The following is a 72,089-nucleotide window of genomic DNA, read 5'->3' as shown; positions in this document are numbered from 1 at the left end:
AGTCAATTAAGTGACATGGCATTTTTTAAACAAGAACAAAACTGAAGAGCAGGTACTATGAATGAGGCTGGAAGCTTCACTGGTGGAATTGTGTTTGTGCAGTGGCCAGCTCCAGTTCTCATGCAGACCTTACTGTGCATGATGCATTACAACATGGGAATAATTTGCTTCTGGTGCAGGATGCCAAAAAGTCACACTGCTTTTTAGGATCCACTTACGTTTTCAGAAAATCAAAGGAATTACCATGGTATTTAGGAGTAGAGTACGAATGACTACAAATTAAGAACTGAATTTGGCATTTCCTGCATCCAGTTTATTTTTCTTTTTTATATTCTTCTCAGCAGCAGAAAGGGATGTGATGGAGACTAGATGTGAGCTGGGCAAAGGCAGCACTGGGACAGTTCATCTAAGTGTGGTTGATATGTGTGAGATGAGCAAGAATTTGAGATTTCCCAGTAAAGACGTGCAGAGAGCAGGGACACCAAAGCCATTGTAGGAGACATGTACTGGTGATGCTGTAGAGCTGATCAGATGTTCCACATTCTCCTTTTGAGCTCCCAGCAGCTGTGGCATCTGGAATTGCTACTGAATATCCCTTTCATTCATTTTCTTTCATTTGTCCAACTGAAAATTAAGAGAGCTTTTGGTTTTCCCTGGTTAACCTAAGGTGGAGGTTTTTCTACCTATTCCAGTAAAACAGGACACTGTAACTTTTCCAGCCTCAATGAGATGTACTTTTATAGATGGCCACTGTCCTTTCTAGAAAAACAGTTGTGTTTCACAATGCGAAGACATTTCAGCACAAAAAAATCAATTATAATGATCCTTTTTCCAAAATAGAAAATGAAATATTTTGACTTTTCAAAATTACCTTTTCATTTTCTATTCTTCCCTTGTGGGGGATGATTGGCCAAATTCAGCAAGAGCTAGCACACAGCCTGAGGCAGCTAAAAATACCATTCATTCTGCAGATAAATTTCGTTTGGTGAAGTAAAAAGAGAAAGTGCAAGTCCTGATGTTGCCTTCCAAAGAAGTTTGGTTGGTATGGCTGTATCTGAGGTATCTTTAAAACAGAGTGTGCATCCTTCTGACAATATTTGCATAGTATTCAAAACAACAGGGAGCATTTGGAGCCATTTAATACTGAGGGAATTGGTTGCAAGCATAGGAGGGATGGTGTTTGTATGGGCCCTGGCAGAGGTTTATTTACACTGTGGCTCAGTTGTAGCCCAGTCTGCCTCTGTCAATGTAGCTCTCTTTTAATGAAGAGTTTACCACTTGTACATGCAAAGAGACATTTAGGTGTTAGTTTTGTTTGCCAATAAAGACTGTCCGTTAGCTATCTTAATCCCCTGTCTGTCCTAACAGGCTGAATCACAAAAACAAAACCTAGAAGAAAAAGAATGTTCATCTAAAATACTGTTGTAAATGAAAGAAACCCCCTTTCCCTTTTTATTTTTGTTTTCAAATTGAAATATCTTGTTTCACTCAGGCTTCTCCTTCTGAAATTTGATGTATTTTTCACTGAAAAAATGCAAACTGGTGGCAGAGAATTTGTGAAGGGAATAAAACCACTGCTTTCAATATTTTGCACAGAAATTAAAACAATTTCAGGAGCCATTCTGGGAAGAGCTTTCATCAGGTACAGAGATAAGTGGGACTAGTTTTTGCTTATCCTACTCATGAACTTCCCAACATTGTTTTGGATGAAATGCAAAATCAAGTCCTGCAAGATGTGATCATTTAGAGTACTGTGGCATATTTTGAAACAGTAGGACTGCTAGCCCCAGCATTTTGGCCAAATTCCAGCCTGGATAATTGCATTCTGCCGGCCTATATTCAAGCCTGCAGTTTGAATGGAAAAAAAAATTAATCAAAACCAAAAAAGAACACCCCCTCACAAAAAAAAAAAAAAAAAAAAAAGGAGTTATCATTTCTCCTCAAAGAAGTCCTGCTGTGTGATGACCGATGCTTTTCCACCCTAGAAGTAGCTGCATTTTGGGAAACATTGCCTTTATCATCCTACTCCTTTTGCCAATTGGATAAAAAGTGCTGTGGAGATGACCAGCCCCTTAGTGGGAATAAAGCAGCAGAGCTGACCAGGATGGAGCTGTGGTGCTTTATGCCAGCCCTGTCATACCTGCACAACCTTCACTCTATAAAGCCCAGAGTCCTACATAAGGTCTAGATCTGCTGGGGTCTTTGTCTTTCCAGCAGCCATGGGCTGGGGGTACTGGGAGGAAGCACGGTGAGAGGAGAGGGCAGGCTGGCATCAGACGGGAAGAGGGAGGACTCACTGGCGGGCTTGACCCGTGTCTGTAATTTGTAAAGAGCATTTTTACACCAGATCAATGCTTTCCTCAGCATTTTAATGCACCCCATTGGTGTCCTTAAACTCTAATGATGCAGTCTGTGAGAAGCTGCCATTTATTACCCACAGATGGGGTGATAATTATTGACAAGATTGTAACTAATAATTAAACCCATTTGCTCCTTTAAACAAGTTGGTGTGAATTATTTGCAGGGAGTTCTTTAGCAGGGCTGTGGTCACTCCCGCCGCGCGTGGGGTGATGTTGCCCAGGAGCAATCCCACCGCCAGGGAGGAGGGAAGGCTGCTCCCAAAGCTGGGCTGTTCAAACCTGTGGTGGGAGTCCTTCCTCTCACCTTCTGCCGTGCCTGTGCTCCTGGCTGTGTTAGTGAGAGCTGTGTGAGCACCACCATGCTCCTCCCAGTCTCCAGGGCTGTGCCTCCTGAGCTCCAGCTCCTTCCAGGGCTAGAGCTGGGGACTAGCACTGGATCTGCTAAGGGACTTGGGCCAAACATGGAGCCGTAGTGGAAAAATGTATCTATGAGAACTTTTCTGATGGCTTGTCTTTCTCTTCCTGAATATCTTTGGCCTGCCTCTTCTGCAAGCTGAAGATCAATAGTTATGCATTCCTTTTTGTTAGGTTTCTTATTCCTCACGTCAAAATCCCCCTCCCATCCCAAGGCAAAGATGCTGGAAGGGAAGGGGAAGGATAATTTCTCCATGCTTCTGTTCCTTGGGTGAGCTGAGATTATAAAAGGACCGTTTAACCCTCTGCAGGATGGTGTGGTGTTCCCATGGGGCTGAGGGCTGCAGCACCAGCTGCTGCCCAGCATCCTGTTGGGGTGCTGAGTACATGCAAAGGAGTGAACTGGAGGCTCTGATGGGATCGTGCAGGGGGACAAATGCTGCCCTGCTCATCACTGCCTTGAGGCACTGGCCAGAGGAAAATGTGAGCAGTCCTTGTCTGCAAAGCCAGGCATGGCAGATGTGGGGAGCAGGACAGCCTGTGCTGGCCGGTGTGGAGGCCAGTGGGGACAAGGCAGGGTGAGCAGAGAGCAGCTTTTGCAGCACCAGACTGTTGGGAAGGCAGCCTGGGGGAGCTGCCTTCCCCTGGTGTACATTTAGAGGGAGGGTGTAAATCTAATCTCAGTGCTAGGGTCCATTAGCATTAGAGGGGAGTACTGTCTATGCATTCATTCCCTGCTCTCACCTCTGGATGACAGAGTACCCCCCTCCGTTGTCTGCTTCAGCACAGGGAAAAGGCTGCCCATTAATTCTCCAGTGGCGGTGGATAATGCCATCATAAGTCTTAGGTGCCTATGAATTTTGTGAGCATTTTACAGTAATAAATACCCCACACTTGTGCATATAATTAGTTGTGTATCCCTTGGTTGTTCCATCTGCACTATGATCTATCTGTCCTTTTACGGAGGTGGGCCTGGTTCCTCCCCTTGCACTCCTGGTTTAGTACTGGTGTGGCATGTCCCAGCGGCAGGAACTCAGGACCTGGCAAAGCAATTTGTGTTAAGGGAAGGAGAGATGTGATCCTGGACTCAGGGATTTATTGTGCTTGAAGTGGAAACCTGAACTGAGAAGCTGAATGCAAAGCAACCAATTTGTCCCTCCAAAGTCTCAGTATATCTATATTGTCAGTGCCATCTCACACACCCTTCCCATGTATACCAGTTTGTGCAAGCAATGAAAAGACTGTAAAAATGTACATCTACAAAAGTTTGTCTGCTTATTTGTCTTCAGTGTCTTGTGCCTTCCCCTTCTTTAGTGAAAAAGATTGTGGAAAGACTAATAGCCTCACATCTACACATTATAGGATTTTGTCTCCCTTTTTTGAAAACTCCACCAAAGCCTTACACTAGCAGAACTTACTGTGCAAAGGTAAGCAATCACCCTGCTGTCTTAAACCTACTGAAGCCTGGATTCAACAGGCGAGAAAGTCAGGCTTTAGGGCTCCGAGTACTGGGTCAGAAAGACTGTGGCCACATGACACAAATGCTGATCTGATGTGAAGCTGATCTGCTAATGCAGATCCTTTCAGGGAGTGCTGACAGGTTAACTTCTCCTGACAGACTCAATGTGCATTCGGTGTTATTTGTCTGTGACTCTGGCTTTATACCTTAAAATATCGCCTGTCATCCCCCTGTAGCTTGCAGAAAGCTGGAATAAAATTGAAGCTGGCACAAAAGCTGTGCAGTGTGTGCTGTGGCTAACTTGGTAAAATGTGATGCTGCAAGGATGCCTGACCTAGGCCAGGTCTGTGCAGCTGGCTGATCCTGAACTGTGCACATGTGGCAGCAGCACCCACAAGAGTGGGGCTGAGGCAGCCTGAGCCCCATCAGAGGATGCTCACACTGTTAACTGTAACCATCAGAGGGGCTATTTACATGCCCAAAGTTAATCACAAGCATAAATCTCTGTAGGATCAAGGCTGCAGAGGAAACTAAGAGAAGACACTGAAGAGGCATATGTCAAATGGGGCTGTGGTCGAGAGCTCACTGAGACTTAAACACAACATTTGAGAAAATGAGTCCATTTGTTTCAGAGGCATCCTGAACATTGGCATATAGTAATTCTGTAATAGATCCATTTAACCAGTCCTATAGATGAAATATCCTCAACAAATATTTCCTATAACAGCACTTAAAGAAGGAGTGCAAGGAGAGAAATTTTAAAACATTATTGCTGAGTTCCAGTTTTTGAGGGCTTTCAAAGTACCAAGGTAATTTTTCTCCAAATTTGGCTCAATATTTAACAAATTGAGTGAGATCAGGAAGTAACCTGAGGTCAACATTTTTAACCTGACTTGTTTGTTAAATTGTCACAGCTCTGCAACAGCAACAAGAACATGTTGCATTCAAAGGTAATTCAAACAATCCCTGGAAACTGTATAATAAAATCACTAACTGGGGAGCAAGACTGAAACAATGGAAACAAGGAAGAAACCTTTCTGTGGGAGATGGGAAAAGCTTGCAGACCTGAGATCTGAAATCAGAAGAAAAGTGAGATTTCAACCTTAGCTGTAGTGATTAACTACCTTAACTCTAGCAATTGTTAATAAGTGTTCAGCATGAGCCAAGCCAAATTGGCATTTGTAGAGAAACAAGATGGCCAGGTTGCATCCAAACAAAAGCATTCCAGAAAAGGTGGATGTAAACCACTTAGTGTGGAAGCAGCGGTCTCCCAGGCATTTCTCATCCTTGTGGCAACCTGCATAGTGGCTGCTGGATCACTGGTGTTAAAGAGAGGTCTTCAGGTATAGTTGGGTGCCAGCTTTGATGGAAAGCAGCTCTTTGCAGTCCCCCTCTTGTCAGAGCCACCTGCACCACTGGCCCTCCAGGGCCTTAGAGTGACCACTGTCTCTCAGGTCACTCCAGCAATTGCTCATCATGGTTTAGCAGGTAGATGTTAATTGGGCTGTCCACATCAACAGCCCTTTGCAGATCACCAGCAAGGGCTCTCTAGGCCACCGGTGGCACACGGCCCCGTTTCAGAAGCAACGTGCTATAATAATGTATCCCTAACCATGCTTTATACCAATAAGTAGGCTATAACCCTGTCAAGGTGTGCTGGTGACTCTATAAACCATGAGACCTGAATGGTCAATGGTCGAGTGGTTTAAAGCTGTCACCAGAATACTGAGATAGCCTTATAAGCCTTGTGCTGCATGGCTGGGGATACATTATTCACTATAATATATGGAAAGAAATACCTGCACAGGGTCTGAAATGAACTGCTTTAGCCACTAGCCAGCATGGCTAGTGATCAGAGAAATCCGTCAGCATTTTCATGTGCAATGGGAGGCAAAAAGAAACAAATGCTGGGGGAGGGGAACTCATTTTCTCTGTGTATAGAAATTAGGTTTGAAGCAGGGGACAGAGGTGAGCAGAACCAAGCATGGCAAAGCCTCTCACCTCTGCTTTCTGCCATAGGGGAGCACCCAGTGCTGGTGGCCTTCAGAACTGTGTAGCTCCAGATGCCTTCACAGCCATTTTTCTCTTTTGTGGAGAACCCAGGAGCACCTGGGCTGTCAGTTCAGTGCTGCTCAGGGAAAGCACGTGGGAACCTGGTGTGAGGCCCAGCCTGAAGGCAAGAGCATGTGGGCAGGGATGTTGTGAGAAGGACCATTTGCCAGGAGCCTCTGCTTTCTGTCCTGCCTCAGTGCAGTGCCAGAAGCATTGCAGGGAAAGGTCTAACTGGGGGCAGCTACACTGATGGGGAGAGGTGGGTTGCCCCATCCATGCCAAGTGCATCTCAAGTAGCTTCAAAAGGCAGGGGATGGAGGTAGCTGCACGTATATGTCCATGCAGGCGGATGGTCCCACGGCCAGGACCTGCGGCTCTGAGAGGATATGCAGCAATTTTACACCTTCATCCCTCCAGCCATGAACAGGCTTGGTGCACATGTGTGTGGCTGCAGGGGTGAGGTAGGAGAAGGCAGGGGCAGGTCAGGGTGGAATGGGGTGAAGGGATGCCCCGAATCAAATGGCTAGCAAAGGAAGAGAGCAATGAGGGCTTTGAAGGGACTCTGGAGGGCTAAGCCTCTGTCACCAACAACCTTAGCAAGTAAAAGATTTCCCCATCCTGACAGCCTGTCCTGCTCCAACTACATGAGACAAAATCCCTGAGAGCATGCCTGCGTGAGTACCCTTTGGCAGCAGGGGGTGAGGCGGGAGAAACAAGGAAGGCTTGGGGGATTTCATTAGGAGATGGGAGGGGAGGGAGGAAACCCCTGCTCCTGAACAATACATGGAGCAAAAATTGCCTGAAGGGCTTGGCTGGCTTGCTTTATTTATTGCATATGCATATATACATACATACGTATGTGTATATATGGATTTTTCCCCCCCAGACTTTCTTGGTCTTTCTCAGGAAAGCACCCAGGGCATCCTTTCCCGCTGCAGCAGCAAGCAAACAATAGTGCCGCCCGGGAAGCAGGGAAGAGCCCAGCGCTTCCTGGGATCAGTAGCTGGGAGACAGGGTCTGGGCGGAGGAATCCGGGGGCGCCGAGCACAGGGCTGGCCGCCCCTCGGCTCACTTGTCATGTTAACAGCCCGGCGGCGGAGAAGGGGCTGTGAGGCGAGGGAGGAGAGAGGGACAGGCTCTGAATGCGGCCGCCCTGGCATCCTTCTGTTCTCCATATGGGTACATTGTCTGTCCCCCTCCCTCCGCACTGCCTCTCCTCTCCCTACTGTGCTCACGTCAAATGTTGGTTTCCCTTTTTATTAAAGCCCCCGGAGCGGACAGCAGGGTGACAGGCACCGGGAATTTGTGCAGCATGGATGAGGAGGAGAAACAAGTTTGTGTTTGTTGAGCGGAAGCTGTGTGCGTTTGTCACCTTCCCCATGGTCCCTCATGGCTCCCCATCTGGGCTGGGCTGTGCTTGGGGACGAGCAGGGTTGCAAGCTCGGGCAAACAAGGCAGCAGGAGACACAGATCTGGGGAGGGCATTCTCCCAGGGAAGTCTGCCCCATCCCACTCAGCCAATCCCAAAATCACAGCCCTCTGTCACACCCTTGTCCCTGGTGGGGTGAGGTACTGCTTCCTGTGGTCCCACACCTCTGACCAAAACCCTCACCAAATAAAGGTTTCCCCTGTGACAGCCATTGTGCCCCATTGTGCCCCACTGTGCCCCACTGTGCCCCATTGTGCCCCACTGTGCCCCATTGTACCCTGTTGTGCCCCATTGTGCCAGTACAGGCAGGTCAGAGAGCTTTCCAGACCAGGCAGGGACTCTATGTGTCCCTCTGTCCAGCACTGGGCAGGCCCCACAGTTTCTAGGTTCTCAAAATATTTTGAATCCCAGTTTCTTCTAAAACTTGCACTGAAGAAGATCTCACTTCAAGCTCATGCTTTCCTGTCCTACCTGATTTCTTTTTTAGCAAATACTGTTTTAAAGAGCTACTGTGCTCCAGGAAATAGTTATCACCCACCCAAAAGTAGTACAAAACACATTAGACAGTCTCTTCTCTAATGATTTTTTATATTTGATGTCAGTTAAGATAAAACTAATGGTGTCAAGCAATATAAGGAAGGGGAAGATTAAACAAAATCTATCCTCTGCAAAAACAAAGCAATCAATATAACATTATCCTGCTGTAGTGTCTTTCAACTTGCTTTGATTTGTGGATCCCTAGAAAATCTCTCATGAAGTCTCAGCAACCCCCTAGAAAATTCACAAGCCCTAACCTCTGAAGAGCATTGGTGAAATTGCTTTTTTCACCCTCTTTGTGAGGAGTCCAGGTTCTGCCTGGATTATGCAGACTACAGGTTGAAAAATACCATTCTACAGGATACCAGTTCAAATGTAACTAAGACTGACTAAATAAGGGCTAACTAAATATAATACTATTGTTGTTGTAATGCTCTCAGATCCATCTTACCTGGAGAATCTGTTTTGCCACCTCTGGGAAGTTCACACAGGAGCTTCATCACTCTGACCCCATCTTGTAGGCTTATCTGCTGCAGACAATATCAAGTTCCTCTGTTCACCACATAAGAAAAATGCAATAGATTATAGGCAGCTGGAAAATTTTTCAATGGTTTGCTCTTGCAGAAAAAAAGGATTTTGATTTTAAAGCTACTTTCCCCTCTCCCTCAACAAGCATAAAAAAAATTAATGATCAAACCCATTATTCACTTTTATTTCCTATTTTTTGTGTTGTCTGTTTCATTTTGCATCTCTGGCTGAAGTTAAACATTTCTGGACAGGGGAACATCACCTGTTTTTAACTGACCTCATACAAGAAAAATAGGAAAATGAGAATAAAATGGCTTGATATTTAGATTACAAAATATTTTTCTGTAGGCCATATGCTGATACTGTCAACATAATACATAGCAATGAGGCCTTGAAAAATTCAAGGTGAGAAGTTTAAACAACTAAACAACTACAAACTTCGTCAGAATTTCCTCTTCATGAAGAAAAATGGAAATACAGCAGTAGCTATGCTTGAAACTAGGGCAGACAGCATTCAGAAATACAGCAAAAAATGTCAAAACAGAAAAGCTGGGTTTTTTCCAAGTTGTTCTACAGATCTTTAGAGATGCTGCTCCATGAAATAACGAGTGGTTCATTCACCAACCCATCAGCTTGGGAAATATATGCAACACAAATTCATTTGTTTCCAGCTAATTGCACTTTCATTTCCTCCTCCCATCGTTGCGAGGCTGTGCAGGCTGAGGTTCGAAGTGGTGCTTCCCAGGCTGTGTTTCATGCACCACCCCCTGTACCCAAACTCCACCACAGTGGTACCCAGCCCAGCTAGGAGGCACGGCTGCCTTTTTTGCTTGTGATGTTCTGGGGAAAAAAAATATTTGGAACCCAGAGGTTTGGAGCCGGAAGGGACTGACAATCATTCCTCTTATGTTTTATTTCTGGCTTCTGTCATTGGCATGCTGTACAGCTGTAGTCAAACAAATGAACTTCTCTACATCTTAGTTACCCTTTCTGTAAAATGAAGGTAATAATATTTATCCAGCTGGGATGCTGCAAGGAGTAATTAATGTGTACAAATCACTGTGAGTTCCTCTAACAAAGTGCAAATTGCATTAGTCCCTACAGAAACTGGTAATAGGTTTGTGTCTTCCTTCACTGAAAGTCTGACCTCAATCCCCTGGGGTAATCTTGAGGAAAAACTCTTCCTACTATTTGTATTACAGCAGCTCATAGGACTCCTCCAATGCCAGAACCCCCATCATGCTCAGGGCTGCGAGTTCATACAGTGACATACACCCCACACTCTGAGACCTGATATGTAAACTGAGGAAGAGAAGAGAAAGGAAGCATTAACCCCATTTCAAAGGTAAACAAACAAGGAACAGAGAGGAAGCATTTTCCTGGTAATAAGTACCAATATAAGTCTTTTCAGAAGATTTACCTCACACTGCCTTCCTGACTCAAGCTGGGTTTTCACTTCATTTTCCTGGACATCAATCTTTCTCATTCTGGTGAGTGACAGACCAGTCACATGGCAATGGACGGAGCTCACTTCTTGTGCGATTCTCAGAGATAGCAGTGTTAGGGCAAGTCAAGGCTCACTGTGGCCACTGGTCCTGTTCTTCATCTCATGCTCTTTTGGAGACCTGGAAAGATTTGATGTTCTAATTTCTTAATACTTTCAGGCATCCTTCTGCTATGGGAAAAGAAAGAGCAAGAGAATCCGAGAATGGTTAAGCTGGTTTTGTAAATCTTTGTGTGTAAATACATGGGGAAATGTGGATGTATCTCCAACAGCTCTTCTAGCATTTGTCATGTTCTTTTTTTTGGCTCATGTAATTGTTAATTTCTGGTTGCTGCATCCATAACTTGAAGAGAACAGTAAATTGTTTCATTACGGGTGTATTGGAACTTTTCATTTTTGGACTGAGGAAATCACAGAATCACAGAGTGGGTGAGGTTGGAAGGGACACAGTGGCCATCTGATCCAACCTCCCTACTCCAGCATGTTCATCCTAGAGTGCATGGCACATGGTTGTTTCCAGACAGTTTTTGAATATCTCTAGTGAGGGAGACTCCACACCCCCTTTGGGCACCCTGTTCCAGTGTGTGGTCACCAGCACAGTAAAGAAGTTCTTCCTCATATTCAAGTGGAACTTCCTGTGCATCAGTTTCTGCCTGTTGCCTCTTGTCCTATTGCTTGGCACCACTGGGAGGAGCCTGGATCCATCCCCTTGACATGCTCCCTTCAGATAGTTATATATGGTAGTCAATATCCACTGCTCTTCCCTCATCCAGCCAGGTACTTGTTTCATCGTAGAAGGCAATCAGGCTGGTCAAGCATGATTTAGTGAATCCCTGCTGACTGCTCCTATCACCTTCTTGTCATCCATGTGGATAGAGATGGCCTCCAAAATGAAGTACTCCACCATCTTCCCAGGGACTGAGCTGAGGCTGATCGGCTGGTAGTGCCCTAAGTCTTCCTTCTCATACTTTTTGAAGACTGAGATGACATTTGCTTTCTTCCTCTCCTGATCACAGGACCTTTCTAACATGATCATGAGCAGCCTCACTATGGTGCACCCATGGATGCATCCCATCAGGGCCCAGGGACTCATGGATGGTCCAAAACTTGATTCCATTTTTCCTTGACATTAGGAATCAGTTTAAATTGTGCCAGGGACAATAATGGGCTGATGATCCCATTCAAATTCTGTGTTTAGCCATAAAATAGTGTTCTGGGAAAAGCTGCATGTTTCACAGGCACTGCTGATGTTTCATGGAGGAGACCAGAGCCCATGATCAGCTTCCTGGCCTGCTGGCCCTCAAGTGCATTGTTACTAAAACCCCTTCTAATGCCAGTACCCAGAGGGGTCAACAGACATTTTTTGTGGAGATACCACCACTATTACTTCCCCTGCCCTCTGAAAGGTCCACAGGCACTCATAGTATGAAAGTCCAAACAGCAAGGGGAGCCCCTAATCCCCAGAGGCAACTCCCACTAGTTTTAGCCTCATGAGCAAGATAAGGAGGTGTGGCCCATGTCATCTCACCACCAATGGGATGAGATGAAGGATAAAACTTGGCACGGTCAAACAGCTGGGGAGATAAAGACAGGGTTAAAGACTCTGGTGGTGCAATTAATTCCCACTCCACGGAATTTAGAGGGCCATGTTGCTGTGCACCAGTAGAAGACCTCAGCCTCTAGTGACATTAAGCCGTGGGCTCCTTTAGTGGCCAAGCAAACATATGTTGGAAGAAGTCACCAAGAGAGAGGGAAGCTTTCCTTGGGAGATCCTTCCAGAGCAGCCAGCAGAAGCTGAGAAGGACTTCCCTTCCTCCCCTTTCTTCACCTACCTGCTAAGTGCCCACACTGCACACTTTTCCAAGCTGGGGTTCCTTCTCCACTGGTCAGCCTCTGGTCAGAGAACTGGGAGCCGTTTATAGGCAGTATCCAAACACTCCTTTTTGAACATTGCATGTGCGAGGATGGGAGGAGGAGGGGAGGGGAGTGGGGGAAGAGGAGAGGTACAGACACAGCACTCCTTGGCAGTGATTTATAGACTGGGTCAGGCACAAATTGACTCGTATGCAAGAAATGTAAATGGAATCGAGACTTTTGATGGAGAAGCTCATTTTCAGACTTAAACGCTTTAGATTAAACACACTCACACACAAATGCTGGCGGGGAGGGTGTTTTATATAATTTACATTACAAATCAATTCATTATCCACAGAGGCAGGTTGCACTGATTTTCAAGGATCGGAGATTTGATGAAGAGGATTCATTTCAAGAAATAAACCTTTTAAATTAACCGCAAGATGAGGGAAATTTCTTTATTTAAAAAATGCGCCAGCCCCTTCTTTGTTTCTTTTATTATTATTAATATTATTTTCCATCCGGCTCTGGGTCATTAAGGAGGGTCCAGAAGTCACAGATTGCCTTTCTGAGGGAGGAGAGCTGAGAACTTCGAATGTCACACATTTTGTCTGGCTCCAAACCTTTCATTTATTGCAACACAATTTCTTACCTGTGGTTGGCTCTGCACACCATTGTGTGCTGTGTGCCAGGACTGATTTAGCAGGGAATGTCCTCTCCACCTTGAACTTGAAAGGAGAAAAATCCCTTGACAGGGGTGTGCGAGAATCATGAAAGACAAACTTCCAGCTGCCTCAGAAGGGAAATGGCCCTTAACCTCTGGGTGAAGTCCCCTACAGCTTTAGCAGGGTGTGGGATTCTGGAAACCCCAGCTATAAAAAAGGCAGACGGCTTTGTAAGGGAACGTTTAAGATATAGGGGTAAAGAAATGGAGCAAAAGGGAACTCCAGAACCAAGTCGTGACATCCCATCCTTCCCTAGCAGTGTGCAGATCACAGTGGGGAAAAGCCACGCTGGAGGCAAAGCAGGAGTGAGGATGATTGAAGGATGAGTAATATGTTACCCTGTTCTTCCTTGGCAAGGCTGCGAAGTACTACCTTGGAGGAAGACTTTCTCACTTCCTTAACCACTTAATTTGTTCCCCTCTAGTCATTCCTGCTACAGCTCTCTCCTAACTCCCAACAACTGCTCCTATAACCTGGCTGCAAATGTAGCCTCCCAGTTCCCCAGCATTCTGCCTGGATGGAGCACAGAGAGGCAAAGCATGAGTGCTGACAGAACATGCACGGCCTGTCTTTCCTAAGAATTTTTTTTTAAAGATACAGTCATATCAAAACCCAAATGGTTGGGCATCTTTCCTATTTGAACAAGAGTCAATCCTCTAGAAAGACAAGTGCTGAGTGTAGACAATCACCTCAGCTGTGTTTGATGAACCTGGGCCAGAGGTTTGTAACAGGTGATGGCTGGGAATGGGCAGCTTTTGGGTCCTGGGGGTATCTGCATCCCTCAGGGTTCCAGTGAGTCTTCCTGATCCAAGCCCCAGTGTGGGGCCTTCCTGAAGCCCTTCTCATTGTGGGAGGATCCTGGCCACTGTGAGACTGCGTGGCTGGTGCACCTTCCCAGGAGGGGAAGAGAGAGTCCCACCTGAGTCTGCCCCACCTGAGAGTCCCAGCACAGGTCTGGGGGAAGGCAGCAGTACCTGGGCTGGAGGGGAGCCAAAACACCAGGGTTAACAACCCTGATCTTGGGGGAAAAAAAGCCACAGCATCTTTAATGATCACAAATGTTTAAGACTTTTGCTTTGTATGTCTTCCAAAAAGCAATTATGCACATTTTAGCTGGGGAGATTTTATTCTCATACAGATGGGGTAGACAGTGTCCTCTCCCAAGCACATCCAGACCTGGTCAGTCCAAGTGCACAGAACAACATGAGACATGTTTGACCTTCACAACTTTCCTTTACAGACCAGCAAACTAAAGCCCTGAAGGAATTTTTCCTGAGTGAGTTTGTCCAAAGCAACATTCACCACCTCATTCAATATTTGCCTGCAAAAAAAATGCCAATTATTAAGAGACAGTCCTGGCTGGGCATCAATAGGCAGCCAGGTGTGAGAAGTTGAAGAGAAATACATCTCATTAATGTGGAATTGTTTTTAGGTTAATAATCTTGCGTTAATTTTCCTTTAAAATATTGTCTTTGACCGTTAAACGCTCGCACTGTTATAAAAAGAACGTAATAAATGATCTTGAAGCAAATTCTCCTGCCAAATGTCATAATTTATTTGCATAATTAGCTCTTAATTTTAATTCAATATGCAAATCCACGCTTCCTTTAAATTGCAGCAGCCTGTTTCCCGGCCCTGGCTGCCATGAATTTATTGTGAGGCGGCTGTTTGAAAAGGCAGCTTCACTGCCTTCTGGGGATGGCTGCCTGGGGGAGGGGGTGCCCACCGCCAATTCCAGTCAGTTTTTGTTTGGGTTTTGTTTTGGTTCGCTTCTTATTAAGTTGGACCCCAGCCTGCTTCAATCCCTGAGCGTCCCCATTTTCCTCACAACAAGTCCTGTTTCCCTTTGTCTTCCTTCTGCATTCTCTCTTCTTTTTCTTTTCTTCTTTGGAGAAGACAATGTTGATCCTCCATGTTCCCATCCCCTTGCACCTCCATGAAAAGCTCTGGCTCAAGGCAGCCTGGCAACTGCTCTGCTCTCCTCCTCTCTTCTGGCTCTTTTCCCCCAGCCCTTCCATGCTGCACAACAGCCCCTTGCTCAACACATTTTTCCAGTGCCCCCCTCCCCATGGAGGAAGGTGAGGGGGAAAGGCTTGACTTCCCCATGTGGTTTTATCCTCAAGTCCCCATCCGTGGCCAGAGCAGCTGCAGATCAGCAGAATCCAGTCTCACCTCCATGGCACACTGGACTGTGCTCTACACGGAGCCGTTCTGATCCGCTGGGCTCATGGCAGGGGAGCTGCAGTGGGGCAGTCGTGCCTGTTCCCCTACAGAGCCATGTGCTGGCTGTGGAGTCAGAGCCAGAGCAGGGATGCTTCCCTGCCCTACTCCCTCCCTATCCCAGCAGCCCTCTGTGGTTACTCAGAGCCTCTGCATCTGAGAGGAGAGCGGGAGCACAGGCAGCTTGGGCATCAGGCCACACCCAGGCACAGGGCACAGCTCTTTCCCACTGCCCTGGGATATGCAGCCATCTGGCACCAGGCAGCACTCCTCTGCTACCAGGAAAATATCCAAATAAAACAGCTTACAGCTTTCTGCTCCTTCCCTCTCTTCCCAATCCAAAACCGAAACAGGATTTCAGCAACTACCAAGCCACTCCAGGTAAAGAGGGAGGCGTGTGGACAAGTGGCTTTCAGAGGAGGGCAGAGAGGTGTTGGAGTGATGGATCCTGCTCCCCTCTGCCCTCCTCCCCAGCTGCCTCGGGTTGTGTAACCACACTTGGGGTGGTGAGGAGTACAGGCGCTGCTCCTGGCAGCTCTCTCAGGTGTGGGGCCATGGGAGCCAAACCTCTAGACGTTTTTAGGCACCTTGACTCCTTGAAAAAGGCTGACCTGTGAGAGCTGAGGGTGCTGTATGCTTCAAGTGCCTCTGGCTGCACATCCATGGATTTGACCCTGGGCATAGGGAGCAAGAAGGACACCCAGAGACTCCTGCCCTTGCATTTCACAGCACTGGGAAAAGACTGAGAAAGATGGGTGATAGAGTAACGTGACCAGAGGTTTGCACACGGGTTCAGGAATTAAGTAAAAGGGACAAATTAGCCTGGACAATAGAAGATCTTTTTCACTGTGGAAGGACTTGGGGGAGAGGGAGATAATGAAATGTTGCTTCATCAAAGCGGAGGCAGTTTGCAAGCTGCTCTCCCTTGTAACTCTATCGTGCTCACCTCCCAGGACGACTGCAAGGGCCAGCAGCCCTGCACTGGTGTCGGGTGCCCTCCCTCCCCTGGGAGCACGGGAGGAGATGCTGGGGTCTTTGCAGAGGGAGGGGCTGGTGGGGCGGAGGGTTTGTTTTGGAGGCTGTAGGAAGGAGAGGGTGTTGGTATCTCATTACAGGCCTTAGATCTGTGGAGGGGAAAAGAAAACGGAAAAAAAAAACCCCTCCAACTCAAACCACAGGCCTTTGTTAGAAATGCTGCCCGGGAAGGAAGGAAGGAGACAGGAGCAGCTCAAATTCAGTCCTTCGATAATTAAAGCTTGCCAAAGAATAAAAGGGGAGGGCAAAAAAATAAATAAAAAGGTCTTTTCCTCCTCCCACCTGCTCCCAAAATAGGGCTGCTGTGACTTCCCCGGGGAACAAAGAGATGTGGTGAGAATGGGCTTTTGCTTGAACCCGCAGTGTCTGGGAGGGAGCAGCGGGACAAACGTGTGGCCCTGCAGATGGGAGCCCCTCATCAAAGCTGGGGAAAAACAGGGGGGAAATGTGTCTTTCTGTTTCACTGATCATCAGAGCAGGACTTGGAATTCCTGATCAGAGGAAAATTTGGAAACTGAAGACAAAAATATTTCCATTATGAAAACTGAGTAGAAAGAAGTCAAACCTCTGTGTTTTCTGCTAAGCAAAATAAGAGAGAGGAAAATCCATCCACTGGGCAATCCACAGACCCCTACTGCCTTGGTTTGGCTGATCAGAGCCTCTTAAGAAATGCATGTAAACCCAGCACAATCTGGGATTTGTTTCTGTGACAGAGAGGGGGACTGGGGTGTGTGTGGGGTGGCTCCCAGAAGCTCTGTGGGGGCAGGCAAAAGGGATTGGTGCATGACATGCAAAAGACTTTGGCCATTGCCTTTGGCCAAGAACACCCCTTTCTCCTGCACCCACCTGCTGCATGTGTTGGGACCTCATCCATGCCCCTGGGTTTAGTGACACTTTTGTGTCCAAGCATTTGGGGTTTTTTCACTCCATCTACTGCCTCTATAATTTCTTATAGCTTCAGAACCTCAAATAATGGTTTTTCCCAAGTCAAGTCTGCTATTTTCCAGATAAGGATGATGATGCTGCTGAAGCCTGGGCTGCAAACAAGCATGTGGAAGTTTAAGGCAGAAGGGTGTTACTTCCAGTTTCCCCTGTGGCATTGAGCAATGCATATCAGTCACTCTCCCATGCCTCAGTTTCTTCACCTAATAACTGGGGATAATATGCTCGTTGGGTCTGGGCAGTTTTATGGAGGAAACAGCTCCTTGCCGACAAGCACTAATAATGTGCAGAGTACTCTTGCCAGTTGTGTGCTTTACCAGATGCCAGGGCAGCACGGATGCTGCTATGTCACATGGCACCACAGCTCTGTGGCTTCCTGATTCCCTCTCCATTCCCAGGCACAGCTCTGCAATCCTAGCTTTTGCACCTCAAAACCCAAGAGACCAGAACTTTCACACTGTGTGTTGCACATCACAGAGATGGGACACGTGGCCAAATACAGGTGGCAGGGAGCCACCATGATCCAAATGTGAGGCTGCAGTCAGTGCATTCTGCACTCCTGTCTGCTGGAATGAAGCTTTTTTAAGATAAAGATAAATAAAAACCCCTTAAGAGCCCAAGAAATAGAAAATAAAAGTGATACAATGAGACCATTTTAAAAGAGCTGATGTCATGACTCCTGGAGGCTGGTTTTGCAAGGCCAGCATCACCAGTTTTGCAGTGCTGCTGTGGGGGGACACCAGCTGACTGCTGCACTGGACTAGGGACAGATCAGAGCCTGCTTTCTGCCCCTGGCACAGCCCTGCTGGGTGATTCGGGTCTTGTGTCTCCAAGAGCTTCCTTTCACCTGCTTGGCTTACCTAAATCAGAGCTGTTGGGTGGAGATGATCTCTCACTTGCCTGGGATGGGCTGCAGTGGATCTGTTTGTCATCTGGCACCTTGAGGCTCTTTGGGAGTGCAGTGATGGGCAGGATTCCCAAAGCTGATGGAGCTGTGTGCTTTGATTGCACTTCCTAAACAAGCAGCCTTATTGTGCTCTCAAACTGTGCACCCACTGCGAGGGACCAGGAATATTTGCATCCCTTAAGGCTAAAGGAGGAAAAAATACCCCAAATCTTTCTCCCCATCCTGCCTGATCCCCACAGGCCAGCCTGGTGCATCTGAGTGGTTCCCTGATGCTCAGTGCCCTGCAAGTCTTCACACAAAGAAGGCTCAGGACAGGAGGCCATTCGAGCAGTTGGATTGCCTTAGCACGCCTTAGTGCTCTATAATACCTGCCATTCTCCATGGTTGAGTCTGTTTGTGATGCCAGCCATATTCAGGGGTTATACTGCTGCACTTTTCATAGTCCGTGCTGCCCTTCTGCTAAATGCTGCCTTCTGTCTTGCTTAGTTAATGGTTAAAGTGGCTGCCACATCCAGCCAAGGCTGGCCCTTTGGCTACCTCCCTGGCTGGCCTAGCAGAAGGGGGCTGGCAGGACTCCCCCCAGCCACCCCAGCTCCCCAAGAGCGTTCCACATAACGCCTGTGGAAGTGTACAAAGTGTCAACCTCAGCGTAGTTTTTAACCTGGAGTGATAGCTTTACTGATTTGCCACTTTACTACTCTTGTTAATGAATTTTTAATCTTCTTAATGACATTAAACACGGAAAGTAATTAAGGAAAACAAGTTTGAAACTGCTGACTTAAACCCTTTATTCAGAACTATTTAATGTAGAATTAATTTGATTTTGCCCATTATTCAAATGAACACATTACCTTCCTGTGCATTGGCCTCTTTTCCTTTTTTTTCCCTCTGTGTGTGTGTGTGTTTTGTTTTATTAAATATATCTTATAATGCTTTGTCCTTTTTGCTTAGGGGTAACCAGAAAGTTCCTCCCTCCCAATGACAGCAAGGGTCAGCCTTTGGTATCTCTCATGGGTCTTGTAAAGTCTCCTTGCATCAGGAGTTCAGCTGTGGTTGGGAATGGAGGTAGCACGCCTGAAATACCAGGTTGCTACCACCTGCTCGATTAGGAGAGAAATGAGCTTTGCCTGTCCATGAGATCTGCTGGATTGCACCCTCAGCACAGGATGGCACTGCTGCCACAGGGAGTGAGGCCATGCTGGTTACACCAGACTGCCTGGGCCCTGCAAAGGAGAGAGCCTGATGTGAACCTGGGGAAATGTGGATGCTCGACTTTGTCTTAAAGTGAAAAAGAGGGATCCTTGAAACTCATAAATACGCCTTCATTGGCAACACAAGCTGGGCCCTTTCTTTCCACCTTTCTTAGACATTTTTGGCTCTGACTCACAAGTACCAAGACAGAAGACACTCACTTGGCATTGCCCACCAAGCTAATTTTTCCTTTCTCCAGCCTAGCTATGAACCCTGCTACCACTTGGAGCCTGGGCATCTGGCCTGGTGGACCTGTTTCCATTGGGATGAGGATTCAGTGCTATAAATCAGTTACATTCCTGCTGTGATTTTGCTGACTTTACTGCCCACTGTCTCCCAAATCCTGCTGCTCAAAAATGCTGGGAAACTTTGAACAGTCAGTAAGTTTTTGGCTCCCACAGGACTCTGCCTCACCAGCAGCTTCTGTGCTTGAGAAGCTCTACTTGCACTCTGTGATGTCATTACAACCCTTAGTTTTCATCTGACTTTCTGCCTCGTCCCCTGTATTTGAAAGCAGTGGCAGTGGCAGTCCCCTACAAGTACCCTGGATTGAAACCCCAGTCAGTTTAAAATCCAGCTCTGCCCCAGGCAGACATGGTGTTGATTTGATGGCAGGAGCAGACTGGATTCCACTCCCAGCTGGGCTGAAAGGGCAACTGGTCCTTGTATCCAGAGGTTTCTCATCATCTTTGCTATAAGAATCCACTTCTGTCATTCCAATGCACTGTATAAATAAGCTGTTTTCTCTGCAGCCACCTGCCTGGCAGAGTAGGTAATGTCAGTGGAGCCACACAGGCTAGTCTGCTTCTGAAACAATGAGAGTTGTCCAAATAATTGTGTGCACAGGAAGGATTGCTGGATGACAGAGCCAGTTTGGGGCCATAAATCCAGCAGATGCAGTGAGAGTCTCAGCTACAAAGAAGTGCACACATCTGAAATGTCTCTCAAAAAGCACACATCTGAATGTCTCTCCAGACCTGAATTGGGGAATGCCAAGGTTTTGTATGAAAAACTTCCTGTACCTTTCCCTAAGCAGAAAAGACACTTACTGAGCATTACAGAGAGAAAAAATACCCAATAAATCTGCATATAGCAGCCAGGTGCTCCCTTCTTCATGGATTTGTATAACACAGTGATTACAGGAGAGCAAGCCCCGAATCTAAAGCTCAATATTCTGTTGGAGCAATGGCTTTGTTTTGTGGGTCAGTGGTGATCAGCCAGGTCCTTTGTGACGTTTGCTTCTCTTTGCAAAGACACTGATTCAGTGTGCACTGGAAGTAATGACATCCTTTCCCTTGGCTCCAGTACAAAACTGGATCATTCCTCAAGCTGGAATATTAAACATGCCGGCAGATTGTCATTAAAACCCTCTTTACTTTATTATGTGTTTTTGCTTCAACAGCCAAAACTGGAGGAAAGAAAGAGAGCAAACAATTTCCCTGCATGCTGGCTGGAAGACAGTCCATGAACACTGAGCTGACTTTAGCAGGACCTTTTCCCATCAGAGGAAAACAACACTGTAGAGCACCACGTGGGATGGGAGCATTGTTTCAGACTGTAAAAGCTCCCACCATGGTACCTGACCTCCTCATAGTCAAGACCGTGCTTTAATCTGACAACAGATGCCATAATCCCTTTGGGCTTTTTGCAGGCAGCAAACTGAGGCATTGGATAAATGAAATGACATGGAAAAAAATCAGCTGGAGAGCAGAAGAGAGCTCAGGTCCCCAGAGTAGCTGGTGACTGATCTCTCACCTTCAGTCTCTAGTGCTCTTTTACTGACATACCTGGATGTCACAGAACAGACTCAGCATGCCAGAGCTGGATCCTGGAGCATCACAGTGGTCTCCATGCCCTGCTCAGCACTGATTCGGGGAATTTGCTGAGGAGCACCCAGTTCTCCCCACCTATTGCCTTTATGACTTAAAGCTTTGCATTAATGAGCAAATTATTTTCATGTAATATCTGGCACCCAGCTGCTGGTAGCTGCTGTAATATCTGGCACTTGCCATGGTATATTATGTGCCAGGTCCTTGGGCAATGGGTCTATCCCCTCTATGCCTTCAATGTCATGTCTGCTGTTTGCTCTGATTCTTCCATGTCTTCCCCACTTCCTCTCCTCCTAATAGCAGGATGACAAAAATGTGAGGACTAGCCTGCAGCACATTTCCTCTGTAATGCAAATTGCTCCTCTACATTTCACAGAAAAACAGTAGAAAGAGAGGGCCAGATACCTTCTCCCACGCTCACTGGGCCACACAGACCGACTGCCTTTGAGCAAACTGGTGTATTCCCACCACCAAAAAGGATTTTCAGTATTAGCTGATGGCAGGAGCTGTTGGGGAAGTCAGCACTGGGGGACAAGCCCAGCCATGGGAAGGGGAAGGTTTGAGACATGAAGAGGGGCAGTGAAGAAGGGGTGAAAAGGAGGAAGGATGGAGAAGAGAAAGGTGAGGGCAAAGAGAGGATTTCAAGTGCCTGCATACCCTTCCTGGCACCAGGGGCAGCAGCCGGCTTGCAGGGCTCTGGCCCATGCTCCATTTCTAATTTGGCTTGTTTGAGAGCATAAACCTCCCTCCAGTCTGGGCGCCAATAAAAGAGGCAGCTCTGCAGAGTCTGCACTCCGCTGTGGCAAGCTGCCGACTTTCATTTCTTTTTACTACTGACTTTGTGTGTCTCTCGCCCCTTTCTCCCATTCTGGGGACTTTATGGACTGAGACGCAGCATCCACCTTCCCCAGAGCAGGGGCTGGCTCCAGCCCTGGAATTCCAGGAAATTTCCAAGGTTGTCTCTGGACAGCAGCAGCAAGCATCACTGCAAGCACCACCCAGCCCTGTGGAAATAAAGGGCCGTGCCCCACCAATGCAGTCATCCTGTGAAGTTCAAATCCCTATCACAGACTAGCATGGGGCTTCTCTATCAGAGCTCCTCCTTCTCCTTCCAAAAGGATATCTACACATCCACATTGCCTATCCCAGCTGCAAGGAGGCACCAAGATGTCAGGGTGTCTTGTTCAGCCCTGTTCAGATGAAGCCTCACTCCTGTCCCAGGGTGTGCAGCTCCACACGGCCAAGGTGTGCCCCACTGCTTGACATCCCACCACCATCACACAGATCAGCTCCACATCCATAACTTGTCTGATGTCTGGATGGGCACCACTGCCTTTTTCTGACTGCTGTGCAGTCTGGTCCTTGCCCCCATGCCTTAGCAGAGGTGCCCACTGCTCAGCTCAGTCACTCACAGGTACACGCTTGGGGAGGAGGGTCTCCGTACGTGTGAGAGACTGCTCCCTCACACACTGCTGACTCTGCAAATTGATTAGGCAATTAAAATGTTTCAAAGAGGAGAAGAACAAATGACAAAGAACAAATGAAAGTGAAGCACAGCCAGGAACAAACCTGGCTGGAAAATAGTACCTTACACAGGACTCATCACGGTGGTTCTGCATGCCAAACTGGCAGGCAAAAAGCCAACCATCCCTCTGAATAGAAGTTTTGGCTGAGAAATGTGGGTTTTCCAAAGAAGGGTGTCCTTTTTTCGAGCACTTTCCACCATTCTTTTCTTTTCATTGAAGGTCCAGTCCCTCCCTTTCTCTGAACAAGCACTCATTTTCTCAGAAATGTCCCTGGAAGAACCATTTCCCAGACACAGGCTTGTACCTTCATGCTCCAGTCTTGTACCTTTCCTGCCCCAAAGTCCCTCGTGTTTTGCTCTGTCCAACCCAGCACATGCAAGCAGGTTCCAGAAAAAAGACTGAGGCTATTGAGACACGTGATTTGGGTTTACCTTGTACCAAACAACTGGCCTACTGACAACCCTCCATATCCACCCCTGTTGGTGCTTTTGCTGTCTCAAATGCATCTGGGCTGTCACACAGCACCAGAGCAGAACAGGAGGCAACAAGATGGGGTTTTTTCTCATACAAGTTGCAAATTCTGAAGTTAACATTAGGTAGCTTTGCAAATCTTGGCCTCCAGCACCCCTGCTGGCTGCTCCCTCCTCTACTCAGCTGCACACATGTGGACATACAAGTTCTGACACACATGTCCTGTGTATCATGATTATTGCACATTTCATTAGGCCCCTATGCACCTTTTGTAAGACACAACCCAACATGCACCTGTCCAAATTCCCAAGCTGTTGGGGTTGTTTCAGTCTGGTTTTGCCATGCTTGTGGCTGCAGTTCAGGATACACATGTGAAGATGCTCCATGGTGGTTCTGTGTATGAACATACATGAGTTGGCTTTTGTTCATGATATCATGCATTCAGGCCCCAACCCACATATATCTTACAGCAAAATCACAGACAAATTTTGATATTTATTTTGCCCCATCTGTGCCTCTATTGTATATGTATGTGAAAGTATTTTATTAAATCATAAGCCATACCCTGTGGTATCCAGTTCACATATAGCTGGCTTGAGAGTAGGGTGGTTCTTTTTATTTTTTTCATGGGTACCACTAAGTACATAAACAGCAGAAGAGGAAGAAAGATCACACTGGGAAACCAAATATCTTGGTATTTGTGTTTCTTCTTCATGAGTCTTTCTTTGCCTCAAGGAGCCACTTATGGGGCTGAAATACTGCAAGATCTGGTCTTCTTGTAGTATTCCTACCATCCAGGGAGTGAAACACCCTGAGCAGAACAGATCTTACATTATTTCAGCTTCACAGAGTGCTCCCTGAGGCACCGGCAAGAAACATAAGCACAGCTACAAAGGCACAGAAAATGCTGGCAACACAGATGCAAGTGCTGAACTCCAAGAGTTCCTTCCTCAGAGGAACAAGTGACCAGACGCTGTGACCACCCTGGCTGGGGCATGCTGCAGTGTTTGGGGTGGGTGTCCTGCAAGAGGTCTGCTTTGAATTCAGGTGACAGAGTGTTGAGCCCAATCCAAAGTGCAGGAACAGGACTGACATGAGTGTTTGCAAGTTCATGGTCCATGACTGGAAGCAATCACTCTTCCAGGGTGTGCAGGACAGCTGGGGACAAGCTCACTGTCATTTACACGCTGCTCTTTCAGCATCACCTGGATCCAGGAGGGAACCGCGGTTTGGACTGGAGCTGTGACACACACAGCAAAACCAGCTCACAGGGTGTGTCTGTGTTACCAGAAAGTTTCAAGGTGGCTGGTGCACCCCTTAGTCAGAGGGTGCCCATCTCTGACACCACACAGCAGAGTCCTGCACTGTTAACCTGAGCCCAGACCTCAGGGAAGCTAATGGGAGCTCTAGACTTGCTGCGATGGTCTTTAGTGCAGGCCTGCCCATGGCTGGCTGATGGAGCTCCTGCTTCTTCCAAGCCAAGGATGAATTCATCTTTTCTCTGTTACATGTCCAAAACACTTCCCTCTACCTCCACAAAAACCTTTCAAATACATTACATGTGGATATTAGCATAAAACCCCTGGCAGCAAATCAACAATACAGACACAACTCCCAGAAATCGATGTGTTTCAGTCAGCAATGCCTGTGTTGGTGGGGCAAGAGGGCTGCACCTCTCCCCTCCTTCCATCAGCATCACCGATTGCAGTTTGCCAAATGACATGACTGAGGCTATACAATTGCATGGCAGTTCCCTTCACTGCATGGGTGGCTCTGGACATCAGTGGACAAACCTGCTGTGTTCAACCCTCTTTTTTTTAAGATGTTTCAGAACTTTGCCTATTCTACAATAACTAGACACTTTTAGATAGAGATAAATATTTTCCAAGTAACATCTTCTGCCTTGTCATAATATTAGGGAAAATGTTCCATTGCCTCCTAGGATTGCTGATCTCTAGAAATGGATAGAAAAGTAGAAATTCCAGCTTACAGGAAATCCTGTTATTTCTACATTTATTTTCATCATGAAGTGAAATGAAAAGTGAAGTGGGTAGAATGGGGCAGAACAGAATGTTAATTCTGAAGGAAATTCAATGCAGAGGCATGAAAATAATGTTAAAGTTTCTTTTTTGATAGCATTGAAAAAACAAAATAGCTTATAAATATAATGAGAAAAGCAAAACCAAATAATCCATTGCATTTTGGGTCAGTTCAAACTTCTGCCCAGAATTCCAGTCAACATTTAACATTTCCAGAAAATGGTTCAATTTGGAGGATTCTGCATTTTCCAGTGGAATACTGGTTCATCAAAATTCTTTTTTGATCAGCTCTCTTGATTATACTGTGCTACTAAAGAGGGATGTTTTCTGCTGCAACCATTTTTTTCTAGCTGCAGGCATGTAATTTACACTTATATTTCAACTGACTAATACCACATTAAGCATCCTCTTCAAACTGGACTTTCATTATCAGAGATTACATAACAACAAAAGAAAGCAGCTTTAATGGACAGAAGCCTGGAGTGTGTGGTGGGGGAGCCTGTGATGCTGTGCCCTGCGGGAGGCCTGTGCTGAGCAGCCTGGGGGTCCCTGCCTGTGCCCCCACAACACTGCAGCACCACTGTGTCACACACCCCATGGCAGAGCAGCCTGTGCCCCATGAGCTGCACACTGGGCTGAGTGTGGAGAACAAACCACTCTTCCTTGCGTTTGAATCAGCTAGAGTCAAATGGAAAAGCCATTAAGCTCTGGGCACTCTAGTCCTTCTCTTTTCCCCAAATTATCTTCTCTTTCCTCTGTCTTGGTTTTTGCTTTTCTTTCTCTCTTCCTCCTTCAAACTCTCTCCTTTTTCTTTCTTCCCCATGATTATTTCTCTTTTCCCTTCGAGTACCATGGCAGGCATTGCCCTGTCTTCAAGGCTGCATGTTTGCAGTTCTTTGGGCTGGTTGGTTTTGCAACTTCCCCAGTCAGCCAGTCATCCCTGCCCCACAGCTGGGCTTGTTCCTTCCAGGGCCTGGCTTTGGAAATTCCAAATTTCCCCTTCCCGTGGCTCTGGGCTTCAGCACTTCAGTAGGGACGTCATCCTAAACCCGCCCTTCGAGTGACACAGCGGGCAGCACCAGCCAGAAGCTCTCCCCTCCCAGACACTCTATTCACATAGCATTTCATCAGAAATAAAAAAGACAAGTTAATCTGTTTGGGCTGAAAACGAAGGAAACAATGGGGGTAAAAAAACAGTTGAAGAAATTATGTTTCTCTCCTCCGGCAAAGGGGCATGTTGGGGGTGGGAAGGAGTGGGGGGGTGTGTAGAGGGAAGGAAGGTTGCTTTATTTTATTGATTTAAAAAAAAAAACACACACATATCCCACAGGCGCCAAAAAGCACAGGGCAATGATTAATGTCCCCTCAGAAAAAGAAATTATATAGAATAAATTAAACTACTGTGGCAGCAAATTGAAAAATAAGGATGTAAATGAGGTTTGAATACTTAATATCTGAGAAGGGGAAGCGAGTCCTGGGCACAGAGAGAATGGTGAGAAATTGTCAGCGACCCAAGGGGAAATGCTCCCTTCCCCCGGCCCAGGAGCCCCTCTGCTCTGGGCAGGAGGCCAGCAGCAAGGAGCTGGCAATGGGAGCAGAGCAAGGTGGGCTGACCTGGAGATGGAGTCAGCCACCCTCAAGCCTGGGGTTGCTCCACCAGCAGAGCCTTGCACAAGCATTTTCACTCCATGCAAAGACCAAAACTGGGCCCAGCTAGCCTCATAAGCAGCATTTCATGGCACAGGTCATTCGAGGGGAAGCTGGGGAGCTGCAGGCATTTGCCTGCATTTGCTGCATGACATGCAGCCTTTTCCCTGAGGAAGTGTGAATTGACATCTCCTTGGCATCTGTCACCTCCAGGTCAGCGGGGCTGTACACCTCCCTGTGCATTGTGGACAGCGATTTTTGCTACCCAAATGTACGTGTTTGGTCTGTACTGGATGCTCACATGAGCAGCAGCCTAGTTAAAAGTTGGAGCACACAGACCTCCTGCTGTGATAAGCCAGCCCAGCATCAGGAAAGGTCAGCGTGTGCCAGGGCTAAAGGAAGGGAAACCACATGAGGCAAGTGACAGGAAAGGCGTGCCAAAGACATACTATCCTCACACTGGCCTTGTTTGCATGGAAAATCCCTAGCCACAGTCCTTATTCCCAGGGCTCCTGCAGCTCAGGTCAGCTCAGCTCAGCAAGGGTGACCAGATTCAGATTTGGATGCAGGCTGCCATTTGCAATCCAGAGCTGCAACAGCTCTATGAAAGCCGCTAGCTGTCTGCTTGTATTTCACCTGGTGTGTGGTGTGGTCCCCCTGGATGATACATTAGCAGGTCTACAGAAATCAAACTTTGGCTCCCACCTTTAGCAATGATTCCTTGTTTTGCCACCGTGAAGTCACTGTTTCTTTCACTGCCCCATCCCTAGTGGTGAGATCTGGCACTGGAAAGCATGGAGGAGGTTTAAGTTGATGTATCAGGGCCGTGGAGCTGGTGCTAAGTGCTGGGAGTGATGAGGATCTCACAGGAAACCTGTCCTGCTGCTGTGTGCTGCCATATGCAGCTAGCCCTTGGGCTTGTTTTCCATACTACAGGTGCAGGTGAAAGAGCCTGACTGGGGATTAAACGTTGTGTTAACATCAAAACAAAACACAAAGCACAAAAAGCTTGCCTTGAAGCTCATTTCTAGGAGTTCATTAGGCAGCAAGTGTCCAAACAAAAGGTCACGGATACAAAAGACAGAGAAGATGTGTAATGGGGGTCTGGGGAGACTTTACCTACACTAGCCTTGAAATCTGGGGATACCAGACCCCCACTGGGACCCTGCTTCAGACTACAGGCTGTATTTCTGTCCTCCTGCCAAAGATGAGAGAAGCTATAGGACTACAGAGAGAAAACACAGTTACTCTCAAAAATGGGAGGAAAGAAAGCTGCCACTCTTGTCCCTCAGGAACTGACCACAGGAGGATGGCTCAGCCCAGGAGCCACCAGTGCAGGAGCCCTGAAGATCCAGGAGCAGATTCTGCTCCTGGGAGCTTGCTCCTGGTTTGGGGTCAGGGGCAGATCTGACTGCAGGAAGACAGAAAAGGCAGAGAGGCAGAAGGAGAAGGGGGCAGAGTACAGGGGTAGCAGCTCAGTAGGGGTGCCTGAGTTTGGGCTGAGGGCTGTAACAGAGCAGAGTGCCTTCACCTGCTGTTTCAGCTTAACCTCAGGCACAGCCATTAGTCTGACCCGATGGGAAATTAATATTCCCCAAATTGCCAGAAAGCTGCTCGCTCTGGCTTATTTTCTTTCCATCTGGCTGTGGTGGAGGAGAGCCCGTCCTCAGCTTGCTGCTCAGCTGGCTCTTTCTTTTTTATCTCTTGTCTCTCCATCTCTCATTCAGCCCCCTCTATCTCTGCATCTCCTCTCTGCTTCCCTCTGCCAGTGTGGGTAAGTGTGCGTGCGCGTGTGTGTGTGCGTGTGTCCCTCTCGCTTCCCTTCTGTCTTTTTTGTTCATATATATTTAGTATTTATTTACAAGCTTGATTTTTTTCCCTCTGAGTGAAGCCAGGCATGCACAGAAATCCTTAAGATGCTATAAAGCCGCTGAGGTATAAAATGGAAAGTGCTTAGCCTGCCTGTACAGAAATATCTCACTGCGCCGCACTGGAAGCCACCGAAGCTGGGCACTGTAAATCTCATAGAGTTTAGCTTGTTTGTTTACACCATGACGACGATCTAAAGAGAAAAAGAGAGAGAGTGAGAGGGAGAAGCTCTTGGTTCCTCTGTCAGGCCACAGCACATATCCCCAAACCATTTATTGGACCTCATGAGCAGGATGCCAGGCCAGCAGTGCCTTCCCTGCCCATCTGCAGAGACAGTTCAACAGTGGGAGGGGGTGAGGTAGCCTCTCTAATGTTGTCCTTCTGAGGACATGGGTAAGGCAGTGTCATTTCCCAAAGCCACCCTGAGAGAGACATTAGGAGGATGTCCTACTCCTGCGACACAATGGACTTTCTTGCTTCTTGGTCTTTTTGACTGTCCAGCCTTGGTCTAAGTGGTCTTCTGAGACCAACATGAACAGTCCCCAAAGGTGTTCTTAAAGACTTAGAAATAGTCCTTGCTAGAAGCAATGGGCCACAGAAAAGTTGAACTTGGGGGAAATAAGTTCAAATTTGGACTCCTTTATTACCTTGCACAAATAAAGGCCTGAAGCATTGCCCTACCACTTCCCTTCCTATCCAGCCCATCTCTGAGACAGGGCTCAGGTGAGGACCCCATGCACTAACCTCTACTGAGGATCTGGCATTGCTTCCACTGCCTCTAGGTTGGTCCAGCCATGGTTCTGGGGTGCAACAGCATCTCAGCACACACCAAGATGGACCCTGCCATTTGGTGCTGCCCCACAAAGTGACCTACTCATTCTTCTGCCCAGTGGCTGCTCTGGCAGGCAGACTGCCAGAGCCAAGTCAGATCTGCATTCTGCCCCTTCAGATGGGAGCTGTACAGAGCACTGGAGATCAAACAGCAGGGAACCCCTTTTTCACAGCTCCCCACTCAGATCATGAAGGACAAGCCAACACATTTCTTCATGTGTCAGACACAGTGGTCTCAATCTGAGCAAAAGATGGAGCTGCAATAGCATAGATGAGGCAAGATTTGAAAAGGAAAGGAGAAGGAAAGGAAAAACAAAACAGCCTAAACCAGAAATTATAAATGTTATATATAGTACAGTACCAGAAAGACACTGAGGAAAACATGACAGCCTGCAATGATGGCACTATAAAATCATCTCCTGTTTAAAAAACCACCAGGCTGCTGTACTTGTTCTTACATCACATGTGGGGAATTTACCCTGCACTGTTGGTGTGACCTGACCCAAACCACACAGGGAGTTTGCCGTGGATCTGGGAGTGGAACTCAGGTCTCCTGTGTTCTAGACACAGATTCTTTCTAATATGAAGATATAAAAGCCTTGGACACAGAAAAATAATCATCAGAGGTTGTCTCAGGTGTCTGTGGGCAGAGAGACTCGGAAGGAAGGAAGGAATCCTACCCTCTCCATGAGTATCTGCACGCTGCTGTGGTGCCAGGTCTTCCAGGCTGCCTCCCAGCTTTCTGCCAGCTTTAGTGCTACAAGGCAAATGCACGGAAATTCTTGCTGTGCTGTGAGTCTGCAGAGATGTGCTCTGTCCAGAAACAGAGGTGGAAGAGAAAGTGGGAGTTCAATGCCTACTTGGCACACTGGTGGGTTTGCACCTCCTTCCATGAGCATCCATCGGAAAGATAACTCCATCCATCCTCTTCCCAAAAAAATCCTGCAAGCATGAAATCTGTAGATAAACAGTTGCAGGTGATTGTTGACTCAAGCTCTTCTGTACCCTGTTATTCCTAAAAGCTGCTATGCTTCCCAGGCAAGGGGAGGAGAAATTGGAGGAAAGTGTAGAAGTCATCGCTTGGGGTGCCAGCTTGCCACTGAGGCATGCAAAGAGGGTGCAAGAGTGCTCCCTGCAGGAAGATGACTAGTTCATGGTCTTATGTTGGGCCAGAGCCACAAGATTTTTTTGCTACTTGGTGCCAGAGAACAGGACCTTGAAGTCCCTGCTTGCGAAGTATATTTGCACTGAGGCTTTTGTTGCCAGACTGGAAGGTAATTTTTTATAGGACCTACAGAAAGACAATGACTTTGTGCATCCCAATACAACCCCCCTCCTATGGATTCATGAGTGTTGGAAAGAACTTTTCACCACTGCAAGAGGAGAAAATGGGTCCTGCCACAAAGATAAAGACCTCACACACAGTAAGGTTGGATTAGCCTTGAAATCTCTCCTCCATGATCTTTTGCTGAAATCCTTCTTCTCTGTTTGTTTTTCTGTTCCTTCCCAAATGGCTTCCTGGCCTCTTCTTTAAGGGGGCACGCCAGGGCCCAGAGTAGGGGTCTCCACAGCGCTCAGAACAGGCCCCCAGACAGCTGCAGTGAAAGGGATGCTGCAATCCTAAATGCCCTGTGCGCTCTACATATTGTGGAAAAAGCTGTTGCATTCATCAATGTCAGATGCAGAGTTTGAATAAATTTGAATGCACTCAAGCGTGTTCCCTGCAGTTTTTTATAATATCACTTTCCAGTTTGAATATTTCACTTACTTTTTTTCAAATTTCTTTTTATCCACCAGTTTCTCCTGCTTTTCATCCTCTTCTCCTTCCACTTTCACACCCCCCTCCTCCAGGTTTTTACATTTGCAACCCAAGCAATTGGACAAGGAAGCCATGCTGCAAGCTTCCTCTCAGCAGTGCCCTGGAAAATGCAATCACTTCTCACACTGTAGTCATGGCTTCCCAGCTGTTGGCCAGTTTGAACATGCTCCCACCACAGAACAACACCCCATGGGACACTTTGGCTAGGAGAAACAATTAGTTTGCAAGGTATTAGTACAGGATCACAGCCACCTGAGGGCTCACAGGTGGCTCTTGTTTGCCCTGGCCCCCTGGATCAGCTCTGTGGGGCTCTGGCTGTGGAAAGGGGACAATATGGTCAAACAGTGTCCTGAGCCATCAATAGGGTCCCAGCTATCCATGTGCCCTGAGGGTCAAAACTACTCAGAACAGAGAAGCAGATCTGCAATTGATCTCCTGCTGGCACTCCATGGTGGTGTCCTAAAACTACCCCAAAGTAAACAAGGTGAACTGAATTAATGCTGCCCTTCCTCCTCTTTGCACCATCCCAGAGTAAACCTATCAGCCCCTTTGGTCTCCCACACTTCAGTTTCTCTCCTCTGTAATGGGAACCATACCTGTGTTCATAGACCACCATGTGTTGCAAAGTAAACAAACCTGCTAAAAGATTACTTACACTCTTGACCAGCCAAAGAAAAGGGGCTGCTATTTGTAACCCTGGTTTTGGGCTACATTTCCATGTCTTCTGTACAAGTAGGAAGGGACAAGAAGGAGAAATGTCTTGTAACATTCTGAGCAGAGAGGCAGCTCCAGGATGGCCAGCCTTGGCCCAGGACTGTGTGTCCTTAGGACAGGAGGGTGAGGTACTGGGGAGAGGGAGGGAGAAAGGGCTGATGGCAGCATAGGATGAATGCATCCTGCTGCTTGTATTGAGAATTCACTGCTCTCCCTTTTAGTGAAAACTCTATGATCTTGTGACTAACCACTTTCCCCTTTCACTGTTTTTGATTTATATCCCATTACTTCGCCTGTTTGTGCCTTGCAGACATGAATTTTTTCCCTGACATCTCCTATGCAGCAGCCACGTCAAAACCTTTGATAAAATAATAGTGGTAAGACGCTCGCATGGCTGTTTTTATGTTTCCAGGGATATAGACATCAATTAAAACTCTTCATACGATCTGATCTGTCGTTATTAAAGGCATTAATACTGGCACGCCCCTCAGATTAGGGGCTGCTCGCCGGGCAATGGAGGAAAGCAGGGAACATTGTCTGCATGCATCCCCTTTCTGCTCAGCTCCCACAGGAACCTCGCTTGGAGGACAATCAGCACAGGCTACTGAGGGCTGCACGGAGCTGGCTGGGGGTAGGACAGGGCAGAGGCATCCCATGCACCACAAAAGCACAGCACTGCCCTCCCAACACCTCCCATAGCACCACACGACCTTGAATTACACATACAGCTCTGCCACTGTCCCCCTCCCAGACTGAAGGTGTCTGAGTTGCTAGAATGCATGTGCCGGGGCATGGCCAGAGAAGAGAGCTGAGGCTGCAGCCAAGGGATGCTTGGTGCTCAGCATTCACTTAAGAAAAAGAACCTTCAACAATATAGGTGAAGTGGGAAGGGAGAATTGAAGCACTGAGGGAATATGTGATTTTTCCATGGCGTCTCATATTGCATTTCCTCATCAAAGATGTCCACAAGTTATCAAATACAAGAAACATCTCTCACCCAGGGGGAAACTGAGGCTGCATGGAGTATATTGTTAAATATGCCAATGATGATACCTAATTAATGGAAGAAATGGGCACTGTAGAGGTCAGTCTGTGAAAAAGTCAGTGTCATCACCCACCGTTTCACTTGGTGAGGCAAACCAGAAGGTCTGAATTAGAGCTTCATGCAGTCCTGTCCAGACCCACGTGTGCCCAGCTTTTCTCATTCAACACAGCCCAAAGCAATTCCTGCTGGAGCTGGAAACAGTTGGTGTCCCCATCTAACCTTCTCACTGTGCCTCTCATGGGGGGAAATCTGGATTTGCAGTGAACAGTTTCAGAGGCAGGACCTGTCCCTTCTCCCTCCAACATCTCCACTATTCAGAATCTATGTTCCCTCCTTGCTGACACTTTATGATACAGCCAAAGACTCCCTTTGGTGCAGATGCCTTCCACAGTGCTGTTAGAGGACTGTATAACCACAGCACTCTCTGTGCTAGAAAATACTCTCTCCATGTGGCTTTCCAAATCTTCATTCACTAAAGCAAGAAGATGTAGGAAATCCTGCTTAGTGCATGGTGGCTTACAGGCTACTGCTCTCTGTATTTACATCATTTAACTTTTTAAATCTCTTTCTATCATCACTTCCTTTCCATCCTTACCCATTAGGAAAACTGCTTCTCCTGTGAGAAAAGACAGTCAATGCTCAGGTCATGGCCACAAAATAGCTCCTGGTCTCTCCCACTCACAACAGTTACCTTCCTTCTGACTTCCAGAGGGCTAGGCAAAAATGGGCAAGAGATGACAGAAGAAAGGTGGGGACAATACCTTGGGAGACAATCTCCTCCAGCAGCGACAATCCCTCCCCACAGGTGCCAAAGCTTTGAGATACACTGGGACTCCACAACACAGTGGGCTCTGGGATGGGATGGCTTTTCTTTCATGCTGCCCAGGCATGGGAGGCTACCAGCTCACCAAGCAGGATAAAGATGGGAAAAACTGCCTGGAAATATTGCCTCCCCCAGTTTTGCCCTGGGATGAGAAAGATATCAGTGGGAGAAAAAGCTCCTCTCTCTCATCCAAAGGAAACAGGCAATTGCCTGCTTGCCAGGCACCTTGGCACAGCCCAGCACAGTCACTGCCCACCCCACCAGTTTGCTCTGGACCTGCAGTTGAGAAGAAAGCAAAATCACCCCCCAGCACAAGAGACAGGGGCAGCAGGGGAGCAAGGTGTGTGTGCATCCTCCATTTTGGTGTCTCTTTTTAAGCTCTGGCTTTCCATTGCCCCAGGGGAGCCGAGGGGAAGCGTGTGTCTCTCAGGCACACAGCAGCCCTGACTGGGTAACGGTGCAGAACGTAAAGTGTTGTCTATTAGGTAGGAGACTGGTTAATACAAAGAGTTGTTGGTAATAACAATGTCCTTTCAGCAGTGACAGAGACAAAGTACCTGCATGTGGCGTGTACCACTGCGTGCAGCGACTGATGGTCACAGGGAAGCTTTGGAGATCATTTGAATTTCACATCCAGGGAGAGTCGGCCTATCATTAAAAAACCCTAATTTCAGTGTCAGGTGGAGTTCCAGGTAATCGATCATGGTGTCAGCTGGCACAGGCTCTCCCTGCCTCCTTGCCTTGCCTCCAAGTCAGCCTTGGTTTTTTCCAATTAAACTTGTTGCTGGGATCCAGAGGGAAGCACAGGAGCACAGAAAATGCAGAATACACAACCCCCCTCATTACTGGTGAGGTGGGGGGTGATGGGGCCAGGAAGGTGGGGCTGAGGCTGGTATGGAATGACTACAGCTGTGGGGTAAGGAAAGGGGATGCCCAGGAAAGGATCTTTGCTGCAGCAAGGTGCAGAAGGGACTTGCAGGGAGGGGATCTCAGAACATCACTGCATCTTGGGGAAGGCACTGCATGAGACCCTCCATGCATTACTGATGCTGCCAAGCCCCTACAGCCAGTTTTCCTGCCTCCAACATCATCTCTGCCCCCACCAGTCTTTCAAACCACCAGAGCCCCTGTGGGTCTCATCCTGCACTCATTGCTCTTGGCCTCTTCATCTCACACGCTTCCTCCCTCCTCCCCATACAGGCATCTCTGGCATCTCCAGCCCCTCTCAGCCATCACCAGACAGCTCTCCAGGGTCCACCCCTTGCTCTCCTGAGTCAGATTCCCTTTAATGGATAGCATAAGGATCCAGGCTGCTCTCTACAGCATCAGTTACCAGGGCAACATTTTTGGCAAGAGAATTTTTTGGTTACAAAACAACCTTCCTCTTCCCTCAAAGGTCAAATCTGCATGAAGAATTGCCATCAATAGAAACATACTCTGTTTTCCATCATATTTAACCTCAGTTTTAAAATTCCTATCTGTAACCAAAGTTGACTGAAGAGGCTTCATACAGGGAGAGAAAAATACTTCTAAAATAAGGCCAATAAAAACGTGCTTTAGAAAGCTGAAGGAATCTATTAGAAAAAGAGATTTTAATTTCTACACACATTCTTCAGGAAATCCCATTGCAACCCTACTACATAGAAATTATATTGAAACTGAAACACTTCTACCACATTTTCTCAATGCTTTCACTAGTTCTGCTTGCAGCTGTGACTGTTTTGTAGCTAAGGTTTAGGTGCAGTAATAGAGTCACTATTTATTGCTGCTTTTACCTACAAATCAGAAATATCAGCCTTAAGCAAGACCAGGACTCTGTCCCATATACCTAGTGAAAGACAGCGATTAAACCAAAAAAGCTGAAAACCAACAGGGCCAGGCTTATCCTCCTAACTGAGAGGCAGGGCACAGATTCACATGGAGAATTAGATGTCTTGTTTATGCAGGACTGAGGTGCATAACCCCAACAGGATGGTTCAGACGAAAGGGGTTGCAGTAGGGTGAGAGATGAGGAACGTGGGATTTGGGGCACAATTGCCCTGATGGACTTCCTGTGCCCAGGGCTTTCATGCTCAAGTGATTCCTAAAGCCACAACAAAGCAGAGGGAGGTGGCTCTGAAGGTCAGCGTGGGGTGAGCCACGTCTCATGGCCAGAGATCAGCAGGGACTGGCTGAATGGGTCATTCAGGGTTGACCATTGGTGTTTGCAGTGCGAGTTGGAGGGAAAACATAGACTTGACCTTGACTGTGGGTGCAGGCAGAACTGAAGAGCAAGCCTTGAGGAAGCAGGAGGTGAAATGGTGCAGGCAAGCAGGTAAATTGCCTGTCTCCGTGGTGTGAGGATGCTGCCCATCTTTGCCCAGCCCCTTCTGACTTGTCCAGGCATCCACATGAGAGGGAAAGGTAAAACTGGTCTAACTGCAGCATTGCAGGAAGGTGATCTTCTTTTCCAAGAGAGAAACTGGGCAGCAGAAAAGACACTGCTGTAATGCTTAACCATAAAGCTGGGCAGGGAGCCCAAACACGGAAAGTTGAGGTTAACACCATTCACTGTTGGAACAAAGGTCATTGTGGATCGGGAACATTCAGCCAAGACTGGAAATCTCTCATGCGTAGTAGATTGGCCATCCCCTTTATGCCAGTGCTGCAGAGGGACAGCGCACCCAAGGCTGGAGAGGAGAGTTTGCTAAGCTGCAGCTGCATACTGGACAAGAATCCAGGAATCAGCCCTGCCTTCCATCTTCCTGACAGGGATCGCTGGGCACGGGGCCACGTGTGAGCAGCAGAGACCTTCCTGGTGCTCTTCACGGCTGGATATGAGGATAGGGCTTTCCTCCCAGCCACCCAGTCCTGCCAGGACTCAGACCACTCTTGATCTCAAGGGCTATTGGTCATGAACAAGTCTCCTGCAGCTGACAGGTTTGCCTACATAGTGACAGTAGCTACAGTGGCTATGTGGAGACACTTCTAAGTTCTCAGCCTGGTTAGCCAGACACTATTTATAACTTAGTTGGTTGCAGAAGGCCTTCAGTGCTAAGTCTGGGCTCACTGCGCTGGATCCCTAGTAATTGTCCTAGACAAAATGTGAGCACAAAGACTACTATTCATGTTTGCAGAAATCCAAGACAAAGAGACATGAGGAAAAGCATGGCCTAGTTCCTTTCTGTAAGATGTATTAGTCACTTCTTGCCACTTCTGACTATGTTGATCTGCAGTTGGAGAAGTTAGTTTCTCATCTGCTGTGGGGTAGAGGGAGCCCTGGCCTGAACTTGGCCAGGTAAGCGTGACAGTCCCAGGCCTGCTCCTGTCTGAGATTTGATCCTGGCTTGTCAGAACAATTGGCAGCTGCTGCAGCTCTGCAGGGGTCTGGAGCCACTTGGATCCCACATGATGCCCAGAGGAGAGGAGAAACCAATTGCCTTTGCTTCAAGGACACTGAGCAAAGCATAAAGAAACTATGTGCAAATTGAATGGGAGGCATTAGGATATATCTTTGGACAGAGCACAGGTTTCATCAGCAGTCATACTGACTAAGACTGATACATCTGATTTCTCCCTCTCCATCTCCCTCCGCCCCTCAGGTGGTTCTTCTGGCTGCCAGCTGAAGGGAAAGAACCATCCCAAATTCCTCACAGAAGAGCTGGCAATGGCCATGGTTTGTTGAGGTTACCTCTGCAATGCAGGTCCCCAAGGGATAAACCTCAGTGTCCAGGCTGAGGCACCTGGCTTTGTGTCCTCAGTGGAGGGTGGGCTCAGAGCGGTGGCAGCGCTGTGTTCCCCAGCTGGGTACACACTAAGGTATGAAACCCCACTCATCTCCCCACTGCTGCTTGGATTCCTGAGATCACACCGAGATGCAAACTAGGCTCAAGGATTGAGGACTGGAAGGGAGACATTTGGAGTCTGAGGTTAGTTTGTAGCTCAGATGGTGATTCTCTGTGGGACCAGAACTGAAGAACCTCATCTCTAAGCTTTGGTTCCCTTCCTCTTCACTGGGGGTATGGCCAACCAATTCAATTTGCCTTCATGGTCTCCTTGGCACTGGGAACGGCTCTCCCTGTGAAATTGCACAACATCCCACTTCAGCCCATTTGCTCTGTCAGGAGGTACTGCAGTGCAAATAGCAAAGCTGGAATGTGTAATAATGCATAATGGGAGAAGGTGAGACCAGAGCTGACATTCTCAACTCCTAAGCTTACAATAACAGTGATAAATCTCTCATCGTTTGTTCCTTCCTTGCCTGGCACTTTTGCTTCTCTTTAAATGGAGTTTATCATGGTGCAATGGGCTTTTTTCCAAGTTAATGTCTGTCAGCTCCAATTTGTTGAAATGACCTTCGTAGGCTCAGGGGAATTTTAAAAATAAATAAAGAAGGGCTTGCTGAAGTGCTTAGGGAGGGCTTCACCTGACAGCCAATGATAGAGACACCTCAGAGCCTGTGAGCACCACATTGTCCCAGGACCATGCCACGGGAAATGGGCTGATTAGGGAACAGACTTCAGGGCTCCAGGGATGTCTGCATGATGGAAGAGAGGACAGAGCTGAGCCACAGACACAGGACTACTGCTGGTGGGGAAGGGAGGCATGCAGCACACTCTGAGTCCCCAGAACAGGCACTTCACTGGGGTGTAGGTTCTTAGGATAGACCCCAAAGGACCCACAAAGGGTACAGTGCTCTTATCTTTGCTTGTCTCCCAGAAAGGCCTTCTTTAATAATCTCTTTTGAGCTTTCTTGCTTGAACCCCAAATTACACCCCCCTATCTGGGTTGGTCAGGCTGAGGCTGGTCCTGGGGACTGACTGACTTCATGCTCTGCATTTGCAGGGAGCTGAATGTACTCCTCTGTCTCAGCTTTGCCTTCTGGAAAGGTTTAAGGCCATTTTGCCAGAATTTACCTCAGCCAGCGTTGGCAAGCTAGGTGGGACTGTGCATGGATTTGAGTGTTCAAGAAGAGTGAGGGGGGAGAAAAATCAGCACTTCACTTGAATAAGGCTAGAGACAGGAGAGAACAGGGAAGGAAACACTGAGAAGGTCAGAGAAATAGTCTAAAACAAATCTTTTGGCTCCAGCTAGTGTGGGCAGACTTTGCAGGGTTATCCAACCTTCCTGAGCCAGCAAGAAGTACAACAAAATCTGTTTGGCCAAGACCTGAAAGGATGGGAACTCTAGAAGCATTTCACAGGGATGCCCCACTGGAGCTGGACTGAAATTGCAGTAGGAGCCCAAGAAGATGCAGTTAAATGGGTTCCTGCTGGCTCCATCATTAGCACTGCTGGTGGTGTGGCACTAGCCAGAAGTCCTGTGCAGGCTCACAGACAGCTGCATGGTGTAGTCATGACTCCAAAGTCCTGCTCAAAGTGCTTGAAGGCACACAGTGGCCATCCCTGGCTTAGCAAGAGGACCTTGGAGGCTTAGTTTATACTCCTGCCTCTGACATTGTCACAATATGGAAACTCAGACAAGTCAACATGCATATGTTTATTTTCTCCCAGTGCATTTGTACAGTGCTCAGCACAACAAGGGTCTTTGTTCTGAGTGGTGCTGGGAGGCAAATGGTAGTAATAATAATAATAATAATAATAATAATAATAATAGTGATAGCAGTCGTCATAATATGGGCTTAGCTGTTTGGGATTCTTCATCTAAACAGTTCTACACCCAGTGCCTGGGAAGAAAAAGAAGGTAGTCATTCAGAGTATCACAAGATCAGAACAAGTGGGGTCAGCTGAGATGCCAGGGTGGGAGTGTGCTACATCCAGCAAGGTCCTGTACTCAAAGCAGCCCCATAACAAGGTCCAGCCTCCCAGTGTAGTCTGGCACAGTGGCACTTCTCCTGCCATGTGATGACCCCACATCTGAGACCAGGCATAATCAGAGCAAAGAGGCTTGGGGGCTCAGTAATTCTCCCCCTCACATAAATACATTGGCTTCATGACTGGACTGTACAGCTTGTATGGTAGTATGGGATTTGTACTTAGTACTTTCCTGCTTTACCAGAATTGTATCTTTAAGACCCAAAGCTAAATATACTTGGAATGACAGCCACATCACAGAATCATGGAACCATTTAGGTGGGAAATACCTTTAAGATCATTGAGTCCAATGGTAAACCTAACACTGCCAAGTCCGCTGTTAAACCATTTTCTAATTACAAACATGCCAGTATATTTAATGTCCACTACTCTCTGTTTGCAATCCTAGATGTGTTTTTGAGGTGTAAATGAAAGACTGACTTTTGTGTCAGACATTCCAAGGTTGTCAACATGACTAGCAAAGGGTTTGTAGATGAGCCCTTAGAACTAAGCTTTGACACTATCAACTTTCTCAATGTGAAAAAAAAAAAAAGTGGAGGGAAGAAAAAGGAAAAAAATTATTGCCCTGCTGAGTTGTTAAAGAGGGAATTGAACACAAAAACATACAGTGATGTCTGCCTGAGTCTGCAGACAGCCTGGACTGTAGCTGAGAAAGGCACAAGCTGCCTAAACCCATCTCAGTATGTCAGTTCTGAAACCTAATGCTGACACTTTAGAAAGAACTACTCAAATGGCTTTCCTATCTGCAAATTTTTGCAGATGCCTGCAACTCTTTTAATTAGCCCCCAGTCCCAGGTCATTTTCTGCTTCTCTCAAGAAGGCAAAACATTCAACTATCTTTTCTTCAACGGCCAAACCAATCCGTGTCTTTCATGTTGCAGACATTTACGTTGCATTCAGAATGAGGCACCATCTCAAAGTTTAGGAACAGCACAGAATAAAGACTTTACCATCAATTTCAATAAATTCAGGAATCTTGGAATGATTCTACTGTTCATGATTCTCCTCAGTTCATCTCTCCTGGTACATAGATCATGCTGCAGTCCTGCCTGTGTGTCTCCTTTCCCTCAGCAGCAGGGATCACACCATTGTGCAGTTCATCTCAAACTCAATACTGCAGCAGTTTGATCAAGACTGAAAGCTGTGGTATCAACAAAGGGGGGCACTGCGGACTGGGGACAAGGATGCCTCTAGAGAGAGGATGTTACTGGAGATGTTCTGGTGAGCTTTGGAGTGGCTTTTAGCTTTGAAATGCTAGGACTTATAATGGGTTTGGTGGAGGTGCATGTGTTTTGTTTAGTTTTTTGGGGTTTTTTAACTATAAAGAACAGAGTTTAAAGCCAGAAGGATTGTGAAAGTTGCTGTGTGTCTTGTCATGTTCCTGGGTTCCCGCTTTCTCTTGTGTTCTGGTAGCACAAATCAACCTAAGTCTAAAAATCACCATCACAAGTGTGCTTACTGCCCTCAGACTGATGAGGCACAGCCATCTTCACTCCCACCTTTCTGAAGTACCCAGTCCAACCCTATGTGCCACTGGTTCACCATCTCTGCCTCTGTCCCATACAAATCCATCTGAATGGCCATTCCCACCTACACTTGTCCATCCATCCATCCTAGCCTAGCTGTCTGTCCATCTGTGAGAATTGACCTTCCAGAGCATTTAATCGGCACAGTAAAGATGGAGGCAAAATCCTCGAATCATGTGGAGCTCACTAACTCTGAGAGGGTGATCCTCTCCCAGGCAGCAGCTGGGGGGACATTTATGTTGACCCACAGTCCTTCTCATCCCCTATTTGAAGGGGACAGCCCTGCAATGATGAGAGAGGGGTCAGCAGACAGCACCCCACAGCAGGGCTAGGAGAACACAGCAAGGGTACCCTCTGTGCCAAGGGTTTTCTCCCTTTGTGCTTGCTCCCAGGGAGCCTATCTGGCAGAACAAAGTCCACTGCCCTCCCTCCTGTCACCCTTCCTTTCCCCACCAGCAGCCCCCAGCCCGACAGAGAGACCAGGCTGGATGGAGAGCCTTTCTCTCCAGCGTGCCGCACTATGACAGATGATTGACTCGAAACAATATCTAAGGCGATCAGGATAAAGTACCGACCATTTCAAGGCTCAGCAGAATTCAAATTCTAATTAGACTTCTCACCACATTCCAAATAAAAATTGTTCCCCTGATATCCTTTTTGCCTATCAGGTGTCTCTCCCTGATCGCTGGAACAAAACGCATAAAGAAAGTGATTAAAGCCATAACAAAGGCATAAAATTGAAATTATCACTGGTATCACATCTGGGAGCAGAGTGTGTCACCACACTGCCCCCCTCCCCTCGGAGCGCTCCCTCCCCAAATAGACACACACACATCCCCCCATAGTTCTTGCCTCAAATGTGAGTGACGGGCTGGGGGACAGGGGGCGGAGGGGATGAGAGAAGGTCTTGTTCCAGGTTGGAAGTCATCCATTCCCATGGTATGGAATAGCAACTCAGCCCACACCCCCTGGACCTGCTGCCTCCAGCCTGAGGCTGTGCTGGAGTTGCAGTGGGTGTAAATTGCTTCATAGTCTCTGGTGCTGCCTTACATCAGCTGAGGATGTGGCCCATATCATCTGCAAATGCAACACATGCAGGCGCCTGAAGCGTACACACCCAGGGAGAGGAAAACACATAAGCACAGAGGCCTGCTCACTGCCAGGCACTCTCTAATGAAGGCACAGACAAACCCTTCTCTGGGGCATACACCCCCTGCACACACCTACACACACATGCACACACTCACACTCAGAGCCAAGCCTCCAGTGCACCACACACATACCAAAAGATTTCTTGTGCCCACTGATGCCTGTGGTACAGCCAGAAACCCCATCACACACCCCCACACAAACACAGAGTGTGAGCCTGTTAGCTCTTCACTGCACATTCAGTCAGAGGGTTATAAATCAGCATATGCTCAGAGCCCTCATGTGTTCCCCCAAACATGTATGAAACATACATATAGACTCTAATCTTGAGCACAGCAATCCATACAAACTGAATACTGCACACCCTAATTCCTAGTCCACGTGCCCCCAAGAACATGCAGTCCCAGAACACGTGTAGACAGGCTACATGTAATCCTTATACAGCTTACTGCTATTTGATTTAACAATGTCATCCATTTGCAACCTATTTATATATCTATAATGGCAATTCACACACAGGTGTATACATATATATATATATATTTGAAAAAAAAGATACATCAGTATTTGACATCCCCCCTGTAATGTCTCATGGTCTCCAACACATGGAGCTCTCAGTGCAGAGGTCACTCTGCCAGCACAAGCCTCAGTGGTCCAGATGTGAGCTCGTTCAGAGTAAAAACACACATGCCCTGCTAGGCAGGGAGGGGACAGCCTTGTCCCTCTCCCTTCTTTAGTAGGGATGCAGGGCTGTAGGCTCAAACAACTCCTCTCCTGATTTACACGAGTGGGGGGAGCAGGATACCCCTCGGCCAGGCACCCAGGGCAGCGGGGGGGACATTTATGGTAGCAGGTGCCGGGCTGTGGCGGTGGACACCCAGAGCCAGGGCTGCCCTTTCCCCCTTCTGGATCTGTGCCCTGCCTCGGCTCAGCTCAGGATGCCCTCAGGAATGGCCCATTTCATTTTTCAGCTGCATGAGGGGCCACTCCAGAAGAGAGTTAAAAAGAGAGAGAGCGAGGGAGAAAAAGAAAGGGACTAAAGCGATATAAAATTAAAAGGTAAAAAGCAGGAACGCAAATGGGAGAGAGCTCTTTCAGCTTTCACATTATTAATGACTCTTCAAAAAATCGGCGAGTTTTCCAATCTTCTCCGAGAAGCGCTTGAAGGAGCTCACAGATGAAACTGACCTTCAAAATGTTCTTTGGTCTTTAGTTAAGAAATTCGCTCGCCATTATGGCATCATTAGGGAAACAAGGATAAAATTACTCCATGGTTAATGACCTATAGTATCTCCCCACCAAAATTTGTTTCAGATCTAATAAAACTGTGCTTAACACACTCGGATGAGTTATGAGGACTGTTCTGCAGGGTATTAAAATGTGGAAAATAGATTTTCCGAAGCTGGGGGGACTGGACTTTTCGAATCAGATAGCAGAATGGAATTTTCTGGGCAATAAATTCTTCCATGTCTCAATTTCATCTCGCTCTCGCTCTCTCTCCCTCTCCCTCTCCCTCTCTCTCTCTCTCTCTCACATGCTCTCTCCCTGAAATGCTAAAGCAACATGGAAATCTTGAAAGTGCAGAAGCTTATATAAACTTTACCCCCAAACCCCCAAAATAGGGCCCCCATCCTTTAAAGCTTTCTTTCTGTCTTGCATCTGAGAAGAAGGCATAATCACTCATCAGGAGAGATTTGGTACCATATACAGAGCTGGTTCAGCTGTGAGGTGTTTTGGTGTTGCAGCATTGCAGTTTGGACTTCGCATGAGCCCAGCAGGCTGCCAGCATCCCTGCATGGGTGCTGGTGTGCCAGCAGGGAACAGGAGCGGGATGGAGACTACACAGGGCTGCCTAGGGGTGCATGGGGGATCCCTCCCTGTACCCCATACACCAACCTGAGGCACTGGTGGGAGCACGCAGGGACCACTGCTGGGTGCTTCGTTCCTGGGGCACCCTTAGCTCATGTCTCACTGAGAAGACAGCAGCAGGCACCCATGGAGCACACATCTGGGGACATGCTTGCACACATGTGTTGGCCCCAAGGCGATGGGCATGTGTGCACTCATACGGCAGCCAGCAAACGCATCCTTGCCAGAGCCACGAGCCCCGCTGCCATTGCTGCCTGGGGACAGGTCACCAGAGCCCATGGACGGGCAGCTCGGGGCAGAGCAGGGGCCTGTCTCATCTATCGTTGCCTGAAGCAGGAGCCAGGGACTCCAATGGTGCTTTTAGGTTAGTGAGGGCTAGTTACTGCCGCTGAGAGAGGTGGCTTGCGAGGTAATGGCATTTTGCTCTCTTTAAACTTTAATCTTTCCTATTAATTCCCTGCAACTGGAGAATGTATGAGAGTTAATGTTCCATGAACGTGTTTCTCAGCCGACAGTCTCTTCGAGCTAATTACCTTCAGGTGCTAAATGGAGGGAAATTGCAATCCATTTGGATGTGAAAAAATTTCGCCTTTCCAATCCCCTGTGCAACATTCTTTTTCCTGAGTGTTGCAGAAAGAATGCACTTGGCTTCTTCCTTTTTTTAAATGTTTTCCTCCCCTCCCTACCTTCAGCCTCCTCCCTCCTTCCCCAAAACCCCCATCCTCACCAAGAACCTGTCTTCTCTCGAAGACCTTGGGCTCTCCAGGAGACTCAATGGCCCGCTCAGCAGAGGGGAGCATTGTCTTCACCACAGTCAAATGGGACAGCATACCAGTCAGGAAGAGGGGGGAAAGTAGGCATATCCATGAAATCCAAACACATGGTGAAAACATGGAGGGCAAAGTAAGGAAGACAGTAAGAGACTTCCTTTGGAGGTCTGAAGTTAAAGTGTATTTACACGCTTAATAACACGCTTATTACAGCCATTTCCCAGTTGTTGAGTTTTGAATACAGAGATAATAGAATTTTACAAGCTACATAAAGCCATTATGCTTTTGGATCTGGGACTGGGGAGGGAGTTCGGTAGAACCCACGGAGAAAAGAAAGGGGAAGGAAATCAAATCCAAATGTGTTCAGACTGGGCCTGGAAGTCAGTGTCTTCATGTAGGCTGACAGCCAGTCAGGATACATGTGAACGGACATACCTGGAGGCTTTGGATTAACATCTCTCCTATCTGGAAATCCCATTTTCTCATGCCCCACAGATGAGCACTGGAAGCCCCTCGCAATTGAGGTTCCTTGTTACCCATTTAACTAGCAAAGAGTGAAGACAAGTGGTGCCAGACAGATTCACCAGACAAAAAAAACCCCAGTGAGAATAGCTACACTAAATTCAGAGGGTCCTGGGCCATGACTAACTCCAGTAGGTTTCGATACTACCTCCAGTAGTGTTTATGATACACTTACTGCAGCATTATCTAAAAGGCTTCATGCAACCTTGCCTCAGAGTCAACCATGGCAATTATCAGGAGCAGAAGTCTTTTCCACAATAACGTAAATATGCTCCAACTGGGAATGGTGTCACTTGAGAAAAATCCTTGGAGCTTTGCTGAACCAGCAAGATGTTCTTGCAAGATCATTCAAATGCCCCGTTTTTATGGCTCTCCTCATAGTCCAGATGCCACTGAGAGATAAAGCTAAACCTGCACTTTGTCAGTAGACTGAAATTGAAAACGTTTATCAATCTCTGTAGACTAAAACACTTGCTGAATTCTCCTAGCATCATTTCAGCCATTAGTGAGTGAAGGTGCAGATGGTTTGCTATTCGTCTCACTGGTTCTCTGCAGAGACACGTTTACTTTGATGTGGGTGTCGGGGAGCTTGTCTACAGACTCCATCCAGGCAAAGCAGTTCAGAGATGTTCTGTCTTTGGGCTGTGGTTCATTCTGAATTACCAGCATTGACCAACTGCCCTAGATAGTGTTTTAAACTGCCTTTACTGAAGCAATAAGAACAATAAGGCAGCAGCAGGTCCAAAGCTTGCAAAGCGTGACAACATTCCAGCACACTGGGAGAACTTGCTTGGAGCTCGGCTCTGATAAGGATCACCAGGGTGAGGTGTGAGGTAGCAGACTAGGAGGGGAACTTACATCACTGCAAAGATTTTCAAGCGTATCCTGGCCACAGCCCATGTCTGTATCCCCTCTGAAGCACTTGTCTGAGCCCTGCTACTGAGCATCTCTTAGTCTCCGAAGGAATAAACTCCCTGTGGTTTCCACTGAGACTGTTTGCCACATAGGAAAGACTGAGTGATTTGTCCAGGGCCACCTGAAAGGTGATGGCAGAACAGAGTTGTACAGGAAGTTTTCTGAACTTCTAAAGCATCGTTCCTGCCTGTCAGCCCAGTCACACAAGGGTAGATTTCTGTCACCTCCCTGTTCAGCCTCTACACACCTATCCCACACCTATCCCACACCTATCCATCTGCCAGCCTCACTACCTGTGCTCTAGCCAAGTTTGCTTCCCATATTTGAACATCCAGCCTTTAACCTTTCTACATGGCTCCATCCATTCTGCATTTAATGAAATTTGCAGAGGAAACAAAATAGATTTATTTAAATTGGGATCTTTTATAAAAGAGGGGCTTTCTCCTGTGAATTACTAATCCTTCAAAACTTTATTGTTTTGGTTTCGTTTGTTTTTTAATTCTATGAGGAAGAAGGTGAGTGGGAAAACGGCAGTGGGACTTTTCAGGGAGGAAATAATTTCTACACACTGTCACAAGATAGTAAGATTTTTATCATATTTTTCATGGCCACATCTAGCATTTGCTAGTAAATATGGCTGATATGGCTACAATCAGTGATGTATACTTGATGCTTCAGCCTCAGTCAGAATTAAACCACTGGATGAAAAAAAAGGGTTTAAGCCAGCATCCAGTCTGATATGTTGCCTTATGCATGTACAGAAGCACACACTGTCATGAGCTGCACTAAATATTTTTTTTTTAAATACTGTGCTTGGGATACAGGTGGAAATGAGCTACACAGGCTTCTCCCTTTCACCTTGACTATCTTTTCACACAAAACCCCACTTTCCTACTCTCGTATCTGTTGATCCACATTTACTATGTTCTTACATTCTTTTCCCCTCTTGGTCTCAAACTATGCTTTTCTCTACCTGTCCTTGCTTCTTTGTTCTCCTCCTCAATTTTTTAAATATATATTTTTTTAGAAAATCTGGAATTAGAAATATTGACAAAATAACTAATTCCCAAAGTGATAAGAAGGCAGTAGACTTTTCCCTAACTCACACTTGGTGCTGACTGTGTTGCAGAAAATACTGTCTTTTTTCAATTGGTTACTTGCTTTTCAACTTTTCTTTTTTCTTTTAGTTATGCTGCAATTAGTCTGAAATTGAGGGACTTTGAAAAAGAAGAGCAATAGCAAATCTTTATTTTCCTTCCTTTTGTCATCCATGTAGTTCTCTGAAGCTAGAAAAGCAACTTCAAATTATAAAGAAGGGAAGAACAAAATTAAACAGATGCACACACTTTTCACTTGTTTAAAAGAACAAAATGGGGGAAAGAAAGAGGACAATTAGCATGCTTGGATGCAAAAACTCATGTGCATGTATGCATTTCAGTACAGAAAATGTGTACCTGGATAAAAGAAAGACTGCAGCTAGGAAATGATGTACATTACTAGTGATGGTTTAAATACCATCTTTTAACTTCTTTAATCTGCTTTAAAAACCCCTGTGGCTAAATCAGTATAAACCCTTCAGACTGTAAGCACAGTTATATTGGTATCTGTGTACCTAATACCTGTGTAGCTTAATTTCATGCCTACAAGAGAATAAAGTTAAACTGTTAAAACGCCTATTTGTATCACTGTAAATGCTTGAGGGAAATGTACTGTGTTTACCCTGCTGCTACAGTTAAAATTTCTTATACTGATAAAGCCAAAATGGGAATCCTGCCCATCCACCATTTCTCTCCCTTCCACATCCCTTCAGCCCCATTTGTGTTAGCCTTTCTTGCTCTCTAGGAATTCCCGGCAAACACGCTTGAGGGCCATCCTGGAATCCACGCCCACATCTCCCACTAAGGGACAGTCCTGTGTCCCTGCGGAACTCCATGAGGATGGATGAGTCCTGAGCCCAACCACTCTGCAATGCCAAGCAGGGGCAAGAGGAGAATGGTGCACATCTCTGAGTAGTGATAGGACTCATTTTCCTTCCAACAGCTTTTCCTGTTTGCTTGCTTTAAGATCAAGAAAAAACCTGAATTTTGTTGGGGAGGAAAAAAAAAGACATTAAATTATAGCAAAGAGAAGAGCAGGTGTTTGTGAGAAATTTACTACGTGGGAAAGAAGAACCAGAGAGGCTGAAACTGCAGGAAAACAGAATCCACTCTGGGGAACATGTAATTCTCCATCTAAAAGCTGGACTGCTGGCTCATTCAGTCCCCACACTTGTCCCTCCTGGCTATTTAATTTACAAGCTTTTGGGTGCAGAAACTACCTATACTGCTCTAACAGAAATCTTGGGAGGTTTTCACTTGGCTCTTTACAGGTGTCTGGGGCATGAAAAGGAAGCTGCACTTTAACAACACAGCTCAGAGAAACAGCAGCTGGACTCAAGGAAAGAGAGATTAAAAGGCTCTGCCAAAGTCATCCTGTTAGGCACTGGTACAATTGAGGCATCCTACCTGCCGTGTCCTATATGCTGTATGCGAAGTAAGAGAGTCATGGGGAGACAAAAACAACCTGCTAGAATGACAGAAGTAAATAAACCTATTTCCATGCAGAAGACCCTGCAGCCTTTAATGATTTACATTGAATGTGAAAGGTGTCTAACTCTTTGGCTGTCTTCTCATTCTCAAAAATAAATACAAATCCACCCAAGACATACCTTAGGCCTGGGTTTATGGGCAGCCAACTAAAACTGGAACAGAAGCTTTCAGGCCAAATTCATCACTGGAGCAACTCTGCTGACTTCAGGGTCGTTAAACTGCAGAGGGATTGAGCCTGATGCTTTTAATTGTAGTCACAAACCCAAATGCAGCCTGATGAGCAGAAAATAAGATGTTACCAGAATCATGCAGTCCTGTGTCTGGCAGAAAGGAAAACATGCAGAAGCAAGAGCCTTAGCTGTACTGAGCCCAAGGCCATATCATTTGGAGGACTGTGAACTGGAACAGCCCAGATATCTGCGTTCTGTTTGCACCAGCACCAGGTATAAAGCACTGTGACATCCAGGATCAGTTCACCATCAGGTGATTTGCTCATTAATTTCATCTATAAATCATGTTCCTGCTTTTAAAATGGCAAGGACAATAAAACACACAGTAAAAGGTATGAAAGACACACAGATCCAAACGGTGAGGGAAAATGCTTGCAAAGACAACATTCTAGGTATAAAATAAAGATCATTTCCAAAACTATATAGAGGACATGTAACAGTCTCCTAGGGAGAGTAATCAAGAAGGGATCATCAGTATAGCCATGCAAACTTCATGACCTCAGGGACTCTAGAAGAGGTTGGCAAAATGCATTGAAGGACCACCTAAATCTCATCACTGAACTATACTCACTTCTAGGGAAAAATTCAGCATCTCACTTACCAGTGGTACTCTGCAATTAAAATTCCTCATTAAGTACCCAGCACGCAAGTATGTCCTGAACTCCTAGCGCATGCCTAAATCCTTATCTGTTCAGGAATGGTAAAGTCCATGACTGATGAAATAAAAATATAATTTATAAACATTCAGTCCTTCTTTGGAAGAATTTGAGTTAAACATACAGCTCTCATACTAATGTCTTTAAATATTTAAATGCAAAAGAAACCAAAACATTATTACTGAAGAAGTTTTAACAGTGATAAGAATAGAGGTATCTGTTGTCTCCATGTTAGGATTTACAGAAGCTTTATAGTTGTGAAAAATGGAGCTTAGCCTGATGAACAAAACAACAAAATTCTTATTATAATTTACAAGAACGCACACACATAAACATGTATCTATCTGTGTATCTGTAATACATAGTGCCTGGTATATAAAAATTTTATTGCCAAATTGAATACCAAATAATAAGTTAAGCTGACAGAAACATAAAGATCAGCATTAGATGGCACCCAAAGGAAGGCAGAATTTCCAGCAGGAAATTGCTCACTACCCCATCGTGATTTGGGGGGAATTTTTAGGATATATGGCAATTGCTGGGACATTTTGAAAGTGTGGCTACAAGTATCCTCGGGAGACCTGGGTCCTGATAAGGGATGTGGCCTTTCTGTTTTCAGGGCATACATCCGAGTTGAACTCAGTTGCGAGTGCTGAGCCCTGGGACATTTCTTTCACTTTCTAAGAACTCAGCAGAGGAGAAAATAGGTTTCTTGGTGGTTGGGGAGAAAGAAGAGAGACCGACAGGCTGTTCTAGGCACAGTGCTGTGGTGCCGCATTGTCGTGTGACATCAGGACCAGAGGAAGGGAGCATAAGGCAAGAACCAGCTGTGATGAGGAGCAAGGCTGCAGAAGGCCTCCTCTGCACAGGTCCAGGGTGGCTTTGCTTCAGCCTCGGGGCCAGGGCTGCCCTCCCCAGTGTGCATCAGCCCACACTGACATGGTGCAGTGTCTGCCCTCAGACTGCAGGATGAGAGGAATTACAGGGACTCAGCCAAGACCTGGACATCTGGGGACACAAGGGGTTAGAAGCTTTATGAGGCGGCAGTTTGGAGAACATTTCCACAGCATCTGAATGGTTTGGCTGACACAGTGGAGCCATACAGTGGATTACCGGTCTCATAGTTCATATGGCAGGTGCCAGTTGACTGGGTGCTCCCTTCCCCTGGCTTGTAACTCGTCTTTAGGTCTTTTGGAGTGTCTCCTGTCAGAGGCACCCCTCCTCCCTCAGCAGCCATGCAGCCTGGGGCAGCCCTTGGCAGTCCCTGCCAGAGGTGCTTCCTTGCCAGCTGGCAGGAGCAGCTGATGGGCAGAGGCAGCCGGAGATGCAATCAGAGACAGGTGACACTGCCACAGACACAAGGGACGCCTTCCCCAGGGTCCCCTGTGGCCAGAAGGGGTTGGAAGCTGCTTCTTGTTTGGAGCTGCCCAGGAGCCAGAGGAAATCCTGCAGACACCAGTGTGCAAAAGAATGCAGGCAGACATAAGCTCCCTTCGATAGATATAAAAGACAGAATAAATCTGATTATGGACAAATTAGGGATTGGCCTCACCTTAAAAGATGGTCCTGGAATCTATACTTATGTAGAAAAGGCAGTGCCTTAGACTATGTCCAAACCAAAGTGAACCTGGTTTTTCCATGGACAGAAATGCTCCATCATAAACCTTGGAAATGGAGTCGTGTCAGCCATGTTAGTTTGCATGGGTCCCACAAGCTCAGAGTGTAACCTGATGGTTTCACTCAAGGGCCTTCATTGCTACTGCCCATTCCTGCTGCATTTCCTACTGACCCCTGCCCCAAAGGTAGCTGCAGTACAGTGCTCCTCCATCTCCAAAGGGAAATGCACACCTCCGTATAAAAAGGAGCCCAGCTATGAAGCTTCTTCTATGTCAAAAGGGGAGGATCAAGTCCTGTGAGCCTGATGTTAGTCTGTCCTGGATAAGATGCTGCAATTAGCCATGGAACTCGTACTGCCTCTCCATGTAAGTTTTGGTGCATCCTGTATTGGGCTGAAAGCACACATGGGGAAGGAACAGCACTTTATTCAAGGGCATGGGGAGAGATCCTGGAGGAACCCCTGTGAAGGGGGGATGGTGATTTGCACTATGAGCAATACAAGGCCCAAGTGCTCTATGCCTTGAACATAAGCTGTCAAAAATGGGGTCTTCTTTTATCCCAGAGGACAGGAATTTTTAAAAAATTGTAAAAAAAATCTCCCTGTGCTTGTGCTGCCACCTCTGCTTGCAACAGACAGCTTGGGCTGTGAAGACACGGTGCCGAGGTGAGTGTGTGTGCGCGTATGCACACGCCTCTTGGTGCGATTCCTCCTTCCTTGCCAAAACATCTCTTGCTGTTTATTTATTTATTTCTCTCTGATAACGGAGGGGATCGCGTTTCCGGAAGAGTGCCAGCAGATGATACGAACCCAGGACTGATACTGCCAGCAAACCCATGCCAGCCCTTTCTGCCGGAAAAATTTCATTTTTTCCAGAAGGAAGCCATGAGTGTGAAGCAGAATCCAAATCCGATTTCTCGGCATTTTTTGTTATCGCTCAGCAGCCCACCAGGTGGGGCAATGGAGGGAGCTCACTCAGCTGCAACTCAGTGCCTTAATCCAATTTACAGCTTCTCTTGGAGAGATAATTACAGCCCTGAAACCAGTTAGCACTGTACAAAGAGGCTCTCGAACCAAAGCCCCGATCCTGTCTTTCAAATATTCACCTAGAGTGTCAGGGATGCTTTGGAGAGGGAGGGGGGCACTTGAGCTAAGCCACTATGAATGGAGAAGTGTATACACAATGCCCCTTCCTGGGACACGTGTGCCTCACTCGTACACTCACACAGGTTTCCCAAAGGCCCACAGGGAGTGACAATGTGAGACTGCCAGCCCCTGATTCTCCAGCTCGGGACACCTGGTTAGCATGAAGCTGCAAAGCCTTCTCTTCCAGGCACTACTGACAGATTGAGGGGGCAAGATGATGAGAAACCTGAGATGGGTGGGGGGAGAGAAAATGACCAACCCTTTCCCTAGTGAGGGACACAGCAACTATCCCATTAAGATTGCTCCTGCAGCTACACTGAGGAAGCCAAACCCGTTCAATTTTCCCCCAGTGATCAGTGATAGAGTTTGATTTAATACAAAGATGCAACCTCTCTTTGCAAAGACACCACAGGCTGCAGCATCTCACATGCTGAGCAGGCCACCCCTGCAGGTACTGACTTCCTTGCATCTCACAGCAGAGGGACTTGAATTTTGCACAACCTGTTATCCCTCTGCTTGGCCCTTGCACAGCCATTCAGAATGGCTGCAGGGTTGCAGAGGGTTTCACAAGCAGTGATGAGGCTTAACAATTTTGACCTTCATCACTCAGATGTGATTCTGGAAGATCTTTCTTGCAGGTGATTTTCACTCTGATTGGTACAGTCAAGAGAGGAATCCAGCCTTTGGGATTTAAGTATTACAAGACAAAAACATAGATTCTTGCTGGTAGGAATGCTAGCTGATGTAGGAGCAATTTGAGATCAAAACACATGTAAGTAATTCACTGGATGCCTTGTAATGCCCCTTGATGCCTTGGTTCATTGCAGAGGCCAAGTTCTTACCACCAGCTAAACAGTTGCAAGTTCTGTTCTGGAAACTCCTCCTTTAGGTGTGGGTCTGGAAGATTTCCCAGGGAAGAATCAGCCAGTATAGCTGAGACTGCATTTGCTGCAGAGCACCAGCTCAGAGGCTGAAGTAGACTTTCCTTCCTTGCCTCATGCAGAACTGAAGGAGTCAGGCTGGCTCCCTGGCAGAACATCCCCTTCCAACAGGCCAGAAAGGCCACAGCAAGTCTGCAGTGACAGAGCTTTCTCTGGTAAAAAAAACAACCTTTTTGTTGTTGTTGTTCAAGCTTTCAGTCACAAACAGAGTGTGCTTGGTTGGGATCCAGATTCAAGCCCTCACTCTTCCTTCCTATGTGTCCTTGGCCAACTCTCTCCACTGAGCATCAGCAGTTGACAGAAGGCACTGTCTCTCTCTGGGTGTGCCTGTGCTGGCAGGTACACTCAGAACTGAGCTCTGAAGCATGGCAGTATGCAGGAGAGGTCGGAGCTGGCTGGATTCAAGAGGCATGGCTTATTTGTTCATGCGTAGCCCAGGAAGAATGTGCCCAGACATAGAAAGCTGGCACAGGCCGAACCTCTCTCCTTGCAGACCCCTGGTTGGGCTCTTCTGTAGGGCAGACATGTCCCCATATGGGCTTGTATCTGAATGGACTAACAATGGATGTAACTTTGATTGGAACCTCCTAGCTATTACCTGGACTTTAGGAGTAAAATACATGGAAGTTTGTCTCTAGCAGGAAAGGAAGTGGCAGAAATAAGATCTCAGAAGGAGACATTCCATTTGGAAAGTCTTTCGGCTCTGAAGCATTTGCAAAAAAACATTTTTCTTGTAACACAAGCCTATTGTAGGCCTCAAAATGAACATCTGCCCTGTAGCAGATACTCACACACTGGACAAGTTTATCAATTCCCCAGCTATTCCATTAGGTACTTACTCTGGCAGTAGTTGGAATGTGAGGGACATAAATATATTCCATGAGAACAGTTGGTTCTATTTTCTAGCAGTGTATTAGTATCTAACCCTCTTAGCTTTTCTGTCCCTTCTGCATAATATTATTGTCCAGTAATATGAAACACAGAAGCCTTGCTTTGAACCATGATGTTCCTCCTTTGATTCAGGTCTTCTCAATCAATGCTACAGCTGTGGTGCTTGGCTTTTCCATTGATTGCTCCCATGGCATTTCTGACCCGCCAGGAATGTGGCAAAAGGGCAGCTGGAGCTTTCCTTCCCAGTAAACCTAGGACAAAGTGTGATTCATCTGACACATTGCCTACCTCTCACAGGGATCCCCCCCCGCCTTGTGCATGTGATATCCATTTGTTTTTCATAGCACAGCACCATAAGAATCAGGCACTCTCCAAGAGTGAACAGGACTATCTTAGACAGTTGATTTGCTTGTGTAGATACTGGAAAACACCTGGAAATTCCTGTATTTAAGAAGTCATTTTATCTGCCTCTCTAATACAGACAAGCTAACATGGGACACAACTGCCCCATTAGCAAGCTATTATGTGGTTCCTTGGGAAGTCTGCAGAGAAATGAAATATACTGGTCTCAGTAGCCAAATGAGTTGAAATACATGGATCCCTTTACTTCCATCCATTTGGCATCTGGGACATAATATCCAACTGTGAGCAGTGGAGAGACCCAGACATTCAAAATCCCCATGCTGATTGTGCCAGGGCTAGAGACGCACCTGCACAAAATCAAAGCACTGGACCAGTGCTGACCCAGAGTGGAAAGGCATCAACACTCTGCTTAACTCTCTGCAGGCTCCAGAGTGGATGGCTGTACCCACTTCCCCTATCACAATGCTAATAACTACACTGTCTTGGGAAAGCCCAGGAGACCTTCCAGTCCTACATTACATCATGCCTTGGGAGCAACTCTGACCAGTAATGCCGTTTCCTCTGGAAGACAGACTGTAGACTCTTCATCTCAGAGTTATTTTCCAATAGATAGGCAAAACCCATAGCCATTAAAGGAGTGCTGGTAAAATCATTAGCATTAAATACGCTTGGGCTTGGGGTTTGTTTTTTACATTGTTGGCTGGTTCGCTCATCACTGAAGAACTTGGGGTGTAAGAGGGGCAGAACGTCTATTAGGTGAAGAAGCATGTGTCCAGTGGCAACAGATCAGGAGGCTGGCTTTAATCATAATATTTTACAAATAACTGCCTCTTTCAAAGGGTGTCCCACTCAAAACCAAATTCTGTATACCTTGCTTATCTCAGAATTTCATGATTAGGCCTGGAGTTGTCTGTCAAAATTGTATGCCTGGATTCGTGTAGGCAAATTCAATGTTCTCTGCTGGAACTGCAGTGCCATTAAAAAGAACAGGAATATAGAACTAGAGATTATTGAAAAAGAGCAGAAGGGAATGGAAACAGGCACCTCTGGTCAACCTGGAGACTTCAGAGGGCACTGAATGGCTCCAATTTGTGACATCATCTTGAAAGCTGTGGTTTGTGCAGCCTCCAACTGAGTACCTAATTTTTCAGGGAAACCTCACCTTTTGTTTCTGTTTTGGCTTTGTCTAGACTCAGAAAGCAGCTGCATATAAGGACAGGAGAAAAGCTGGGTACTTTTCTGCAGTAAATAGGTGAGGATTCCCTATTCTCAGCAGCCAAGTAAGAGCTGGGAGGGACGGAGAGCATGACCTTCTCTCAAGCTTCTTTTGGTTGGTATAAATGGCAGCCTAAAGGCTGACAAGAATTCCACCCCCCTCTCTCATTGTCATCTGAATTGGGAATATTCCATGGAGGTTGATGAAGCTGAGTAAGAGCACTGCAGCCAGAGCAGCTGCCAAGCAGCCATCAGGCAAGACTATGTCAAGACACAGGGACCTGGGCCAGGAGGTCCCTGTGGGTCCTGACCCCTTCCACCAGCTGCAGGCCTCTTCCTGTCTCTCTGGCAGCAGCACAGCCCCCCAGGCCTGTTGCCACCGCTGAGCTGTGCGGCTGAAGGGGATGGCACATTGAAGCAATTTGCCAGGCTGCATGACAATTACTGACACAGATGCTCCTGTGTCAATATGGGCTCTTCTCTCCGTTCTGGTTACAGCAATGGGTGTGCTTGGCGGGGACTCCTCTCGGCACAGGCCAGTAGCATTATGGGGCTGGGAAGGGGCCATGTCTGCCTGGGCTTGCGAGAGCAGAAGCAGACTCAGAGGTTGTCCCTGCTCCCTCCCCTCTTCCAGTCTTTTTATCAGGGTCTTCAGCTGCCTGCCATCCCCACACTCTTCCCTCTGTCTCCCACTACCCACACACTGTAGCTTTCTCTCTGCAATGTCCCAGCCTTGCTGCCTGTTTCGAGATTAGGGATGAGAGAAAGCGGTAGTGTCCAATTCATTTCTGTCAAAGATTCTACATCCCTCATGCCCCCTCCTCCTTTCAGTATCCTCCTTTCACTATCCTTGTCTCTCCCTGCCTCAATTGTTCCCTTGTAACTGGGATATCAGTCATTGCACAAGTGCCAAAAAATTACACCCTCCACAAACACAACAGAGGTGAGATGGGGCAGATTTTAGGAGGGTCAGGACAGGCATAAGGAATTACACAGACCCCTTCACCCTCTGAGCAGTTCTGAGAGCCATCTTCTCCTGCCAGCTTTTCAACCAGCATCAAGTCTACGTATTTTGCTTGCCAAATCCTGAAATGCACTGAAAACACTCACATCCAGTATCCAAATACCATCAAACTCTATCCAAACACAGAGATGTCATCAAGGTGACATAAAGACCTCAGCCAGACCCTGTAGACAGTACACATTGCCATCACTATGTCCTCCTGATGCCTTGGATTCCAAGACCCCTGGAGATGTGATGCAACTAGTTATCAAGTCTGTATGAATAAATGGGTCCTTCCCTTGGCTGTAGCTTCAGCACCAGGAGAGAAACAAGCAGTCTTGGGCCATTTGCTACCCAGAGTTTCCTGACTTCGCCTCTGCATAGAGGCCCGGAGGGGCGGCGTCCAGGAGTGCCAAGCTTATGCCTCATGGCTGCACCCTCACCAGTGCCTTGTACCAAGTTTAAGACACGGCAGTCAATGCTGAAGGCTGAGACATGAAGCACTCTGCCAGACTTCTTCCAGCACACCTTGAGGTGATTTGAGATATCACTGCTTTCAGCTGCTCTTCTTTGTTTGCTGCTCCCTGTTTCCCCAGGCTGCAGCAGCTGAAGCCCAGCCACATGTTGCCCTCAGCCACCTCAGCAATGGCAGATGGCTCTCCAGGAGAGGGACAGCTGACCCGGTGAGCTGGGAGAAGGTCATGTGTGTGACAGACCTCTCTACCCACCAAAACAGTGATGGTCTGTGACACCAATGTCTGTAACACCATGGCTTTCCCTCCAGAGAAGGCCACCACTGGCTTAACTCTAGGACAAAACCACTTCAGGATGTATCCTTAGTGTCTTCTGCCCTTTGAGGAGACCAGCAAAGGAGTCTGCTGCTCCCGCCAGCACTGCACAAACCTGAACAACCCCAAACCAGCTTCCTCCTGGCCCCCCTCCGATGTTAAAAAGAAAACCTGTACTGCTCCTTTAAATGTGGCGCATGTTTAAAAAAAAATTGACAAGCTCCCTCACTCTCAAAAGAGTGAGAAATTTTCATTGATTGATTTCTTCATGGCTTCTTAAACAGATAATTAATTCACCGTGAACCTGCGGACACACCGTCGTGAGTCGTTAATATTGTAAATTCACATATACTTCAATAATCGCCTGACCCCCCCGTCACCCCGAAAAACAGATAGCTGTGCAGCAAGGAGGAGGGGAACGGAGGGGGGAATCGATTTTCGAAGACATGAAGGGATCACCCAGCAAAGGGAAGCTATTGATTCTCTTTTATAAGACACTGCTATAATATTTATTCTTTTGTAAACAGAATTAACCCAGCATCATGGGTCATTCCTATCGAACAACTTTCCTCACATGTGCACAGCAATGCTGATTGTATCAGATGAGGTAGAAACATCCAAACTGTACCACCCACCCTGGCTCACACCTCAGCATCTGCTCAGCTCCGGCCTGCCGGGTCGTGCCGCCATGGCGCAAACCCAGCTGGCGCAGGGCTGGCCGCAGCCGGGCTCGGCTGCGCAGGTATGGGCAGCCCGGGAAGCAGCCGTGCTGTCCTCACCAAGTGCTGCTGGCACCATGGTGGTCCTGGGCTGCCTCATGCTGGGGAGGAGGTGGCTGGGGGGCTCCTGCAGCTGGAGCCACAGACCCAGCACTCGTGGTGGATGGCTGAGCTGTGACCCCCACCCGCCCACAGCTCCTGATAGAGGAAAGGACAGGGGGAACTGTGACACAAAGAGGAACATGTCTCCATTCCCTAACCATCTCTGGAGAGGTTTTAATCCTCCAGACTCTCCACAGTCACCCAGAAACCCATCCAGCAGCAGATGGGGCAGCAATTGGTGTGAGGACTCCATCACATCCAAGCTCTTCTCTGCCCACCCTTAGGAGAGGATGCAGAACAAAAGATCCATGCAGGGCATCACTCTCCAGAGCCCTGAGGCTCGGTGGCCCCATGCACGGGGACAGCACAGGGACAAAGTGTAACAGGGTCCCTGTTACTGAGGTATGAGCTGTTGCTTCTGAGGGGACACAACTGCATTTCATCCAAATGAAAGGTCACCCCTAAAAAAAGTAAGAGACTGAATGGCAGAAGTGACAAGCAAAAGTCAATGGGAGGCTTCTGGATCAAGCATCCCAAGGAAGAGCCAACAAGATGTGATCCAGTCAGGGATGGATCTGAAAATCCTGCCTGGAGACGTTTTCCTTCCCTGAGTTTATCTGCATAAACAGCGAATCACTGCTCCCCATAAGAGACTACTCACACACATTCAAGTCTCTTGAAGATGCTTCTTTGTGGGACATAAAAACGTGTTTTGTGTAGAAAAAGATGCAAATCTTTGCCTTGGGTACAAACATACCTAAAGTCTAGAAAAGTGTGGAGGCTGTAACTGTGAAAATCCTGGCTGCCCATCAACTCCTGAATTGCGATCAAGTACCACCATGCAGTCCAAAGCAATGATAGAAATCTCAACATCCCAGGGCTTCCTTGCGTTTGCCCCACAAATGTGAAAGTGTTTTCCAGTAAGGTCTACCCGAGAACTTCTGTCACGAAAAGTACCATTCAGATTTCACAAAAAAAAAATCACATTTCGGCCCCGTTTCATAGGCTAACCCCAGATGTACCCATGGCAGAGCCCGCGGGGCCGAGCGGTGCCCAGGGGGTCCCCGGAGGAACCCTGACCCGCGGGCCAGTGGGGCTGTGGCCGCTCGGCCCCGGGCGGCAGCGGCAGGACGGCTCCGTGCCGGCTCCTGCAGCGGGCATCCGGACGTGCCGGCCTGCCGGCGCTCCGCCTGGCTTCCCCTCGCCTTCCTCCCGCCCCGGCCGGCGGCCAGGCCGAGCGACAGCGAGCGCAGAGTTGTGCCCGTGGGTTTAGAAGCGGCGGGGGGAGCGGCAGCCGGGTCCGGGCGGCGGCGGCGGGGCAGCGGAAGCCCTAATTAGAAGCGGGGCCGCGGGCAGGCACGGCTCCATTCAGAGGGCGGACAAAGGGAGGGTCTGTGGAGCAGAACCGGCCGGGACTGAAAGGAGCCCGGGAAGGCCCCGCGGCGCCCCTCGCCCGCCGGCGCAGCGCAGCGCAGCGCAGCGCAGAGCCCCGGCCGGAGCGCCGCCTGACCCGGCCGCCGAGGCCCTTGCCGCCCGCACCTCCCGCGCCCCGCACGGCCCAGGGCAGCCCCGGCCGGTGGCCTGGAGGAGGAGAGAGGGGAGCGCCAGCCCCCCAGGTCACCTCGCGGCCCCCGCCGCCAGACGAGCGCCTTTCCACTCCAGCAGCGCCCCTGAATGCGCTAATTAGCCCCCCGAGCCCGGTGCCGGGAAAGGCCACAGCGCTCATATGACCGCCACGAGGGGCCTTGGGGAGCGTCACCGTGCCCCCGTCCATCCCGCAGCCTCGGCTGGGACGTGGCGGAGGGAGGCCGGGTGCAGGTGCCAGCCCCGTGGCACCCCCTGTGCAGGGCACCCCTGGAGCGGGGCTCGGAGAAGGTGCCGGCCCGGGGGTGGAGGGCGCTGCCAAGGTGGTGCTGTGACAGGCCGTGGAGAGAAATGAACAAGAGGCCCAGAACTTGTCTAAGGGCAGCCGTACATCGCAATTAATTCAGGGCTCTTTCCAAAACAAAGGCTCTCTATAGATTTCAACATGTTTGCACAATAGTGGGCAGAAAGACCAGTGAAGTGTCATCTCAAGACCCCCTCCCTATCTGTTGCCTCTTCTCCTTCCCTGCCCACACATTCAGCACATCTTCAGCACTGTCTCCTCTTCAAACCGTTTCTTGCTACACATTCACTGTTTTGTTTTGTTTTTTTTAACCATGCCACACGTGCTTTGCTTTCTACAGACTCCCCAAGGCTCCACTGTGAGGCATCCATGGCTGTGATGCCCCACATGCTCCCATTTCGGGATAGTCAGCACAGTGAAGCTCATGGTTGCAGGAGACGTAGTGCAGCAGCCACACATTAGAAGGCTACTGCTGGCAAAGTAAGAGTCCACCATAGCTCTGCTCTCTTCCCCCTGGGTTTGAGCAATATCCAACTCAAGCCTTAGCAGAGGCCACTCTATTAAATGTACAAAAGTGGTTTCTATAAAAAGAGGAAAGAAGGCCACCAGCTATATGAGACCTCAGTGACAATGGTAGGATCAGTGAAAGAGGCAGGGGAGAGGAAGGTCACAGATGAAGACTGAGGCCAGGGGCCGTGGCACTAATTCTTCCCCATCCCTGTCCCCCTTGACTCCACACGCAAGCCCAAATGTGATGGCCAACAGCTTTTGCACCTATGGTCCTCATCACGAACCAGCTGGGACAGAGAGCATCTCAGTGCACACCTGCACTTCTCTGTGATACTTTGTCTTTCCCTTCACTTCTGGGATCTGTGCCCTAGCAGACCCCAAGATCTCTCACATCCTTGCAGTGAGTATGCAGTGGTTTCACTAAGCCAACACATACCAGTTAAACCAGGCTGACGCAGAAAATTTTGTCCTGATGGCAACACAGAACAAACCACATCACCTGATTTATCTGGATGTGCTGTCAAGATCAAGGATTCATCAGCTCCAAGACCCTTCCTCATGGTGCTATTAGCCCTCACAGCAGTGTGGTACCCCTCCCTGGATCTTCAGGCACCCCAAAAACCTATCAGTAGTCAAAGCCCTTCAGAGGCTCTGACATGCTGGTAAGGAGAAAGCAGTACAGCATAGAGGAGTAAACAGCAGGCAGTAAACCAAGGCCATGGATTAACCAACTCATCTTTGATTTTCCTCCTTGCCATTCCCCCCCATCCACCCTCCCCCTCCCCCCCCAAGTCCAGCTTCTAAGGGCAAGGGCTTCTAGCTGAGGCTGCTTTCTCACCTGCACACCCCGCCCCCCCCCTAAGCCCCAAAGGCCTGCATTGCACCCCAGGACCCCAAGAACAACTGCAAAGAGCCAGGAGGCCTCATACAAAAACCCAACAACCCTAGCAAGAATGTAATTTCCTCCAAAGCTAGCAGTGCTGGCAGGAGAAGCTGCCTTCAGCACAGCCTTTCCACAATCACTCGCATCACCCAGGTGCACAACATCTTTTGCAAAGGCCCAAGGGACTCAAACAGCTCTGCAAGGCCCTAAGAGAAGGGAAATTGCTATCAGAGACTCCTGTCGACTCCACAGCCCACCAAGGAGGCTGCTGGCTTCCACAGGCCATCCCCCATCTGTTGGAATAGCAGGAAGTTTTACGTTAGCAATAAAAAATAAAAAATGCTGGAGTCCAACTGGTGACTGAAGTCTGGTGCCAGGCTCTGCTGCAGAGACATCACAGCTGCTTACAGTGCCTGCTCAGAAAGAGGTGCTCATTAAACATTTGCCTTGGGTTTGTTTTCCCTGTTTGCTAAAAGCAAACATTCACAACAAAAATCTATAACAGAGAGCTGCAAATCAAAAGTTTGATTTAATAAAAACAAGTATTACCAGCCGTCTGACTCTAGGCGCTTCTTCCTTTGCCTTCTGCTTTTAGCCTTTAGGAGTTATTTTGAAGAGCTTAAGGCCACATGAACTAGAAGTGATTTTTATTTTGTAATTGAGAACTCCAGATTTTCAACTAAGAGATCAGGCTTTTCAGAAGACCCCAAGTAACCAATACACTCTTCAGACCTGGCAAAAAGGGTTTCATATCACAGAACTCCCTCAAGATGCAGAAAGGACTTTTCTGAGGTGGGCATTTTTGGTGGAGTTCCTGCCTTTTTTCCCAGCTATGGAGATGCTTTCAGTAGCTGCAGATACCTTCCATGCATGAGCCATGAATACTTGCATATCAAAGCTAAAGAGCTGGTCAACAAACTGGACTACTAAAACACAGCATGCTCATCAATGCCAGGCTGCTCAGAAGAAAGCTCTCATCAGCAGAACCCAGACAGCAGAGCTGTGAACACAATTCAGAAGTACCAACATCCCAATGTTAACAACACAAGAGGTCTCCAGCAGGAGTGGGAAACCCGCAGCCAGTAACCAGGCAGTGCCTGCCACTTTGCATCATATGGTGAAATAGCACATGAACTAACACTAATACTGGTACCATTCAGCTGCACCTGAAGTACTCTGAAAAGTTAGTTTAGCAGGTTCTTCATGTCGCCCTGAAGCATAGTGAGCTCTGGCTGGTTGCAGGCCCATCCACTGCCGTACTAAGGGCTGGGCCTTCACATCTCCCACTGAAACCATCTCAGGAAACCAGTGCTTTCCAAGCACCACTGCTCTGCTTGCACCCCACGCCAGAGCACGGCTGTGCAGCATGACATCGCCTGCTTGCAGCTCTCCTGGTGGTGCCTCTGCAGCTGGAGGCTCATATGTCTCTGGGCTCACCCTTCTCAGCATAGCCAGCAGCAAGCCAGTCTCGCCCAGGTCTTTGGGCACCTGGGGGAAGCTGGTCTCCTTGTGAAGCCACACTGTGAGGCACTGACATGAATCGATCCATAAGCCGCCCCTGATGTTCTCCACTTCTGATTGCTACATTTTTTGTGACAAATTGATAAACTGCATCTCCACTCAGTTAAAGATTTGATCTCGCTCTCTTAATCCGCTATCAATAAGATATTAATCGTGCACCCGACCCGTTCTGTTCCCCGTCTGCCTGCAAATCCAATAATCATTTCAGAATTCACAGCCGAGTGGGGCACTCCCTTCAAACAATTAATTATAGGGGAGTCTCATTTATTTTCCCTGTAACTCTCTTTCCCCCTACCCCTCCCCTGCCTGCCTGCCTGTCTCCTTCTTCCCCCCTCCCTCCTTCCCCAGCTGAAATTCATGCTCAGCAGAGATAGGAGGTGGGAGTGCAGTTTAGACTGGGAGCTGAAGAAGTCCTGCTGAGCTCCCTTCCATTTGCTGCCTCACACAACAGATTAAACCCCACTTGCCCAGCCCCCAGATTTCTCTGAAAGTGGAGGCCAAATTCACCCCAAAGCTAAAATGCTGAATAACCCCACTACTGCATAGTCCCTCTAACACCAACCCTAGCATTTGCTCTGCCAGTGACTTGGGATTTCGACTTCTGGCCAGCCAGGACAGGGTTTGTTCATGCCCAGAGTAGCTCAGGTAAAGGAGAGTTGGATGAGAAGTCTCTGTGTGGGCCATGAGGATGGATGAACTGATGACAACTGACCTTTATCCACATATACCATTGCCATTTTGTAATAGCCTGCACTGCTACCTGAGCGCCTCTTGATTTTGACTTTAGAGATTTAGTTTCTGTCTCTGGTCAAGAGGAGAACCAAGCTTCCTGGCCAGCTGTGCACTCAGGCAAAGTCTCAGTGCACTATTCCTTCCCTCTTCTGGCACTACATGTCAACAGCAAGGCTGTTTCGGAGGATGCTGTTAGGAAATTAGTCTATGCAACAATTTCTAGTCACGGCATTCATATGAAGGCCAGATACACAAATAAAATAGTTTGTGTCCTAAATTTGCTACCACAAGTGCAGGAGATGAAGAATGTAGCCCATGGGGAGGTGAAAGGTTGCAAAGAACCACAGAGCATGCAAAGTCCTTCCTTGTCCATGCAACAAAAACCAATGAAAAAGCATGTTAGAGTATCCCTCACTGTCAGAGAACTCCCTCCTGAGGAGCATCTTTTGCTTCACCCTGTTTGTCATCCTCCCCGTTTACCTCAAACCCCATGGGAGACAGAAGCACTGTGACCAGAGATGGGAAGGGCTGGGAGACAGTGGCTGTTGCCAGTAATAGCTGCTGTAAGCATTGGCAGAAGGGCCAGAGGAAAGAGCGTCTCTGCTCCTGTGTGGGGACAGGAGCAGGGCTCTGACAAGCTCTTTAAGCTCCCCAGGCTCCAGAAAATGCTGTGCAAAGTGTTTTAGCAACAAAAGTCTTGAGAAGAACAAACATTCTAATCCCTTAATGAGCCGGCTGATCCCCCATCTTGGCTCTGGCTACTCTAAAGAGCCACACGCTCCCCTCCTCCCTGGCCCCCGGCCCCCTTTGGAGCAACCCGCTGCGGCCGCCTCAGAACTGATTCAAGGTGCTCTTCGGGATCCAATCCAATTACCCTGCGTCCTGCTGAGCGGCCCCACAGACAGACTGGCTCTTTCAGGGCAGAGTCCTATGGCCTGTTAATCCTCCCCTCATTAAAAGACCTTGTTCCTCCCTCCTCAGAGATGAAAAAAAAACCCACAAAAAACCCCTCAACCCCACACTGGGAAAAGTTTACGCAAGAGAGCCCCAAAGCGGAGCATGAAAGCTGGCCTGCAAGCTGCGTCCTCTGCCTGCTCCCAGGGGTCACCTCTGCACAAGGCAGGAGTATCTCTGCCTCCTCCTGCCCTCAGACCTGGCTCACCCATGGAGAGGATGGGCAGGCAGCCGTCCCTCACACTGTTCTTGCACTGTGGCTTTATTGGCTTCTCTTTAATGGGCCTGTCATTAAGGCAGGAGGAAGCTGGGTGGGAGGGTTCCCATAAAACCAAGGCCTCAGCTAATGAACGCAGCACCTGAGGGGAAAGGACGCAGGAGCGATGGTTGTTGGTCACACAGGGCTGAGCTGGCTGTCGAAAGCCTCGCAAGGACAAGATTCCCTCCTCACTGCAAGAGGAAATGTCAGAGCAGCCCCCTCTGCCATCCACCCCTCTAGTACCACTCATGCAGGAGGGGCCAAGATCTCCATCCCAGAGGGTGGCCATTCCCACACCTGGGAGTTCTCCTCAACACTTAGCTGAAGGGATGAGCCAGAGGTCAGTCAGCTGCAACCACCTCCTAACAAAAGTGTAATGCTGCTGTGATTTTGCACCTCTCCTGCTTCCTTCTATTGGAAGATGCAGTCACAAACCCCAGCGTTTTCTATTGGAAGATGCAGTCACAAACCCCAGCGTTTTCCCTCCAGCTGCATCTGCTATGTGACCAGCTCAGGTTCAAATCCATCAATCTTAACCGTAGATACTGCAACTGGTACCAGTACTCATTAGCTCATCATTAGAGTGTGATGAAGAGCAGGATCACTCCTCTTCTGAGGGAAGATCCATGTATGTGTAAGCCAGGCACTCCCTGCAGCAGGTGTCGTCAGCTTAACCTATTACACACGGCAAAAAGGAAATATTGTAATGCTAAGAAAATACTTCATAGACATGTTTTCCAAAATAAATTATAGTTCTGATTGTTACTGTCTGGTAAGCTGCATTTACATCCCCACCAGCACACTACAGTGCAGAACTTCAGTCCCAGGAGTGTTAAAAACATTGCTAAAGACAGAGACAAATCTGGCAAGTTTGGGTAGAAGATAATAAAACCAGAGTTAGGTAGTATGATAGGATAACAGCGGGACTTCTCGCTAAAGTTAAGGAAATATAAATGAAGCAGGATAAAATTAAGGGAGAAACTTCCTGGCAATGAAACTCACTAGGAATCTTCACTATTTAAAGCCCTAAGAAAATTGCACTGAGGAAAAGGGCTATAGGGGTGCCAGAAGAGCCTGTGCAGATATTGTGGTACAACACAGGGCTTGGGGAATCACTGTTTTATTCTTGGTCCTGATAGCAGCGTGCAGTACAGCCTCACCACATTAAATTCGGCACATGTTCAGATAATGCTCCCATCCCTCCAACTGCCAAGATACAGAAGTCACTTGCCAAATTTAGCAAGCCAGTCAGACTCTCAGTTAGAGGTAACCTAAGCATTGTGATTTCTGGGCCCAGGAGAATGTTAATAATTCCACAAAGTCTTCTCAGAATTGAGGCAAGCTCATAATTCATGTGAGACCTACTATGGAGATGGTCATCCTCCCTCCAGAGCTGCAAGAGTTCCTGGCAATCATAGCATGTATGAAAAGAAGCCACAAGAATGAAGCAACTAATTTTTGTGGGGCAAATGGCTCATCCCAGCTCGGGCTAACCCAGGCATCGATGAGTCAGGCTCTGCTCTGGCTATGCACTACAAGGAACGGAACAACATACCTGTGATGATTTGATGCGATGGGGCTCAGGATTACTGAGTCACTCAGGTGACTAAGAAGGATTTCAGTGATAATAAAAGGCATGATTAGGTCTTCCTAAAATTTTGTTGTAGCAGAAATTGCAGCACGGACTTACTAAGCAATTTCACAATAGGTATCTGAATTCTTTTTCTTATAAGACAGAAGAGGGAAGTGAACATATCAAGCTGGAAGGGACATTTTTCAGCGAGGTTTCGGTTTGAGTTAAGTTTTTGGGAGAAAGTATTTTAAAAAATTCAAATTTCTGACAACATCTTTTTTCCCTCCTCAGCAAAAAAAAAAAAAATTCCTTACCAGCCTGTCACAGGCCCCAGGGAGGTGAACTGCATGATCTAATTGGGCATTATCTCAGTCTTCTCCAATTTCTCTCTTGTCACACAGTCTGCTTTTTGACCTATGCCAAGAGAAACAACGTTGGCATGCATCCTTTTTGGCTTTGACAGAGCCTGTTTCTGCTCAGCTCTCTTCCACAAATTTTTTCTAGTTATGCCATCTCATCTATTCACTTTGCACTTGCACATTTAACACCGTAATTACAACACACAAGATTACAAATCAGACTCACCTTTTCCCACCTAGAGCTGTTTTCTTCTTGTTCTTTGTACTCCATTCAGTAGGACCAATGAAACTCACTTACTTGCTTCACTTTTTTTTTTTTTTTAATGGTCAGGTTCATTTTTATTCTTTCTTATTGAACCCAGCCATCTGCAGAGAACTACTTTGCTCAAGAACTTGGTCTCTGCTCACTGGTTGTCTGCCATCAGGTGATAATTCCTCCCCATCTGTTGTTTTAAATTATTTTCTAAATAATTTCTGTGAATGATTCCAACTATCTTGGTCAGCTTTGACTGGATGGAATGGTCACACACTCCATTTCTTTCCCCAATGGGTCTTTGGTCCCTTTTAAAGTCAGGTCTTAGGTGACAATGCTGGAATTTTTAGAACAAAATAATTTTCCATTAACTCTCCCTAAATTTTACTTAAAAGTGCCTTGTTCCACAAATACTCTGACTAGAAAACCTGTCTACTAGAATACTGTCGGAAAACACCCACCTAAGAGAGAAATCACAAGGAAATTTAAGTTTTTTGTTGGATAGTACACTAACTGAAAATTCTTTCTGTGTGAAGATTTACTTCATTATAGGCTGAGTTCAGCAATGCTGCTGCAAACACAGACTTGGTCCTTTGATACCAGACAGAATGCTGAGAGCTCTGGACTCGATCCAGCAAAATATTTAAGCACACGAGCAGCTTAAGAAATTAAGTGCATGGTTAAATATCTAGCTAGATCAGGGCCAAAACATTTGGCATCTCATAGGATTGCTCCATAAAAATGTTCTTCATTTTAAAAAAGGTCATGTTTCATCAAAAATATATTAGGAATTACCAACTTCCTTTTTAGATGCAATTTAACATGGTTATCTAACATAATATCATGCCTTTAACCCTTTTCTCGTGTTTCATCAAAAATATATTAGGAATGACCAAAGTCCTTTTTAGATGCAATTTAACATGGTTATCTAACATAATATCATGCCCTTACCCTTTCTCTGGAGACAGTTATTTAGAAGAAGGGTTCTTCTTATGTCACTCAGTTACACGACTTAGCTAATTTCTTGCCAAGGTGTCACCTGGGAATCCCCCCCTGCAGTTGTGACCAGTGTCAGCACATTCCAGCAATGAAGGAAAGGTGGTCTGAAGGACACAAATATGGGAAGACTGGTAATTTACAGAGGATGTGCTCCAAAACAGTGTTTATGGCAGGACGTCAAGGGGCTGGCCCAGATGTGGAGGTCAGATACAAGTGTATGAGCCAGACTTGCTCTCTCTTTGTCAAGCAATTACTTGCACTGTGGTTAGCACAGACTGTGAGATAGAGATCAGAGCCCTCTGTGCTACCTACCAGCATGAACACAGAGTTACTGTCCCACAGACCTTCTGTCCAAATAACCACAGCAGAAACTGGGAGGGGAAACTGGGCTTTTCCAACAGACTGAACGAAGAGCTTTCCCATCTCTCCTTCCAGAAGCAGTTACACAGGCTAGCAGTGGAGAAGACTCGACATAAGCAAGATCTCTTTCTTCGCGCTTAAAATACCACCTCACAAGTTTAATGGAGCTGACACATGCTCCACCACATTCTCCTGTGCCCACTACCATCTTCACCTGTCTATCCCTGTACCCAAGCACTGGGGACGCTGGAGCCCATGGGGGCAGGGAGCTGCACCAGTATCTCCCAGAAGTGATAGGTCAAGAGGAAGTCAAGTCAAGCTAGATGGCCCTTTACTGATCCTCCCTCTTAGGGCCATAAATAGCTCTATCCTCTGTGACCCTCGGCCTCCCGCAGCCCTTCCCCACCTCCGCCCCCTCCCCAGCACAGGCTGCTCCTTGCCCTCTGCAGATCATTGTCTCCCTGTTAATTGCTCTGTCTAGGAGGAACAGGTCAGCAGCTTCAGGTGAGAGCCAGGGAGAGCTGTTAATAAGTAAATGATAAAAAAAAAAGTTACAGAATGAACTTGTTTCTTTACAGGACTTGCCTTGCAATTTGGCAACCACTTTTTGTCCTCTTGCAAAAGGGCTCTTTTTATCTCTCCTTGACCCAAAACTCTGACAGTAACGTTAAGCACAAACATGTGACCCCCAGTTCCAAAAAGAGTGTGTGTATGTATGGGTCTTGCCAGCTTAGGGGCTGCCCTGATAGCTCCATTGTATCTCCCTGTCTATGTTACTAAACAAAACAAAGTAGGAAACAATATGCCCTCATATCATTCCTACTGTTTAACTACAGGCTCCCTGGCTGGGAGATGGTTCTGTCTCTCAGACAGTGCATGGCAACAGCCTGTGTCACCAACCAGCCCCACCAGACAGTACATACAAAACCTCCAGCACCATCCAGCATGCCTTGCACTCCTGGACACCATTACTAGCCACACTTCGGGGCCCCATCATGCTCCAAAGCTCCTGAGATGCAGTGTGGCACTTTCCTGTGATGCCCTCTCTCAGCACGAGCCATGCAGTGCCACAGGGGAGCCATGGTGCTGCAGAACCATCAGTCCTAGCCATTGCTGCTGTCTTTAAGTGTTACAGAACACATGGAACTCACAGCAAATCTCTCAAAACCAAGTACAACATGAGAGATGAAGCATTGGGAGTGCACACAAGCCACCAGCTCCATCCCAAAGGAGACATTGCAGGAAGAAACTTCCAATGTTAGGAGACCGCTGAACAGACTTGTTCCCAGCCCCAGAATCAAGCATCAACTAGAGGGCTTAAATTTCCCCTGGAAACATTGGCTTGTGCCATCTGGCTTATTGGGCATGCCCCTGGGCTCCTGCCCCTGTCCAGGGCACAGTGATTCCTGTTGCTGCCCCATCCCAGGAGGAGGTGCTGTGGAGTGGTGGCCACACTCCTCCCCTCTCCACCTTTGTGAGCCTAACCCTGTGGGGTCTCATATTCCTTTGAAACCTGAGTTGTGTTGATGGATATATTTGCTGGGTGCCTCCCGTCTCTCCAGGGCTCAGGATGCCCTGTCTGGAGGTTCTGTGAGGGAGAGAGGTCTGGAGTTTAAGAGCGTTATTGTTACCAGAGGAAGGAATTTTTGGTACTATAAATCAGAGGCAGGCAGGAGTAGGGCCAGCATACTTGGGCTGTGTGAACAAACTTCATTTCCTGGGAGACTGGCCTTCAATCACCCTCTGTCATACTCCACTGATCAGAGGTGGACATGAGAGGAGTTCATTAAGGTGGAAGAAAAATAATATAATAGGTCCTCCCCATGCATGCACTATTCTCGACCCCTGGGGGTGGCAAGACATCCCTTCCTTGTGCTAAGATCCAAAACACATACACACACAGAGCCACTCACCCTGAATATGCTGGTATTCCTCTGCCTAAGCAAATTTCCTTCTAAAAATGGACACCCCGAACACAAACCGAGTTTTTTTTCTGGCTACTTTTCAGATGAACTCAGTTCCACTGTCCGTTGACTCGCTTTGTAATTCTTGGCTGCACTCTGTCGGAGAAGAATCAGGTCCAGCACTTGAGGCAAAAGGAATGGACAATTTTCTGAGCAAAACAGAACACTCAAAGCTCTCCTTGTTGATTTTGTTTCCTGGCTTTCTGAATGGATCTTTTTTTTTTTTTTTTTAGGAGATTATCTCTTCTGTTTCTCTTTACCATCCTTCAGCACTACTGGTTTTGATTGGAACTAAGAAAAGGGGCAAGAATGTCAAGTAGGCAAAAATGAGAAAAATAAATACATTTAATGAAAAGAGAAAATATTTTGAGTCAAGGATATGGAAAAACCTCCAAGAGGAAAATTGTTTGCAAAAAGTTTTGTTTTTACAAGAGCACATTGTGAGCTCTCTGAAAAGAGCTCTAGTTAGGCCCAAAAGACTGAGCTGCTGTCTAACGTGGACTGGTGCAGTGATGATACCACATGGAATAAAAAGCCTTTCAGACTTCTGAGCTCGGCTGACTTGGTGGCATCTGTTTATATGCTTGTCCCAGAAAGCATAACTGCAAGAAAGACATAACTGATTGTTTTGACCACTTTGAAAACACTTTTCTTAGCAGTTCTTGTGTTTGTAAGATACAAAAACAAGCCAGAGCTTGGGCCCACAGGACTCAGGAAACTGATACAAGATAAATAATGTAATTGGAGGTGCTGCCCAAGTCCAGCTTGAGGCTGGTGGACAGCTCGTGCTCTTACCTCCTGTGTGATAAATACAGGCACACATGGTTTAGGGAGCTCCTTGCAAGCAGTTTTAATCGATGTCTAGTTATGCTGCTGGACTCAGCTCCTGGGGAAATTTGTGGTTCTGTCCAGGCAGACAAGGGAGCTCAGGCACTGCCACCCTTGCATCCAGTGTCTTGACTCTCTCTCTGTGATGTCTAGAAGGACCAAATCCACCCAGGAGGCAATGAGGAGGGGTTTGTGTGGACTGATCCTGGGAACAGAAAACTTTGGAACCTAGAGAGTGCACTGTGGAGCAGAAGCCTCTGGTCATGACCATGACTTCACATGGCAGTGCCTCACATTCCGCACTTTAGCACAGTTCTGCTGTTGACATTTGTGCACATCCCAGCAGTGGTGGCCA

At 47.4% G+C, this 72,089-nt stretch overlaps 1 long non-coding RNA gene across 1 annotated transcript; it reads right to left on the bottom strand.

Annotated features, from left to right (window-relative positions):
• Window positions 1-24,413: 24,413 nt before the first annotated feature.
• LOC146435400 (uncharacterized) lies at window positions 24,414-67,665 on the bottom strand. The gene is made up of 3 exons (XR_014853217.1): window positions 67,286-67,665; window positions 65,936-66,073; window positions 24,414-30,371 (listed from the first exon to the last, which is right to left on the bottom strand). It is a non-coding gene; the product is annotated as an uncharacterized LOC146435400 (long non-coding RNA).
• Window positions 67,666-72,089: the final 4,424 nt, after the last annotated feature.

This window comes from Lichenostomus cassidix, chromosome 6, assembly GCF_008360975.1.
Source record: "Lichenostomus cassidix isolate B80296 chromosome 6, HeHo_3.0, whole genome shotgun sequence".
NCBI lineage: Eukaryota > Metazoa > Chordata > Aves > Passeriformes > Meliphagidae > Lichenostomus > Lichenostomus cassidix.
This window is presented reverse-complemented; position numbering and strand designations above follow the sequence as displayed.